At 37.0% G+C, this 71,118-nt stretch overlaps 6 protein-coding genes across 12 annotated transcripts; 2 read left to right on the top strand and 4 right to left on the bottom strand.

Annotated features, from left to right (window-relative positions):
* LOC18792963 lies at window positions 12,407-27,552 on the top strand. 4 transcript variants are annotated; one of them, XM_020554024.1, is made up of 21 exons: window positions 12,407-12,523; window positions 12,656-12,713; window positions 13,046-13,210; window positions 13,666-13,740; window positions 14,090-14,205; window positions 14,637-14,751; window positions 15,156-15,284; window positions 16,541-16,588; window positions 16,788-16,990; window positions 17,085-17,281; window positions 17,364-17,653; window positions 20,041-20,190; window positions 20,280-20,621; window positions 20,734-20,883; window positions 22,063-22,138; window positions 22,969-23,096; window positions 23,220-23,423; window positions 24,102-24,242; window positions 24,317-24,445; window positions 26,181-26,387; window positions 27,016-27,552. In XM_020554024.1, the coding sequence occupies exons 3-21, from the start codon at window positions 13,076-13,078 to the stop codon at window positions 27,172-27,174; spliced, it is 2,994 nt and encodes a 997-aa protein (XP_020409613.1). In that variant the 5' UTR covers window positions 12,407-12,523; window positions 12,656-12,713; window positions 13,046-13,075; the 3' UTR covers window positions 27,175-27,552. The 4 variants fall into 4 exon arrangements, with proteins under 4 accessions (XP_020409613.1, XP_020409615.1, XP_007225374.1 ...); XM_020554026.1 differs by lacking the exon at window positions 12,656-12,713 and having other exon boundaries at window positions 12,460-12,523; XM_007225312.2 differs by lacking the exon at window positions 12,407-12,523 and having other exon boundaries at window positions 12,566-12,713.
* LOC18793708 (mitogen-activated protein kinase kinase 9) lies at window positions 27,727-29,557 on the bottom strand. The gene has a single exon (XM_007226554.2). The coding sequence runs from the start codon at window positions 28,914-28,916 to the stop codon at window positions 27,939-27,941; it is 978 nt and encodes a 325-aa protein (XP_007226616.1). The 5' UTR covers window positions 28,917-29,557; the 3' UTR covers window positions 27,727-27,938.
* Window positions 32,732-35,786, bottom strand: LOC109946583 (zinc finger MYM-type protein 1-like). Its single transcript, XM_020554875.1, has 3 exons — window positions 34,721-35,786; window positions 33,439-34,633; window positions 32,732-33,347 (listed from the first exon to the last, which is right to left on the bottom strand). Exons 1-3 carry the CDS (start codon window positions 35,784-35,786, stop codon window positions 32,732-32,734), a joined length of 2,877 nt encoding a protein of 958 aa, XP_020410464.1.
* Window positions 42,902-50,488, top strand: LOC18793170 (ATPase family AAA domain-containing protein At1g05910). The gene is made up of 10 exons (XM_007227305.2): window positions 42,902-43,486; window positions 43,963-44,070; window positions 44,179-45,990; window positions 46,076-46,264; window positions 46,372-46,514; window positions 47,563-47,808; window positions 48,164-48,350; window positions 48,958-49,023; window positions 49,113-49,494; window positions 49,947-50,488. Exons 1-10 carry the CDS (start codon window positions 43,229-43,231, stop codon window positions 50,330-50,332), a joined length of 3,777 nt encoding a protein of 1,258 aa, XP_007227367.1. The 5' UTR covers window positions 42,902-43,228; the 3' UTR covers window positions 50,333-50,488.
* Window positions 52,788-61,169, bottom strand: LOC18789194. 4 transcript variants are annotated; one of them, XR_002270524.1, is made up of 11 exons: window positions 60,816-61,169; window positions 59,904-60,429; window positions 59,445-59,595; window positions 59,014-59,124; window positions 57,739-58,198; window positions 56,974-57,213; window positions 56,433-56,502; window positions 54,877-55,043; window positions 54,222-54,337; window positions 53,972-54,038; window positions 53,241-53,260 (listed from the first exon to the last, which is right to left on the bottom strand). XR_002270524.1 is itself a non-coding variant. In XM_020558605.1 (10 exons), exons 1-10 carry the CDS (start codon window positions 60,951-60,953, stop codon window positions 53,106-53,108), a joined length of 2,085 nt encoding a protein of 694 aa, XP_020414194.1. In that variant the 5' UTR covers window positions 60,954-61,169; the 3' UTR covers window positions 52,788-53,105. The 4 variants fall into 4 exon arrangements, 1 of the variants encoding a protein (XP_020414194.1); XM_020558605.1 differs by lacking the exon at window positions 54,222-54,337 and having other exon boundaries at window positions 52,788-53,260; XR_002270522.1 differs by lacking the exon at window positions 53,241-53,260 and having other exon boundaries at window positions 54,160-54,337.
* Window positions 69,586-70,083, bottom strand: LOC109946580 (uncharacterized mitochondrial protein AtMg00810-like). The gene has a single exon (XM_020554864.1). It carries the CDS (start codon window positions 70,081-70,083, stop codon window positions 69,586-69,588), a length of 498 nt encoding a protein of 165 aa, XP_020410453.1.

Raw genomic sequence — 71,118 nt, 5'->3', positions numbered from 1 at the left:
GACGTAATAAATAATTCACCACGACGGTTTTTTCACCGTCGTTTAAATTGTTTTCAGACGACGTTTTATTCCTTAAACCGTCGTTTTTATTGAATTACCACGTCATTTTTTTTATTTCTTTAAACAGGTTAATAAAGTTGTTGATTATTCAAATATGGAGGCGCCATCTTCTTTACAAACCCTTTGTCGTTATGTGGAAACGACACTCGTGCCTCAGGATAAGACCCTGCACTTTACAATTGATAAGGAGGTCTTTGGTCTAGAGCGCGATACCTTCCTCCTGCCTGAAGATATTACACAATTTGCAGGCATGGAGGAAATAGGAGCTACAGTCATTGCTGTATATATGAGGTTTGTCATTCTAAAATAATACGTCGTTGGTTTATTTATTGCGTCGTCTTAACTAACTAACCACGTCGTTAGTATGTACCGTCGTGATAAATTTATTATAACATCGTTGTCTATTTCAGTACGTCGTGTGAAACCTTATAATACGTCGTTTTGTTATACATAACCGTCGTGTGTTTTTTTTGCGCTGACTTGTTTATATTATTTTATATATTTAGGTACTTACACGATGTTTTAAAACAAGCAAATATGTGCACAATGGTTGGCTTTATCGACCCTGCTACAGTTAGTGCCAGCTCTGGCACAATAGCTGACAGATCACGACTGGTAGCATCACGACTTCAGAAGACTGACGGTGAACAGATTTTCCTGATGCCTTACAATCCAGGGTTAGTCTCCTTAACAGGATTTTGTTTTTATGATTTTCAATAAATGACAGCGTATAAACTAACCACGTCGGTGTTTTATTTTATTGAGTCGTTTGAAACGACTAACCACGTCGGTAGTTATTTATCGTCGTGATAAATATATAATGTCGTCGATTGCTACTTTATTTCGTCGTGTGAAATATTATAATACGTCGTTTTTGTAAATAACCGTCGTTTTTATATTAATTTTGTGCAACCGTCATTGGATCTTGCTGATTGTAAGAGCAAAGAGGGAAACAGTCTATTTTCTGGATCCTCTGCCAGGAAATCGTGTGGTCGATGAAGAGGCCAAAAACATCGTGAACAGTGCCATAAAAATTTATAATTCCCACATAGCCAGATCAGGCCGTAAGGCAGTCATTTGGAAAACTCTGTCAGGCACACCAAAGCAACCCAGCAATGTCGAATGCGGGTATTACGTGATGCGCTTCATGAAGGACATCATCATGGATCCTTCCTTGGGGTTTGAGAAGAAGGTAAGAAGAAATAACCTTCAAACATTTTACGTCATTTTTTGTATTATCAACGACGGTCATGTAAAATTACCGTCGTTGAATAGATATACTACGTCGGTTATGGTCGTCTGTGATTGAATTTCCTTTTATTTATAAACCCTAATAGTCATTGTTTTTATGCAGTATGCGAAGGGAAAACCAAAAGAGCCATACCCCCAAGAAGCAATTGATGAAGTCCGGAATGAATGGGCAGAGTTTGTTTGCCTTCAACTGGAATAGGGGAATTATTGAACACTTGATATTTATGTATAATGTACAAATTTTGTCTATAATATATAATGTAAAAATTTGTTGAGGTTTTCTTAAAGTAAAAACAAAAACAAACATACAAAATGCGTTACCGACGTGTAATAATTTTCCAACGACGTAATAAAGTCAAAAGCCGTCGTTTTTTGTGGTTTCGTTTTAAACAAATCCGACGTAAAAGGATATTTAGACGACGTTCTTTGAACAATGGAGTCTTTTATGGTTTACAACGTCTTCAATTTCTTAAGGGTTCAGGGTAGTACTTTGTAACGACAGCGGTTAAGCCGAGGAATATATGTTTTACGTCGGATAGTTAAATATCCGCCATCGTTTCTCATTTAAACGACGTCATTTTAACAACTTAGACGTCTATTACAATTTACAACGTCTACAATTTATTAACACCGACGTGGTTTGTTGTTGTGATAAGAATATTTTATTATTTTTATATCAAAATATTCAAAATAAATTTAAAATAAATCAGAAAAATGCAAAGTCAACTCCTATGAAGTCATTGATATATTTTCTTCCCCCTAAACCTTGAAAAAATTCATTTTGAATAACAAAAATTTAAAATGAACATCCAAAACAAAATTGTTTTGATGAGTCATAAAATCACTTCTAGTTTTATGGTTTAGGGTTTAGAGTCTAGGGTTTAGAGATTAGGGTTGTTATTTATTGGGGTTTATTTTTAAAGTATAATTTTTGGGTAGTCTAGGGTATATATTAGGCTGTAAAACCAGAAACCCTTTTATAAACTTAATTTTTAAAATTATATAATTTAGTTTTAAGGGTTTAGGGTATTAATTGTTAACGACGGTGGTTGAGTCGTGGAATACATATGTTACGTCGTGCAGTAAATTATCCGACATGGTTTCTACTTTAAACGACGTCATTTTAATATGTAAGTCGTGTATTATAATTTACAACGTTTTCAATTTCTTAACCCCGACGTGGTTTTTCAGTCGTCTTTATATCAAAATATTGAAAATAAATTTAAAATTAATCCGAAAAATGAAGCGTCAAAATAAACGTTTCCGTCGTGGAATATTACATTTACGTCGGTTCTTGTAGAACTTTCGCCATGGTTTTTCTTTCGACGTTTTAAAGAGCGCGCGCTCTAAAAATTTTCGCGCGTCCTAAATTTTTTTATATTTGGCTCTTAATCTTATTCTTCTAACCCTGAACCCTAAAATTTTCAGATTTCGCGCAACATAACATTTCGCTCTCTCACTTCTGCTCTAATTAAAAGTTGCTCTAATTAAAAGTTGCTCTGTCACTTCTGCTCCGTCGAATCTGTGAGCTCGGCCAACCTGTAAGTACAAACCCTATCTTCCCCTTGTAAATTCATTGAATGATATTAGGTTGTTTTGTTAAAGGGTTTTAGGTATATGCTTTGCGATCTGTTAATAATGTGCTTATAAGTATGGGTTCATGGATTTTCTGTTTAATGGGTTCATGGATTACATTATCTGGGTTCATGGATTACATTATCTGTTATGTTGAATTGGGAATGGATTTAATTTTGTCGGATCTTTTAATCACCCTATGTTATGTTGAATTGGGAATGGATTTATTGTTTTCATGCTTGGTTTCATGTATATGTTGTTTTCTTGCTTGGTTTCATATATATGTTGTGTTCTTAATGGGTTTTGGGTTCTTGAAAATAAACTGAGACACGACGCCTTTTTAGGCATACGACGACGATTACACGACGGTTTATGAAAAAACCGTCGTTGTATTACTTACACACGACGGTGTTTTCATAAACCGTCGTTTGTATTACTTATATTAGACGACGTCTGTTGAAAATCCGTCGTCTATATATGCCAAATACGTCTGTTTTTGTTTAAAACCCGTCGTCTCTGTTGTGTATTATTTGCTATTAGATCTTTGTATAATCTGCTATAGTGATGGTCATTGCCTGTATTTTCACTTTATTATAGATAATAGGTTATAGTGTCGGAGATGGATAAGTCATGGATGCACTCGGATAGAAGATCGAAGGCATATGAGTTTGGGGTGGAAGCATTTTTGAACTTTGCTGTAGAAAATCTTCTAACTACAACACATATCCGTTGTCCATGTGTTAAATGTGTTAATTTGAAGTTGTTTGGGGTTGGAATTATAAGGGATCACTTATACTTTAATGGAATTGACCAAAGCTATAAGAATTGGACATTTCACGGAGAACCTTGGGAAGCAACTACTAATGCTAGTAGAAATGTTGAAGAAGATGATGGCCACAGTAGGTACAGTTTTGTGTCTGAAGAAATTGATATGGATGATAATGATTTTGGTTCCGATCCGTATGAGTTTGCCAATGTGATTGGGGATGGAGATCAACCAGTGTACCCTGGTTGTAGAAAGTACACGAAGTTATCGGCATTAGTGAAGTTGTATAATTTGAAGGCAAAACATGGGATGAGTGATGTCTGTTTTACAGAATTATTGATACTTCAAGGCGATTTGCTTCCAGAAGGAAATACAATACCAACCTCTATGTATGAGGCTAAAAAGACTTTGTGTGCATTGGGGCTGAGTTATGAGAAAATGCACGCATGCCCCAATGATTGCATCTTGTATAGGAAGGAGTATGAGGATTCAACTAATTGTCCTACTTGTGGTATCTCAAGGTGGAAGGAAGGCAAAGATTCAATCTTGAAAGAGGGTGTGCCAGCGAAGGTGGTGTGGTATTTTCCTCCAATTCCAAGGTTTAAAAGGATGTTTCAATCACATGAGACAGTTAAGAGTTTGACTTGGCATGCTGCTAGAAAATCAATTGACGGTCAGATGTCTCATCCGGCGGATTCCCCTTCTTGGAAACTTCTTGATGATAAATGGCCTGAGTTTGGTAATGAGCCGAGAAACTTGAGATTGGCTCTTTCATCTGATGGATTCAATCCCCACAGTTCTCTAAGTAGCAGATATAGTTGTTGGCCGGTTATCTTAGTTACATATAATCTCCCTCCATGGCTGTGCATGAAACGAAAGTTCATGATGTTAACCTTATTGATTTCCGGTCCTAAACAACCCGGAAATGATATAGACGTCTACTTGGAGCCTTTGATTGATGATTTAAAATCTTTGTGGGATGGGATTAGAGGAGTGTATGATGCACATAATGGAGAATACTTTACACTCAGAGCTGCATTAATGTGGACAATTAATGATTTCCCCGCCTATGGAAACTTATCTGGTTGTGTTGTTAAAGGATATAAAGCTTGTCCAATATGCGGCGATGATACACCTAGTCACAGGTTGAAAAATGGCCACAAAATTTGTTACATTGGGCATAGAAAATGGTTACCAATCAATCATCCATATAGGAGGCAACGTGCAGCTTTTAATGAGAAACCTGAATATGGCATACCTCCCGAGCCATTAACCGAAGAAGAAGTGCTGCATATGGTTGAAAATGGTGACAGAGTTTGTTGGAAGAAGAAATCAATATTCTTTGATCTCGAGTATTGGAAATACCTTCCTGTGAGGCATGCCCTAGATGTTATGCACATTGAGAAGAATGTTTGTGATAGTATCATTGGTACATTGCTGGAAATCCCTGGAAAAAATAAAGATGGGATTACTGCTCGATTAGATTTATTGAACATGGGGGTCAAAACTGATTTGCAACCCGAGTATGGAGAAAGACGTACTCGTTTGCCTCCTGGGCCTTGGAATTTGTCAAGAGCAGAGAAGAGAGAGGTTTGCAATTCTTTCTATGGTATGAAGGTCCCTGAAGGTTATTCTTCAAATATTAAAAATCTTGTATCTTTACAAGATTCAAGACTTCTTGGCCTTAAATCACATGATTGTCATACCTTAATGCAACAATTGCTCCCTGTGGCAATTCGTTCTGTTTTGGAGAAGCCTGCAAGGTATGCAATAACTCGTTTGTGCTTCTTCTTCAATGCTATATGTGCAAAGACTGTTGATGTTTCCAAGCTAGATAAGTTGGAAGAAGATGTAGTAGTTACTCTGTGTTTGCTTGAGAAGTACTTTCCCCCTTCATTCTTTGATATCATGGTTCATCTAGTAGTACATCTTGTCAGAGAAGTTCGTCTATGTGGGCCAGTATATTTTAGGTGGATGTATCCGTTTAAAAGATATATGAAAGTGCTGAAGGGGTATGTTCAGAATCGTACTCGTCCCGAAGGTTGCATTGCTGAGCGGTATATAGCTGAAGAAGCGGTAGAGTGTTGTACTCAGCATTTATCTGATGTTAGTACAGTTGGAGTGCCTTCAAGCCAAAAGATGGGACTTTCAAGGCTATTATCAGGTTGCACAGTCAGCGTAGTTGATCAGGACCTGTTGAATCAAGCACATCTATATGTCTTGGAGAATACGGAGGAAGTCCTACCTTATATCGAGTACGTATGAGCTTTATTCTTTAAGTTTCCATTTTAAATTATTTCTTACGTTTATCTTCTATATTTAGGACCGTAATGCTTGAATTTTTCGTGTCATGTAGGCAACATATGATTCACATCAAGACTGCTTATCCAAAATTTAGAAAGAGAACAAAGTGGCTGCAGGATAAGCACAATAGCACTTTCATTCAATGGCTACGCTTCAAGGTATATGTTGTTGAATAACATATTTCTCTTTTAATTTTCTTCTTATTTATATGTTAGATTGAATTAAGATATGATTAATTTGCAGGTTCCAAGTGAACTTGAGGAAGACAATCATGGCGTATCAGAAAATTTAAGGTGGCTAGCAGCTGGTCCAAACATGTCAGTGCCATTATATAGGAGCTATCTTATTAAAGGTATTAAATTCATTATCAAGGCACAAAATGATGTGCGGACAACTCAAAATAGTGGAGTTTATTTACTTGCACATACCATGCAAGTTGCTAGTGCCAAGGATAAAAACCCAATTCTCTCAAATATGGGTTTCTATGGTGTCATTCAAGAAATTTGGGACCTTGACTACCAAAAGTTTACAATCCCAGTCTTTAGGTGTGATTGGATAGATAGTTCTGGTCTTGTAGTCGACGAACTTGGATTTACCCTTGTAGATTTGAGTAAAATTGGACATAGGAATGACCAATTTGTTTTGGCTTCTCAAGTCAAACAAATATTTTTTGTTGACGACCCGATGCATCGTGGTTGGTCGGTAGTGTTATCAATGCCTAATAGAGAATATAATGATGTTATTGGTGATGAAGTCTTAGGTGATGTGATAATTGAGTGTGAGCCATTTACTAGAGGGATGCCAAATGTTGACACATTTGATGAACTGGTAGGTGAGTTAGGCGGTCAAAATATTCGAGATGGGTGTGAAGATATATGGATTGAATGATGCTTATGTAATTGGCAGTGTATGACATTAATTTTGTAATATATTGTAATGCGATTTCTTCACTTTCTACGTTCAAATAAAACACGACGTTATTGTGAATCAGTTATTCAGCATATTTACCGACGTCTTAAAGCAACGTAACAATGAAGAACCACGACACTATTGTGAAGCAATTATTCAGGATATCACGTCGGTGAAGGATTAAGAACCGCCATGTAATTCAGAATAACACGACTCCAATCCTATAATACCGACGTCTAAAAAACGAGATATATAATCTGAACGTTAAAAAATACGACGTCATCATACATTTTCCACGTCGCAAGTTCTTTTATAAACGAAGAGGAACGAAATGAATTCCGACGGAAATTCATTATAACCGCCGTCTAATAACAATTAAACGACGTTATTTGTAATACGGCTCTCATCATAATCTACGCCGTCTATATGTTCTGTAATACGGCTCTCATTTATTTGGAACCGACGTTGTTTAGAAGTTCAACGTCGTCTATATTATTAAGTGCGTCGTGAGTAATGAATACATATAAATACAACGTCGACTATATAAATGTATACGTCGTAAATAATGACACTGACAACTATTTCCACGTCATATTTTTTAGAAAAATCGAAGTGGAAAATTTATTTCACGACGGTTTTTTGTAAATAGGAGACGTAGTGGATTTCAATAACGTCGTCTTCTCATGTATTTAAAGACGTCATATTTTTTCTTGTCGTGTAAATTATATTTAACGGCGTAGTATTTTAGTTGTCGTCGTTGTATGTATATCTTGCGGCCTTGTTCTTTTAATATGTGTCATATTTTTCCTTTTTAACGACGGTGATTTTTTTGAGTTGGTCGTCTATTCTCATCCTCGACTATTTTCTAGAACTTTAGCAGACTAAACACGTCTGTTTTTATTTTTTCCGACGTTGTTTTATTTAACAACGTCTAATATTTATCGTCGTTGTTTGTTTCTGAAAATAGGACGTATAAATTTTGTAATACGACTCTCATATATTTGTAACCGACGTTGTTTAGTTTTTCAACGTCTACTCTATAAACATATACGTCGTAAATAATGACACTGACAACTATTTCCACGTCATCTTTTATCGAAAAATCGAAGTGGAAAATTAATTTTACGACGGTTGTTTTTATATATGCGACGTAGTAGGTATCAATAACGTCGTCTTCTAATGTATTAAAAGACGTCATATTTTTTATTGTAGTGAAAATTATATTTAACGTCGTCGTATTTGTATTTTCGTCGTTGTATGTCTATCTTGCGGCCTTGTTCTGTGTCATATTTTTCCTTTTTAACGACGGTTTTTTTAGAGAGTTGGTCGTCTATTATCATCCTCGATTGCTTTTTTTAGATCTTTTTGCAGTACAAAGACGTCGTTTTGTATTAGTTGATGACGTTGTATATTTTAACAACGACGGTTATTTAGCGTCGTGGTTTATGAGGGAAAAGATGACGGTGGATTCCACGACCATTGAAAAACCCAATACACGACGGTGATTTACCGTCGTCTTTTTGCTTTTTTGTAGTAGTGTTTATTTGATTATCTTTTGGAGCATGCGGCTGGAGAAAAACTTTGTTGTTACTTGACCTCGCACAAATTCCAAATCATTTGGTTCAATTTCTAAGAAAGTTACAAGGCTTTGGTGTGGGGGAGGACGCACATAGAAGGAAGGAAGAAGAGAAGAAAAAAAAACTGATGTTAAGTTGGAGTTAGTCAAGTTAGGGGGTTTTTTTTTTCTTTTCCCATTTTTAATTAAGAAGAGTAAATTAGGTTTTTGTTTTGAGAATGATGTGTCTAGTTTAAATCCCTTAGATTAAATTTTAATGAGGTGTCATGTGAAGAATGAAAATAAAGCAAATCATGGCAGAGAAAATCATAAGAGAATATTATTGTGTAAAAAGACAAAAAAGGTCATCCAACTTTATATTTAACCCTAGTACATATACACACACCCCACCACTCTTCATATTAAATTTTAGAAAAATACAAACTCCTTTACACCTTATTGCCAGATTACTCTTCTTTTTCAATCCAAGAAACTTACTACACTCTTATCTTCTCTTCACAAACTCTAAATACATTATACAAATAGTGACTTGTGGGTCGTCAATTGAGGTATATAATGTGAGATTCTTGGTTTGGGATTCCTCCCATGATTATTGAGGATGCTGTGATCAAAGACTTGTTGTAATTTTGTGTGTTATCAATACATTGATATCGTTTCTCTTTATTTAAAAAAAATGCAGAACATTGCATATGACATCATTGACTAATATTATATTGTTTGATCATAATATGTCTTTATGAAGACCAGTATATATATATATATATATATATGCAGAACATTGGAGCCGTGATTGGGGTGTCGGTTGTGGGGTGTAAGGTTGATGAGTTTTTATTTTTTATTTTTCTGTTGGGTTTGTATTTAGTGGTAGTTTGGGTAGATATTGAGTTTTTCTTAGAAATTGTGAAAATTTGAATTAGAAGTTGGGGTGAACTCAGAATATGCTTGCGGGGTTTTAAATAGAAATTTTTTTATTTTTTTATTTTTTTTGCTTTCACTATACACTAAACACTGAAAAATAAATATTTTCAGATACGTGTTTCCCTTTGCAAGTGACTCATATCCATTGATGCATTGTGAGTAGAGTTGGGCATATGGGACCAAAAATCGGCGAAATCGGTTGGTCCGATTAGGCTTTTTTTTTTTTTTTTGGGTGTGGTTTTGTTTTGTTTTTTGTTTTTTTTTGTTTTGTTTTTGTTTTTTGTGAACGGCACATGAATCTGACAAAATTGGTGTTCATGGTTCAGCGCTCGATTCCTGATTTTAAAAACCTCCAATTAATCGAACCGAACTGGATACATTAAATCATATTTTATTTATATGTGGCTTATTTCTATTGGTTTGTTTTAATGTTATGTGCTCCTTTGCACAACATATCCTAGCCCTTAGTAACGCAACTTAATCTAGATCGAGTACGGTTCGGTACAATATATTCAAACTATAGAATATGGTTCAACATACGATTTGGAGTCAAAATCGAACTAAATCAAACTGAACCTAGACCTAATTGTGATTCACATGCATTGGCAGTTGGTAGCCACCTACTTTCCGCAGGATCGCATGCAGAACCATTCCTATTAACAAAAGGGAGCTTTCAAATAACAAAATTTTAAAAGTTGGTAAGTATATTTCGAGTGATTTTTTTTGGATTTCCTTCAAGCTATAGGCCAAACAGCAAAAGGGTATTTCTCCAAGGCAACTCACACAATTATATAATGTGTAGTTAGAACCTAGAAGCCAGGTCATCGTATTAGGATATGCTTTCGTTAGACAACCTCCATCTCCATGTAATAGTTATTGCAAAAGTGGATGAGCCAATCCATTTTGCTTTGTTAATGTAGGCCAGCATGAGAGCTTCTTTAAGGCACCGAAAAGCCTTTACCAATCATTTTCACAATAAAAAAAGTCAGAGAAAAAAAAATTATATATTAACAAGAGTGATTGCCTTTTGCTTTCTTTGAACAAGACAAAGCCAGCCATAGAAGATCTTGAGCAACAAAAACTAAAGTTAAATTCAGGCCAAAAAAACGGAGGGAGATTCACTATTATACTCAATATAGGGGCCTAAATTATAAAAATATCATATATAAAATGGACTTTAGAAACACACTTAAAGTCCATTTACAACATAACAAATGAGCTTTTAACTTCATATAAATTACAAAACTGCCATCAATTTCTTAAAACAAGCCCAACTCCAAAATCTCATAAAATACTCAAAACACTCAATAGGGCATCAAAATAATTTAATAATCAATATTAAATTCAATAAGGTCAGTTGATATTTTTTAAGTCTTTTTTAGTTTATTTATAAAAATGGTGTGAAATTTATCTATAATATTAGTATTAAGAACGGATATATCATGAAATTTCAAAAAAGAACTGCTAGCATATACACTTTTTGCTTTTCATAAGATTTTTATTTGTCAGATTTTTATGCTCATAAGAAAGGAATTTAGCATCCATGCGTACCTTTCAAAATCGAGAAAACAAACAAAAAAAGGAAACACAAGAAAACATTAAAAGAAACAACTCACGTCACTTGGAACAACTCCAAGGGGAGAAGTTCTTGTATTGGGGTCTGCCTGCCATATGCGGCATCTCCTGAGAGTAGGTGGGATTCACATGCAAGTGCCCCTTGTCCAGGACAAAAACTTCCATGTGTAGCTGGACTGGATGTCATGTTCACCAAAAAAAACTTACTTATATCAAAGATATCGCTGTGGTACTATCTCGAGTCAATCACTATTTTATTATATGTTTTAATTTTCTGACATAACAATATAACTTTCCGATATATGACAATACGTAATAGGTTGGGGATAACGCCATGATGGCATCCCCGTAGTCACTTTATGCTTTTTATTATTAAAAAACTATGTAATCTCACTAGAGTTGCTAAACTCTTTGAATGCCTCATATTCGGTCCAAATTGTGACCAAAAGCCGCTAATGGAGCCGTCGCATTAGAGGATACTTTTGCTCTATAGTTGTCAAAATATGACTAAGGCTTTAATTCAAAGTTTTGTACAAAACAAAGTGGCAAGAAAGTCAAAAAGAAATATTGGAGGGACATTTCCATCATGCAATCAGAGAAAGTACACCCTTAATTCTCGGCACCATTGCCTTTTATTTTTTATTTTTTATTTTTTTATTTTTTGTGCATCAACTGTTTTCACTAGTGGATAAATTAAAAAAATTCGACGTAGTTTAATTGTATATTTGTTACATTGGAACGGATAGAATCCTTACTCATTCTAACCCTTTTTATAGAGATTCAATTGTAACAAAAAGAAAAGATGTATGGAGACTATAAATACATTGCAAAAATATGTAGGTATGACAGTTAGGTTGCTAAAACGACGATTAGGTATGACATTCAGTAATACTTTATATGTGTATATTTGGGTATTTATATATCCTCTTTTTTTTTTTTTCAAATATATTTTTTTGGAAAAAAAGAACGGAAAAGTTGGGCATTATTATAAAATTATAGTACTTTTTAAAATTTAAAATTATCTGAGAACACGATGTGAATGATCGAAATGTAAAGATCAAAAGTAACTTTTGGTCCATGCTGATTTTATTACTTTGGTTCTCGTAGTTTTAATTTTACATATTTTATTATTGTAGTTTTCAATTAAGAAACATAAAGACACTTTTTAATTTCTGTCAAATTCCTCTAAATTTATTTATTATACTACTAAAGAATATATGAAAATTAAAATTTATTTGAAATTACACCCTTATATAATAGACAAATTTACTAAATAGGATTTCAAGTTTTGATATCATATAGAAACACAAGGGACTTGTAACTTGATAGCACTTACCCTTAAGTTCGATTCTTCTATACCTAATGTTGCTTGTATAAAAAAACATAAGAAAAATATAAAAAAAGTTTGTCAATAAGGAATAAGAAAAGGCAGTTTTATAATAATTTGTTTGATTTATTTTGTAATTATTGCACAAGGAACCAATATCCAATTTAAGAGACATTTTTTCTCATATTAATGCCCGAGAAAGAGAAAAGACAAAGCCTGGGGGGATTTGACGTCTCTGCCTCCCCCTTGGCTATATTCTAAGGTAAATTCACCATTTTTTTTTTCAATTAATAATTCCAATTATTTTTCACATGAATGTTCTGGAAATAAATTGATATTACAATTAAATTTGAAACGTTGTTTTTGTCAACTTTTGGCGTCCTCGGTACTCTAGATCGCGATCGCAAGCCATTAATTGTGCCAAAAAGTGGAATTATCTGCGTTTAGAATTGGTATGTATCGGTTTGTCTTTGGGAATTTGGCTTCAATTTGTTGGAGTTACTATTTTTTTCTGAATTCTGAACTATCTTGAGCCTTCAATTTGTCGGTCGTTTTAATTCTTAAGACGTTCAAAACGCATTTGGGAACTTACAAACGCCTCCTATGCTGCTAAGCTGAACTGGGTTTTGAGCTTTTGCTTTGGACTTTTTTGACAAGACTATGAGAACACATTGGTTTGAAAGTTCTTATGAATTTTAGATGTGTTTGATCATACGAGTTGTTGAGTTTTCTGCAAAATTGTATATATGAAGTTTTGATTTTGAGTTTGATTTTTTTGGTGTAGAGAGGGGTTTGAATTTATTTTCGTTAAACAATGGGGGTTATGTCGAGGCGGATTGTGCCCGCCTGCGGGAACCTCTGCTTCTTCTGTCCTTCAATGCGTGCAAGGTCAAGACAGCCCGTGAAACGCTACAAGAAGTTGCTCACTGATATCTTCCCTCGTAATCAGGTTAATTCTCAGCTTGTGCTATGCAATCTCGTTTTAAAAAGATGGATACTTTCTCTGGCAGAAGAAGTTTGGGTTGAATTATCAGTTTTAGAACTACTTATGTATGAAGTGACTTCTTAGTTGCTCAGTGGTGGTTCTATGATTTTTGACAAGGTGATACTTTGGTGCTTATGAGTTAGATCACTAGTCTTGTATATAGATTTAATAGGAATGGAGAGTGTGTTGTCAAACCATGCAAAGGATAATCACTGTAAGCTTCATTTCTGTTGCTACTACTGCAACCACGACTTCTTTGATAAGTTGTTTTGTAGGTCTTAGTTGAGACTTTGAATAAGTTGAAGCTTTGTTGAGAAATGTTAGCTTCATGCTAACAATTTTTTCCTTCTTTAAATCCATGCCGTTTTGATGGTTTTCACACCTGATTTATTGCTTATTCTGAAATATATACCTGGCAGGATGCTGAACCAAATGACAGGAAAATTGGGAAACTTTGTGAATATGCTTTGAAGAACCCACTGCGAATTCCCAAGGTGCTTTTGGATTTCTTGTAGTCTCTTTGACGAGTTCTGGTGTAGAGTTTGAAATTCAAAACTACCACATAATGTTTTCTAATTGAATACTTCATTCCATCCATTTCACAAAGATTCTGTTTGATTTTCTATGGCTAGTTGTATTTGAGACAAGTTCTAATTTTGGTTTGTAAACTGTTTGAAATGGCACTAGACTCAGATATTAAGAACATTTGTTGGTTTTCAAATTCTGTTGAATGATGCAAAAATCATGATTCATGCCCGATTGTAAACTTTTGGTTTAAGTGCCTACTTATAAGAAGAAATGTCTTCTATTCCATCTTATGTCTTTCAATCTTTCTCCCCACAGATCACTGATAGCCTAGAGCAAAGATGTTACAAGGATTTGCGAAATGAGCACTTCGGGTCTGTTAAAGTGGTGCTATGCATTTATAGGAAGTTGCTATCATCATGTAAGGAGCAAATGTAAGTCTGAAGTAGCTTAATCTTATAATGGATTGGGATTTCAGTAAGCGAAGCTTCAAAATCATGAAAGATATTCTTATACCAGGGAAAGTGTATTATCTAGTTGACTACAACATGGATACCATTGCATCATGTGCAGACACCCAGAAACACTTGCCCCAAAAATTAAACTATTATTAATTTTCCAAAAGTCTACATTCGTTTCAGTATTTTGATCATGTTTATGAATTAACTTATGCATCAAGGAGGAAAGCATCATTCATGCGAAAAGGGTGAGACTGAGATAGTTCATAACCAACCCTTCTTACGCTTGTTCTGATATTTATATGTTTATCCCGTATAAAAAGTTCATATCTTGACATTAGATGCTCTTATATGCTTAGTTCACTATGTTGTTTTGTTAATTCATTTGTGCTCTTCAATGGTTGCAGGCCACTATTTGCCAGTAGTTTACTAGGAATTGTTCGGATTCTTTTGGAACAAAATCGACATGATGAAATGCGGATTCTAGGTTGTAATACTCTCGTTGACTTTATAAATAGCCAGGTAAATGATAAATACAGAGGAGAAGTTTAGACTTTGGGGTATATTATACTTGGTAGGTTTGCATGTAAGTGCTTTTAAATGGGTCCCGTAGAAATTTCACCACCTCATGAATGAAGTTTGTAGTTATTGAAAGGAGATAGCAGTCTAGGTGATGTTCTCAATGTTGACAATGAAAGAAATGTGGTGGTTGAAGGGAATGTCTGCACCTCAGATTACCCGATTCTGAAATTGTATATGATGTACAAGGACCTGTTGCATATTGCTTGGATTACTTTAGACCATTGTGTGACGAGTTTTATTGTCTCTAGGTTTACTGTATATGTGTTATGTCATGATGTCATAGATCCTATGCTTTAGTTTTTCCATTTGTTGATTGAAACTGACACTTTCAAATAAATGTGTAGATTGATAGTACACATATGTTCAGCCTAGAGGGCCTTATTCCTAAACTTTGTCAAATGGCTCAAGAAGTGGGAGATAATGAAAGAGCTCTACGTCTTCGTTCAGCCGGACTGCAATCTCTGGCTTTTATGGTACATTCCCTTTTTCTAGCTTAGCTTTAATCTCATATGAATTTGGGGATACATGCATGCATGTTTACGTTCAGACTCGATCTTTGTAAAAGTACCCAAACATATGTATTAATGGTCATAACCATATGTACATGTATCATATATGTACGTCTCATGTCATTAGTAATTATTTTTGCATTCTCCCTTTAGATTATTTTAATTTTAAGAAGTACAGTAATCTCTTGTGATGTTCACTATTCCTATACTTAACAGTTGTTATTGTTAAAGTATGTTATAATTAGGATTTTAACGTAGTTAGAATGTTTGGTTTCCTATTTATTGTAGGTGGCTGATTTGGTTTCTTCATGTTAAGTAATTTGGTTTCTTAAATTAAGTGATTTGGTTGTTATTGAGTTCCTATTATAATTAGAGTTGTACTATATTAAAAACCTTTTAGAGTTGGCTTAATCTCTCTCTCTCTCTCTCTCTCTCTCTCTCTCTCTCTCTCGCGCGCGCGCGCGCCACCAGTCGTAGGAAAACATTTAAGATTGGAAAATTTAAAATCATTACTAAAGGGAAGAAATAATGAAATTATGTGTGGCATTTACATTACTTAAACTGAGGGAGACCACCGTTTTGGTACCAACTGATGTGTAAATGCCACGACAATTAATGTTAGCAGCTAGTTACTCAACCTTTCACTTTCCTTCGCTTACTCTCTCTCCACTCCTCTCTCTCCCTCTATCCGCACCACCCATGAGCAAAATCCCCTTCCCACTCTCCGTCTTACCCAGAGTTACCCGGGTCGCAGGTTCCTCATCTGAATCCCGATCTGGATTGCGACCCAAATTGGTGGATTGAGTGACGACTGTTTGGTTTTGAATGACTGACTTTATGGCCCTTCATTTAATGATAAAACTCTTCCCTATGCATCATTAATGCTGGCATAATAAACTGATGAACTAAGAAACTGAGAATGTCGATAACGGTGTTTACGTGCAATACTGTTAACTCTGACTTTGATGAGAGTTGACTGCTTACAGAGTTTTCATTTGTTTTACTAATTGCTTCTGTACAGAGATGTATATTTATTGTGCACTTTTTCTGACTTATCATTTGATATTTTGATTTGCTAGTTATCATTATCCTTTCATAGACCGTGTGTTCTTTTTCTTCGTTTTGTTGTCATCTTTGGTCAGTTGACTTAGAAAACCTGATTATGTTATCTCGCACATTATGATTTCTCCTTTTCTTTGTACTTCACTATTTCTTTGTAGGTGTGGTTCATGGGTGAGCACTCTCATATTTCAATGGACTTTGACACTGTGAGTAATCTGAACCTCATGTCGCACCTGTTATTTCCAATTTTGACTTGAGCAAGGAATGTGATAGTTTGGCTATCATGAAAAGTAATTTTCTCTTTTGGATGTGTTCTACGAAGTATAGTTCAGTCTTTGAAACATGGCCAAATGAGTGCAGTTGACTTTGCTATCAATTTGAAACTTTTTCTCTGTTCTGGAATAGATCATATCAGTGACTTTGGATAACTACGCGGATATCCATACTAAACCTGGGAGTGCGACGGAAGACAGACAATATTCTGTGTCTCAGGACCAGTGGGTTCAAGGAGTGCTTAAAGCAGAAGTTCATGATTCATCTTTTCCAGTTATTAGTCAGAAGGTTCCTTCACTTCCAAACCTGAAAAACGCTGATTTGGATCCCACAATGTTAGTTTTGTTTTTCCTATAATCTCTTTCATGTGTCACCAGGAAACAGTTTATGTTGCCATAACATTATTTGATTCTTGTGCCATTTTCTCAGCGATGCCAACAAGAGTCCCTCTTACTGGTCTAGGGTTTGCTTGCGTAATATAGCCAGATTGGCGAAGGAAGCTACAACAGTGCGTCGAGTGCTTGAACCGCTTTTTCAAAGTTTTGATGCTGAGAACCATTGGTCCCCAGATAAACCACTTGCCTATCATGTTTTGATGTATCTGCAGTCACTTTTGGAGGAATCAGGTTTGGATTTTGTGCTTTCTTTTTTTTCTTTTAGACATCATGTGTGGATATAATTGATATATGTGGTTTACTTGAACATCAGGAGATAATTCCCATTTGTTATTACATATATTGGTCAAGCATTTGGATCACAAGAATGTTGTCAAACAACCTCGCCTACAAGCTGATATTGTTAATGTCACCACACAAATAGCACAAGGTGCTAAGCAGCAGGCATCAGTTGCGATTACTGGTGCAATATCCGACCTGATAAAACATTTACGAAAATGCCTGCAAAATCAAGCTGAGGTATCGAGCCCTGGGAGTACAGATAAATGGAACCCAGATCTTCTGTCGGCACTAGAAAGATGTATCTCACAGCTATCAAATAAGGTTTGTCACTTTCAAATATATTGTAAAAGAACTCAAGAATTCTGTGAATATTTTGTAAGAATCTTCATGGATGCAGAAATGAAAGTTTAGGGGAAATTTCATGAGGTATTTTTGTTTGTTCAAGTATGTTGTTTTACTCTCTCTCTCTCTCTCTCTCTCTCTCTTGTGGTAATCAACTGGCGATATAGATTACACAATGAGGGCGTAGCTTCTGCATCCTAAAATACCCTGGCGTTTTTGTCGGTTCAATTAGTGAGCCCTTTCTAGAATTGTGTAAGCACTTGTTATTTTGACTATATGATGCAATAGCCAAAACTTGGCTGGAGAAAAATTGTCCTTTGGTGAAGAAGCCCTGGACTAAGCATCTCATTTTCATGAAGCGTCTTTTGGTCCTATGAGTGTTAGTTATTTGTTGTTTAACCTGCACTTTCTTTATTTTAGGTGATTTGAAAGGAAGGGATGCGATAATCCTTCCCTTTCATTGTTTGGTTAAGAAAGGTTCGAGAGATGAGCAATCTTTTGGGTTTTGGAATCTGACCCCCACCCTCACACACACAAGCCGAGGGATTAAGGAACACAGTCAATTTTCTTGAATCTCAGGAGGACCACTAGTTTCAAGGAGGGTTAAAACCAAAGGTTCATGATTCATCTTTGCAGGTTTAACTTTTTTGGTAAGGAAGTGGAATTATCAAATCTAGTGTTGGTTCAGAAAAAGTTAACTAAAGAGTTGGATTTATCAAACTTTTGTGGAATCAAAGGTCTTTGCAGACGTTCAACTTTTGTAGCTTCTATTTGAAAGAGGATGGGCACCAACACAAGACACTCCAATGCTCAAGTCAGTGTCAAGTGAGCATTTGAGTGATTCTAAGTTTCTATGTTGCATACCTGGATTTCTGCAATCAATCCCTATGTGTAGGCTTGCAGATAGGTCTTGGCCTCCACACCACCGTGATCCCATTTCTAAGCTCGTGGATCACATTCCTGATATTTTGGTCATGCATGCCTACACGCAAATTCGTGCATTCTGAATTTTAGGGATGTTGATCTCATAATTTCTAAAGGGGATGATCGGCCTTGATCAAACGAACATCAGATGTATGGTGTCACTTGAGTTCGTCTACTCTAATCTGATTGGACACATACGTGGTCACATTCAGATACGTGCATGAGTTTTGTTTGTATATCATATTTGTTTATATTTTGACCCTGTTTTCTCATTCTCAATTTATTTAATTGGTCTCTGTCTCCCATTTTACCATGTGTTCAGTCAATCTATTTCTAGGGTCAAGTTTCCCGTTCATTTCTACTCCTTGTAGTGTACTCAGATTCTTAGTTATTCTATCTACTTATTTTTTCCCCTTTAAAAGTTTCTGCGGATTTACTCGTCCTGCTGTTCTCTGTATTCATAATCTTAGTCATCCTTGGTTGCATGATAATGACCTGCACCTGAATATCCTTTGCCATCTCCTTTGCTATCAAAGGTAGTTGCTCTTAACCAGGAACAAAAATACAAAGTTTTCACAAGGCAGGCCTTGTGTAAAAGATGTTTAAGAAGTTTTGTCCCAAAATGAGTAACATCACGTCACAATTCCATTCCTAGTTTATGCTTGAGTCCCTCTTCTTCTACTATTCCTTTATTTTCAGATGGCGAAACTTGAATGATAAAAAAGTAGGGAGTTATCTGTCCAAGAAAATGTGGCTGGTCCATTTAGGCATGAAAAAAAATTATGGAGGGTGGATTCTTCGTGAGTTTTCTCTTGCAAATCTTGTTCTCTTTCTTTCTGGGCCCTCTCAAGCAGTTGGAAAGCCAAAGTACCACCTAAGGGCCTAAGGCACGAGTTTTAGCTTGGATTATTGCTCATGGAAAGGTGAGTACCTGAGACATGGTGAAAAGGAGGGGACCCAATCTGTGTCTGTCTCCTTGTTAGTTTGTGATGCAGAAAGTTTGAACCATATGTTGCTCCACTGCCCAGTTGCACAGTCCTTGTGGATGAGATTAATGAGAAAGACCAGTTTGAGTTGGACAATTAGGATCTTGTGATAATTTGTGTGAGAAGTTTAAGTTCTTTTTTTGTTGTTGAAGGGAGGAGAGGGGTTTAGGGAGGGAGGGGGGATGTGGACCTTTAGTTGGACAGTGTTTGTTTTTTTCGGCCATCTTGTGGGCTTTGGTTTCCGGAGTTTAGGGACTGGTCTTTTCATGCTATTTATTCAGATTGGAAATACAAAATACAAAATATACTTGGAAATCAAACAGACTTCAGTGGATACTGGTCATGAACAAGCACGTTATTGGTTTTTATGTGTTGCATTTATTATTGTATTTGTTTTGCTTTTGGAAATCAAACAGACTTCAGTGGACACTCAGTAATACTGTTTCTGATTCACAGGTTGGAGATGTGGGACCCATACTTGATAAGATGGCTGTGGTGCTAGAGAATATTCCTACTAATACAGTTGTAGCTAGGACGACAATCTCTGCTGTTTATCTAACTGCAAAGATGATATCTTCTGTTCCTAATGTATCATATCACAAGAAGGCAAGGCCACTTTCTTTTGTTGCACTATACTACTTCATTTTCTAATCATGTTAAACCGTCTAAATGTTTTATACTCATAACCTGTTCAGGCTTTTCCTGATGCTCTATTTCACCAATTACTCCTAGCAATGGGCCACCCAGACCATGAAACACGAGTTGGAGCACACAGCATTTTCTCTATGGTGCTTATGCCATCTCTGGTTGCTCCTTGGTTAGAGCAGAAAATGAACCCTTTGCAAGCTGTTTCAGCATCTGTTTCTACATTGCAGAAGGTAAAGGATGGAAGTTTCTCTATTCAGGATGAAGGGAAAGACACAGGAGTACCGTTGAATGGAGAACTGGAGAAAGAGGGATGTGAATTATCAGATGTCTATGAGAAACAATTTGGTCAATCTTACAGCTTCAAGAGTGGTTTGACTTGTGGAAGAACAGTATGCGATCTTAAACTCAGTCTATCAATTTAATAAGTCCAAATTCTGTGTTTTTGTTAAGGGTAAGTATTTAATTCAAATCTAATTAAATATCTTATCTGAAAACTTCCAGGAACTAACTTCCCTTCGGTTAAGTAGTCACCAAGTGAGTCTTCTGCTTTCATCGATTTGGGTTCAGGCAACATCTGCAACGAATACTCCTGAAAATTTTGAGGCAATGGCCCACACTTATAATGTTGCTTTACTGTTCACACGATCAAAGGTTAGATCTTGGGTATATTATATTTTATGATTATTTCCTAACACCGTTTCTTATCTTTTAAATGGTGCACTTTTGGATACTCCTGCCCTGCTTCCTTGTATTTTTGTCAAAAAATTCTTAGTGAAAATAAAGTCTCTAATAGTTCATTTTGCGTTGTATTTGTAATCTGCTTCCCAGGTTTATCCTGGCTTCTTTGAATAAACAAATGATCACTTATGAAAATAAGTGTAATTGTCAGATGTAGTGATGATATATGTGTGCATGCCTACGTACATTTGGGCTCACTTGTCAATGGCTATCAGTTTCTCTATGGAATCTGCAGCGTTAGAATCCGCTTAAATACATTCTGTATACTTTTGTACATTTTCCAAGTTCAGACTATCATAAGAGGTCCTGGGTACAACCTACATCGAGTAAAGACCCTCAAAAGAAGATTTTAAAAGGTTGAGAGTCCATCTTCTTTGGTCATGTACAAAGGCTCCATGGAAATGGACCGATCTGAATATATGCATAGAAAGGACCCAAAACGGGAGGACATAGCACCACCACACTTCCTTGACCCAAAAAAAAAAGCACCATCGCACTTCAGTCTCATCTTCTCCTCTATACCGTATAAAGGACATGGCTCCTCCAGATCTGCCATTGTCATGTTGCCTAACTACCTTGATTGCCATCATCTTTCTTCTTAACTGCAAACCTAGATATCAGAATAAAGAGCTAAAATAAAAAAATTTAAAAAAAAGTTTAGAAGATTTGTGGTGTCAGATGACTAGAGAGGGCTTTATGAGGTTTAAAGGATAAAATTTTGAAAGCTGTGCTGAAATAGAAATTCATTCCTCCAAGAGACAGAGCAACACTTTAGGGTGCAAATTGGTGACTTGGGTTATCTAACAACCAAAACTGGGCATTCCTTTAGGCTGGTAAAGTGGATTTTTATGTTAGGTTGTGGTTACCTATGATTTAAACTGCAGTTTAGCAATGAACTTTACAGTTAGAAAGTACCATGAATTGGATTTTGGAGAGAGTTCTAGAGTGCAGTTGTCATAGAAAGGGGATGAAATTGGGTTTTCAGCTCATTTTAACTTGATGACTTTCTTGCCGTGTGAAAATTATACATTTGTTTTGCTCAGTGGCCTTTCTGAACTCGCTAATGTTTCATTTGCTCTTGACTCTTGACAGGCCTCCAGTCACATGGCTTTAGCAAGATGTTTTCAGCTGGCATTCTCCATTAGGGCTATTTCGTTGGATCTAGATGGTAAGTCAGATATATCATCTCATGATACTTTTGATGGGTAACTACTTATCGGGTGCAGAAAATGGATCAGAATGGTAGCACTATAAAATGAAAGTAGGTTTAACGTGCAGATACTTGAACAATTCTATGTCCTTTTCCTGGTCCTGACTAGCCTGATTGATTTTTTGCTAGAGGGCAGCCTTCTTTTTGTTATTTATTAGCTTTAATTTCTTGTTTTACTATAAGAACAAATGAGGGTAAGGATCATTCAGTACAAAGCGTTATTTCAGTGTTTACCTTGTAATCTATCTGCTTAAGTGGTATAATAATAGATAATGATTCTAGGCAGGTTGTATTCTTGAAAGTATTAATGGGTGGCCTCTCTACATATTCCTTGAACTTGGTTTATTGCCCTCTTGGGCCTTTAAAAAAAATATATTTACAAATCATTACTTATGTAAAACGAAAAAAAGAAAAAAAGAAAATAGTGCATCAGTTATCAGTTTGCCTAACTTTATCCGTTCATGATTTCAATAAATATCCATCGATGAGAAAACCTTAGCTTTTGTAACTGGAAATCCAATAAATTTTTTATTTTTCTAAAAAGTGAAGCTTGTGGACATGGTGAATGCAATCATTTCGATACACCCCTTCACATGTAGGCTCTCGTACTCTTATCTTTGAGCCTAACATGTGAACCAGGTCTGAGGTTTTGGAATTCAAACATGGGATCTCCTTTTCCAAAAGCCTAAGCTATTAGGTTGTGGTGAACTTTGTCTTGTTGAACATATCCTTCTAACTTTTTTGTGGTGAAAATATTCTGATATGTTCTTTGTACATGCTGATTGAAGGAGGTTTGCATCCATCTCGTAGAAGGTCTCTCTTTACCTTGGCATCGTACATGCTTGTATTTTCAGCCCGGGCTGGTGACCTCCCAGAGCTTATTCCCATTTTTAAAGCATCTTTGGAAGATAAAATGGTTAATTTCCATATCATAACATTCAGAATAAGGCCCTTTCATTTTTTTCATAATTTTTTGTTTGAATGTTTATGTGTCGAGCTTGACTTTTTGTCAATTTTGTGAATTTTTCAAAATTAACAGGTTGATCCCTGTCTTCAGTTGGTCGACAATGCCTGGCTGCAGGCAGTTTCTATTGAGTCTTATAAGGAGAAGATATCATCCGGATCGTTGCAGGAGGATGAAGTTGCTACATTTAATTCTCTGTCAGCAGTTGAATTAGATGACCAACTATTAAAAGAAACCGTGATATCCCACTTCATGACTAAATTTGCAAAATTGTCAGAGGTGATATTCATGTTCTCTGATATAATCTCTGAAGCTAATGGTTTTATTGCAACTAGCCTTGATTTGGTGGATCCATCAGATGTTTAACAAAGTAATAGAAATTATGATACCTGCGTCAGAGCCCACATAAATTTTTTAATGTGACCAATATTGTGTTTTTGTTTTTGTTTTAAATGATAGAAGTAATGACAATCTCTGGACAAGCAGTCCATGGCAACAGAGACAAAACTAAAAGAGACTCCTTTTACAAGAAGAATCCTTGTTCGAAAGCTGCAAACTGCACTGTAGTTGAACTAGGAAGGTGAAAGATATTGGGTGCACAAACGTACACATGCAAAGACACCAGTTAATGTTATATCATATCCCACATTCCAGTTACATTGATTAGAAATAAATAAACGCCCCTAGCTTGAGACTGCTTCTTAGTTTTATCAACTAATAAGCATGGTTGAATCTTCATGCATTTGGTAGGATAACGTGTCCAAGGCTTGACCAGATATTTGTAATTAGACCTTAAATGTTAAGTTGTTAATTATTTGAAGAAAAGGTTCTAACTTTCTTGGAGGTATTGGAGCTTTGGCTATCTATCTGTAATATATTCACGCATAATGTTTACACTCACATGTACACACACGGCCCTAGCATTTAACTTTTTCCGTTTTGTTCTCTTCTCTAAAGGATGAATTATCTAGCATCAAGAAGGAACTCTTACAGGGATTTTCACCTGATGATGCATTTCCATTAGGAGCTCCACTATTTATGGAGACACCACGACCATGTTCTCCTCTTGCCCAGATAGACTTCCCTGATTTTGATGAGGTTTGATTTCTTCTATTTGTGTCTCTATCTTCATGGCTTTCAACTATGTTGCATGACAGGGGGTTTTCTCTCAGGTGATGCCTCCAGGTTCCTTGACAGACGATGAAGCCTTCCCTGAACCAAGTGGAAGCCAGTCAGACCGCAAAACATCACTCTCCATCAATACACTTGACATTCTAAGTGTTAATCAGCTCCTGGATTCAGTAAGACAAGCTCTCTTTTATAATCTTTAACTTATTCTGAATTACTTTCAGGCCATTCCCTATGCTGCATGCTTAGTGGCATAGAGGAACAGCATTGACATTAAGTTGGTGGACCAGTAATTCCATTTTACCTGCTGGTACATCAATTTTATATTTCAGTTGTGGCCCTTGATAAGCATATGAAAGTAAAGAGTTTGGGAAGATGGATACAAGGTGCATTTTGTGTGCAATTGTCTATTAATTGAAAAGTTCTGGGGACAAAAGGAACAAAAAGTGATCTCTTTCTAAAATCTTCTTGTGTGTAGGACATGCTAAAGTTTTGAAAGTTAGGTAGAATTAACAGTATGACCTTTATAAACACTTAAGGAGGGATACATTTAGGTACATAACTGTAACCATCTCAGAGGAGGAGATTCAATGTGACAAGTAGATCCTCTTCAAATAATTTGGCAGGTAGATCAATTAGGATTCTTTGTGGTCTATTAGCTTAGGAAATTTCGCCTGCATATGGTTATTAACTTATGTGGTGGTTGTAAATTTGAGGTTTAAAGGTTTGGGTTGTTGAATAAGAACTTGAAGTGTTTTCAAGCTGATTATCAGATGCACATTAGTTAAAATAAAATGTAGAACACCAACAGGCTGCCCAAGACTAACGTGGGATAGATTAAAACATAAAGATCTATAAAAAATAAGATATAATAGAAACTACCTGCATATAATAGAAAAGAACAAATTATGAGAATCCGTGTGGTCAATCCTATATGATTGGGACAAAGTTAAGGATCATGGTCAAAAGATTGTTACTCGATGGCTGAAATTAAAAGGAACCTTAGAAAGGTGCTTGCTGGAAATTTTGGCAGCACGTAATTTCAATTGTTTAAGGTTGGGCCTTTTTATACCAAAATAAAAAGGAAATTTTTTTTGAGCTTTTGAAGGTATTTTTGGGCATAGAAGGGTGTGGGACATATTTGGAATTTTAAGGTTTTAATTGAGGAAGATGGTTGTAGATATCTTAGGGTCAGTTTGGTATTGCTGTGACATTTCAAACAAGGCTGCTTCTTCTCTATTGTGAGAATAATGACTTGTGAAGTAAAATAGTTTAGCGTTTGCTGATACAGGCTGCTAGGTTGAATTAGGTGCTGCTTTCCTCTTGCAACTCTTTATTTGTAAGAAGTTTTTGTGCTTTTGGAGGTGGGAAGAAGACGAGTTTCAAGGACATGAAGCATTATAGTGGACTGTTTATGGGATACGGCTAGATTTTGGTTTCGAGCACTTTTCGTGACTGTCCTTTCTTTTAAATATGGATTGCCAAGCTGCTGTACCTTTCTGTGAGCATTCTGGTTGGCTGTTTTCTCTGTTTTATGTTAGGTTAGGATGGGTGTTGTTTTATTTGTTCATTGCCTTTCGTGTTCTTGGTGTTCTGTTTTAATAGAGTTTGAGGGTTCTATCCATTGTGGACTGCTGGTCTCTACCACCAACATTTTGGTGTTTATTTGTTAAGGCAGATGAATGGCATTTCAAGAGGTTGTACCCTATGTATCCTAAGATGGTTCTAAGAAAAAAACCCTTGTGTCTCCTGCCTAATGTCTAATGATTACGTTGTGTAAATGAGCTTGGTTTTTTCTTTAATTCATGTTATGCAGATTCACATCCTTCTAAAGTAAAGTATCAGTAGATTCAGTAGAATTTTCTTATTAGCTTGGATATAACAATGTTGGACTTGTCTTACCACCAGGTCCTCGAAACAGCCCGACAAGTTGCAAGCTTCCCAGTTTCCACAACACCCATACCTTATGACCAAATGAAGAGCCAGTGTGAAGCCCTTGTAACCGGTAAACAGCAAAAGATGGCAGTTCTTCATAATTTCAAGCATCAAGTGGATGCCAAGGCGATAGTCCTCTCCAGTGAATTTGATAACACATGTCCCACTTTACCAACCACGGTTAGTAAATTTATAATTTTGGAATCTATGTTTGTGGACTTCTTAACCAGCTAATTTATATCAGGTTTAAGCCCCTTTATTCACCTTTCCTTCAAAAGACTAAATATAAAATAAAATAATTTGCTATTCCTCGTAAGGCTTAAGAGAGAGTTCATTATTGTATTGATGATTGTGTTGACGATGATGGTGGTGATGTCGAGGTTATGATCTCCGCAGCAGAGATTTTGATGTGTAAAAATAGTGGCTCTCAGTATCAAAATGACTCTTCCCCTATCCAAACGTAATTGTACCCTTCATCCTAATGTGTTTGTAACTTGAGCTGTGAGTTGTGTTATGGAAAAATTTATTTCACAAGATCACAAGGCATGGAGTATATACCACTTAGTTGAATTGTAACTTGTACCCTTATTGGAATAGTAATATTTGGCTTAAAATGGAGAGCTTGATAGATATGGTGGTTTATAAATGATAGAGAATGCAAATATGTAATAGAATGAAGGCTGGGTGATTTTGTTATCAATATACATGGTGAAGAACATAATATTGATTTTCTTTTTGGGGTCTGGTTTTGTTTTTTGTGTGTGTGTCTCCACGTGTACTCGGTTACAAATGTTTGTGTTTCTTTCAGGCAATAGAACTTTCAGAAGGTGATCTAAAGTTGAAAAACAAGGAGCAAGTTCGAGTACAGAATCAACTTATCCTCTGCTCACGTGAGATTGGGCAGCATTCTTTCAAATTACCACCTTCAAGCCCTTATGACAAATTCTTGAAAGCTGCTGGATGCTAAATGGCACTAGATGTATCTTATGTTTGTATGTAACTTTAGTTCATTTTCCTTTAATTCTCTTTCTATTCCTCGTAAAAAGTTGGCTATTTTTTCATTCTTTAGCATTATTTAAATCAATTTTAAGTTTGTTTAGCTCTCTACATTTCACGCTCAAATGTAAGAAATGAGCCACGGGAGGTGTTGGTGGAAAAGGCGTCGTCTTTCCACACGAGAGTATTATGTTGAGTATTTTAGACTGTATTTGTTAATAATATATATGTAGATCTTCGTCCAGTTTGATATATATAGAACTGGAAATTCTTCCTTGTAAATTGTTTGTCTAACATTGTTCAAAAATTTATCCACGAGAAAATCTTGAGCTTTGTATTTTGCTTCCTTTATGGTATGCGTCCTTTTTTCTTTTAGTTCTATTCATGTATTTTCCAGTGCTATGTTTTCTTCGGAAGTGCACGATTAGAGTTGGTTCAATTTGGTGGCAGTGCTGATATAAGAAAATGCAGAATGTGAAAAATGGTTAGTCAATTGAAAGCATCAGAGGAAATTTGATTTCCATTATCTTAATCAAGTTTAATTAAAGATAAACAGTAAGATGCACATCATCAACTTGAAAAGATTGAAACGAATTAAAGTAATTTCATAAACAAAGAATCAGAATCCGAATCCGAATCCGGCCCAGTATGTACACAAAACTCGGAACCATAGAAACGGTAACTCTCTACAGAAAACAAAAAAAATTGGAGTTCATGCCAAATCCGGCGACCCCATTAGGAAACGGATATGCTCGGATCTGTAGAGACGAATGGGTGGGTCAAAAGCTGAGCGGCGGTCCACCGCTTTTCGGACTCCTTCTGCAAGCAACACTCCATGAAACTCCGAAACTCCTCCGACACCCCCTCGGGCAAGCTCGGCGGCTCTCCGAAACATATGGCGCACATGAGCGTGGCCCAGTCGGGTTTCTGACCCGGAGGCAACAACGGGAAGTGACCCATGTAAAGCTCCATCAGGGTCAGACCTAGGCTCCATATGTCACCGGCGTAGCCGTTGTAATTTCCGCCGTAAGTATCCGGGTCGAATCTTTCCGGGCTCATGTAAGCACAAGTACCCACGTAGGAATTGCAGGCGTCCGAGGTCCGGCACAGGATCTTGCTCACGCCAAAGTCGGCGATTTTCACTTCCATGTTGCTGTTCACCAAAACATTGGCGGGTTTGATGTCGCGGTGGATGATCTTGTTGGTGTGGAGGTAGTTGAGGCCGTTAAGAACTTGGCGGGCGACGTGGGCAAGATTGGGCTCGGAGAAAGTGCCTTGGGCTTTAAGCAAGGTCTCGAGGGTGCCGGAGTCCATGTACTCCATGAGGATCCCGATATCTCCCGACGGCTTCTCAAAGATAGCGTGGCAGCGGACGACGTGGGGAGAGTTGGTACGGCGGAGGATCTCCATCTCGCGGAAGAGCTGACGGCGGACTGTGGGGTCGTTGGAGTGGGCATGAACGAGTTTGAGAGCGTAGGTGTTGGAAGTCCGCTTGTGATTTACCTTGTAGACGGTACCGCTGTCACCGTGGCCGAGGACTTGGAGTTTCTCGAGATCGACGGCGGAGATAGAGCCGAAGGAAGAGTTGTTTGTGACTGCGGCCGTAACAGTGGCGGTGGGAGGGAGGGGAACGGAGACACATGGGCGGCACTCGGAGGATTCGGGCAAGGGGAGCCGGAGATTAAGCTGGCGTCGTTGTCGAATGAGAGCCATTTGTTTCTATTTTGATTGGGAATGTGTTGGTGGTGTGGGTGTGGAGTGGAGTACATTTATAGGGTTTCCTTTTTCCAAATTGAAGTAGGAGTGAGAAAAGAACTTGCGGGCCAAGCATCCGGCATCATCCAAATGGAGCTCAACTTTTTCGGTTTAGGATCATTTTGTTTTATTAACAAATTTAAACATAATTATCTACATTTGGATTTCAAAGCATTTACTATAGCTATGATAAATTCATAAGAGTTTGTTAAATCCAGATCCATAAACGCTTAATATTAATAGTTATCTGCCAACTTCATTTGCTTTGGTGCGTATATATTGTATCTTTTGCAATAAAACTGACCGCCTCTGGGAGTAATCTGCCTTTTGTAATTAAATATTTTATCATTTTAAAACACTCGCCAAAAAAAAAAAAACAACGCAGAATAAAGATTTCAACCTAAAACTCAATTTATCTAGTGCTACTATTTTCACCCCCATTCTATTTCCCCACCTACTTTATCTTCACAATCATTATTTAAATTTGTAAAAACACAATCTTGGATATCTTTCCATCCATTATTATTACTAAAACACCCTTTAATTATTAAAGTAAAATACTAATAAAATAACATTTTTAAAAAAAATAAAAACAAAACTCTCTTCTCAATCCCCCCCGGGATGATCAAATGAGCCTATGGCAACATAGTTTTTTTTTTTTTTTTGATGAACTGGGGGGTAAAACCCTAAGAACACACAACAACTACTCACTACAGACTAACCGAGTCCTAGTGACTCCAAGCAGATCATCAACAAGGCTAGTGCCAATCCAGCTTGGAGCCATATCAAGAAAACAAACACCTAGGTCAAGATTGTAGCTCCACTAAGCAATACAGTCAGCAACCACATTTCTTTCTCTATAATTGTGTTGAAGAGCATAGGTATCAAACTTTCCCATAAGCTCCCAGCAACTTGAAGCCAGAGACGCCACAGGATGTAACCAAGAGTAGTAGAATTTTTCACCAACTTAACAGCCATTGCAGAATCCATTTCCACCAACAGATTACGAATGCCTCTATCCTCAGCAAGCTTTAACCCAAAAAATAAGCCCTACATTTTAGCCTCAAGGATCTTACCTCTGCCCAAATTAGCAGCAAAACCACAAGTCCAATCACCAAAGGAATCACGTATAAATCCCCCCGCACCAATGCATCCAGAAGCACTTTTCCTAGTTCCATCCACATTCAGCTTATACTGCCAGGACTAGGTGGCACCCATGCTAGGGACAAGTGGATTTTAGCACTGATTTTATGCAAGATTTGAGAGTTCATGAACCATTCATTGGCAGTAACCAAGAGGTCGTGTCTGGGGTTAACAAGAACCTCATCCTCGGGCTGAAAAATGGATTTGTTCCTCCACTTCCACAAATGCCAACAAGTAGCTACAAACACCAAATACCAAGGAACATCAGCATGCCACTTAGCCTTTGACATTAAATTAGCCTTTAGCCAAGGGTTTGAAATCCATCTAGAAGAAAGAAAAATTGGATGGAGAGATAATCAAATCATTCCAGACATCTTTGGCTCGATTACAGTCACGAAATATATGAAAAAATAGACTCAGTAGGACAATCACAGACAGTACAAGCCGAATCCCCAGCTAGGTTTCTTTTAACTTTCTGCTCATTAGTAAGGAGTTTTCCTTGGGCAGTCAGCCACAAGAAAAAATGTAGTTTATGAGGGATCCTGAGAATCCATAAAAATTTCCAATCGTACTCAAGCCACCAAGGACCTTTAAAGAACAACCCATAGGCAGTTTTAACTGAGAAAACTATTTTAGGAGAAAGCCTCGAAATATAAGAATCAGGGAGAGAACCCATGAAACCAACAAGCACATTAAGAATTTTCTAAACAAGATCATCATGAAGAGTGGAGCGTAATTTGTTAACCTCCCACCAACCATTCTTGGAGAAATCAGACACAACACAATTCTAATCAGTCAACTGCAACACCCTCTCAAGATGAGCCAAAGGTGCATCAGTGACCCACTTGTTTGTCCATAAATGAGTAGAATCCCCTTTTCCAATCCTCCAAGCTAACCCTTGGGATAACAAGGCAGTCCCATGGAGAATACTTCTCCAAGTACTGGAGCAGCCTTGTTTAGACTTTAAAGAAGTGTCAAGAATAGTAGAACCCTGCATATAATTGGTTTCATAAATTTTAGCCCACAAGCCCTTATCCCTGCTAGGCAATCTCCACCCTATTTTAGCCAACATAGCTTGGTTCATGGCAGTAGTCTTCTTAAGACCCATACCCACTTTGCATGTGGGCCTACAAACCAAATCCCATTGACATAAATGAATCTTCTGCTTTTTCTCTCCACCCCCCCAAAAGAAGTTTCGATTGAGTTTATCCAAATCATCACACACTAGCAGGCAATTTGGTAGTTTGCATAGCGTAAATAGGAATGGAAGTAGTAACAGCTTGAATTAAGGTAGCTCTACCAGCTAGAGATAAAGATTTACCTTTCCAAGATGCCAACCTGTGCTTAACCTTATCCACCAAAGATTCATAAGTAGCTTTACTGACTCTGGAATGTAACAAGGGCATTCCTAAGTATTTTCCAAGATCATTGGTAAGAGGTGAACCACATATATAACTAATCTTCTTAGCAAGCTCCTTACAAGTGTTAGGAGAACAATAAATGGCAGACTTTTCAAAATTAACTACCTACCCAGAAGCATGGCAAAAGAGCTTCAAACAACTTCTCATAACTCTGGCTTGACAGGAGCTAGCCTCAACAAAAAGAATTAAATCATCGGCAAAAAAAAGGTGGGAAATAGCATGACCTATCTATGACGATTTGACAAGTCTCCACTTCTTCTTTCCAACAGCATAAAAAATAATATGTGAGAGCTTTTCAACACATAACCCAAATAAATAAGGAGATAAGGGATCTCCTTGCCTAATTCCATTCAAAGGCACAAAAGGAGAAGTCAACTCACCATTAACACAAAGTTGATATCTCACAGTAGTAACACAGCTCTTGATCAGATGAACCAAATCATCAGGAAGCCTCAACTCCACCAACACATGCTCAATAAAGTTCCAGTTCAATGTATCATAAGCCTTGGAGAGATCAATTTTTCAAGCAATAAATCCCTTCTTACCTTTCAAAATTTTAAAGTTATGCATTAATTCCTGAGCAATAAGGATATTGTCAGTGATAGACCTGCCAGGGACAAGGCTAACCTGATTAGGGCTAATTAGCTTGGGCAAAATAGGCCTGAGATGAGCAACAATAATCTTAGATATGACCTTGTGAAGAGGAACAAAGGCTGATAGGCCTAAATTGTGTCATAGTATGGGGATTGGCCACCTTAGGCACCAATGTAATTAAGGTAGCATTAAGTTTATCTGGAATTTGACAATCAGTAAAAATTTGCTGAACCATATTAAAAATAGTAGGGCCACAAAGATGCCATTGGTTCTGAAAGAAACACGCAGGGAACCTGTCAACCCCAGGGGCTTTAAGACTACCAATACCAAACAAGCTTTCCTTGACTTCGAACAACTCAACACATTTGTACAACCCCTCCAAATAAGCAGAAGCAAGACTAGGAAAAAGATTGATAATAGGCTTTGCACTAGGAGCAACTCATCTTGATTAAACATCCCTTGAAAGTACTTGACAGCCAATCTTTTAGTATCCTTTAGTCTCTCAATCTTGTTCCTCCTTCTCTGAACAATAGTAATGAGATGGAAGAACTTAGTGTTCCTATCACCATCCTGCAACCACTGGACTCAAGACTTCTGTTTCCAAAACAAAGATTCTTAATCTAAAACATTATTAAATTCAGCAGTAAGACAACCTTCCAGATTGCTAAGAAACTCATTAGGCCCTTTGCACAGAGCCTGCTGGATACCATGAATTCTAGTCAATAGTCTTGTTTTTTTCTGTCTCAAATGGCCAAAAACTTGAATGTTCCAAGTTTTAAGAGGCTCAACTAATTTAAGGGTTTTCCCCATAGTAGAACCAGCAGATTTATCCCAAATTTCATAAATAAAGTCATCTAAGCTTTCATGCTTTAGCCACATAGCTTCAAAACGAAAAGGTCTTTTAAGGGGGTCAGCCTTAAAGCAAGATTGCAAGCAAATTTTAATGGGACTATGATAAGACTTTGTACGAGGGAGATGCCTCACATTGGCATCAGAAAAAAGCCTTCTCCATTTCACATTACAGATTGCTCTATCCAACCTTTCCAACACACGTTTATTTGACCAAGTAAATTTGGGTCCAGCAAACCCCAAATCCAACATCTCATGACTATCAAACCAATCTTTAAAACCTTTAGACCTACCAGAGGAAACCCCTCCCAGTTTTTCATCGACAGATAGAATCAGTGGCGGATCCAGGATTATGTAGCCAAGGGGGCTTAGTGTAAAAGTTCTGAAATTTTTCTACAAAGAAAATAATGCTAAAAAGATAGAAAGATAGTACTTCCATTCATAATTCATAACAAAACCAAAATATAAGTTACAATTGTCCACGACGAGTTTTCATATTCTGAAAACGTTGCATTATAATTTCGTTATCAATACAAGCAAAAACATCTCTCTCAATGTAAACAATCAAGCTATCATTCAACCATTGATCTCCCATTCTGTTGCGAAGTGGATTTTTAATAATATTCATGGCGGAAAATGCCCTCTCCACTGATGCAGTTGCAACCGGTAAAACCAAAGCCAATGTAAGAAGCAAATACACAAAAGGAAATATTTCATGCATTCCTTTCTCCACCATTTTTTCCGCAAGACTACTAATCCCTTCCAATTGAGAAAAATCACTACTCGAACGCATATGATGAACATAAACACCAAGTTGATCTTCAAGCATCAATAAGTCTCTATCCGAAAAATCATAAGGATAAAATTGAGCAAGACGAACTAGCTTTCGTTTGTCAAAAGCTACAAAGTTATTTTTCGGACTCAAGCATGCCAAACAAGTAAGTAACTCAGTACTTACCTCGTTGAAGCGATCATTTAATTCCGCAAGTTGCCCATCAATTACATGAATAAAGATCTCCACACGATAACGATGATAATTTGTCTTCATTAGAGCATTACGCCGTGATCTCCCTGGAATTACATATTCCTCATCCATGGTAGGAACTATAATATCATGTTCGTAACAAAACGAGGATGCTTGCTCAACCAATTCTTCAAACTCATTATCCCTCATCAACTGCAGGTTTTCCTTGCATGTTTTCACTAAACTCATTGCACTCACAATGTCTTGATCTTTCTTTTGCAATGCTAGAGACAAAGTGTTTGTTATTCCCAATATAGCTTTCATTACAAATAAGTGAAACACAAACTCAAAAGATTGTATTTCTCTCCATAACTTATAGGATTCACCCGAACTATCATTAGGATTATCATCAACAATCATTTGAAGCACATTCACCACAGATGGGAACATAGAAATGATACTAATCAACGTACCATAATGTGAGTTCCATCGTGTATCCCCGGCATGTTTGAGAGTAGTTTCTTGATTTAAGCCCCACCCCGTTATAAGACAATCATCTTCAAAAGCTCTCACAAGCTCTTCTTGGTATTGTGCTCTAAGTACATCGCGATGCTTACAAGATGCTCCAACAACATTAACCAAACTATTAGCCGTTGTGAAAAAAGAGTTGACATCAATGTTTTTCTTTGCTACCACAACAAGAGCTAGTTGAAGTTAATGAGCAAAGCAATGAACATAAAATGCACAAGGTTGTTCTCTCAAAATCTTTGTCTTAAGGCCATTGAACTCACCTCTCATATTACTAGCTCCATCATAACCTTGTCCTCGTAGCTTGGAAAAGCTCAAATTCGCGGAAGAAAAGAATTCATCAATGGCTTCCTTTAGTGCACTTGAAGTAGTGTCGGTTACATGTTGAACCCCCACAAACCTTTCAATTATTTGTCCTTTGTCATTCACATAACGCAACACCATCGCCATTTGCTCCTTTATTGAAACATCACGTGCTTCATCCACCATTATTGAAAAATATCTATCTTTTACATCACTCAAGATAAGATCAATGGTTTCTTTAGCACAAGAATTGACAAGATCTTTTTGAATTGAAGGAGCTATTAACTTTAAATTTCCCGGAGCAGTTTCCAACACAACGGCCTTAACTTTTTCATCATAATCCGCAAGAAATTGCAAGAGCTCTAAATAATTCCCTTTATTACTTGATTGTGCACTTTCATCATGACCACGAAAAGAAAGCCCTTGCCGCAACAAATACCTAGTGCACTTAAGTGATGCATTCAAGCAAGTACGATAAGCCGTGCGAGCTTGGCTTGTTTGCTTGATCACAATTGTTTCAATGTGTGTAGTTTGATGCATCAAATTGTAAGCAACTTCTCTAGCTTGGTTGTGAACACTACCAACCGGTCCAACATGAAGGTTAAATCTTTCTTTCGCCTTCTTCCAATTATTGAAGCCTACCCCAGTGAATGCATCACCACCCACTTGATCAAAATTAGATTTGAAGAGATAACAATGAAGATAAAACGCAGCATCTTTAGCAATACTATATTCCAACCAATCATGATCATCAAACCAATGAGCAATGAAGCGTCTATTAATTCCTGATTGATTAGTTTGTGAGAATTTATAACTTCTAGGTTGACAAGGTCCCTTTTGTAGATATGCTCTTCGGATCTCATCCCGAATATTATGACTATAATCCGCCATTCGAGTTCTTAGTCCAGGGTCTGCCTGAAGATTAGCTAAGATCTCATCTACTTCAATTGGTCTTGCATTTGAACTACCCGGATTAGACAGAGAAGAACTATCCGTAGATAATTTTCTTTTAAAGAATCGTTCCATAAATCTACAAATCAATTAATTCAATCAATCATTAATTTTTATCCAAATTATCATATGAATATGAAAATTTCAATAACCCACTCTCAATATTCAATATACTCCCTAAACTCATATCAATCAATATTCAATATACCAAATTATCATATCAAATAGCAATCAATATTCAATATACTCAATCAATTCATATTATCAATCAAGCATAAACTCAATCAATCTACATTAATATGATTATCACTATGATTCATATCTATAAATTTAATTAAATAAAAAAAAATATATCAATATGATTCATATCCATAAATTTCAAGCATAAACTCAATCAATCAATATGATTCATATCTATAAATTTCATTACATAAAAAAAATATCAATATCAACAACAATATATATTATCACTATAATTATTAATATAAAATTTTTCATGCTTACTTGTAGTTGTAGTTGGAAAAATGGGCGGCGGACGGCGGTAAAAGGTGGTGGTGATCGGCACTGGGCCACCGGCGAAGAGTTGATGGAGGTTGTTGAAGGTTGGGAGGTTAGGGTTTGAGAGGATGGGAAGAAGAGCTGTGGAATTGGGAATGAAGGGTTTGGAGGCAGAGTTGAATGAATCTGTGATGTGCTGTGCAGCTGTGCTGTTATCTGTTTTTTTTTAAAAAAAAATAACCTAGCCCAAAACGACGTCGTTTTGAGGCCAGGTCAATTAAAAAAAAATTTGACTGAGCCTTGGACCAAACGATGTCGTTTGGCAAGGCTCGTTTTAAAAAAAAAAGGACGCGCAGCTGAGCTGCGCAGCAGACATCACAAATCGTTGGGGACTTTCGTCGAGCACTTTGTGTGCATGCAAGGGGGCTTCCAGCAGCTATCCAATGGGGCTTTCATGGAGTCCCTTGCTAAATTTCCAGCTTTCCAAGGGGTCGTCCGACCCCTCTTGTCCCAACGTGCATCCACCTCTGGATAGAATGTCATTGAAATCTCCAACTAATAACAATGGTAATTCGTGACTCTCATGTACAAATGTAAGATACTCCCATAACTTTTCTCTTTTAACCCTACTAGGATTAGCATAGATAGCAGTAAACATCCAAGAGGGCTAACCAGGCCAAGAAACACAGGCCGAAATAGATTGATCAGAAGTGCCCACTATTTCCACAGTAACTTTATTATCATTCCATAACAACCATAATCCCCCAGAAAAACCAATCACATCAACAACTCCAAAACACTTAAAACCCAAAGTTTGGATCACTTTCAAAGCTCTCTGCCCACTAATGCGAGGCTCACATATGAACAACATATCAATATGATAGGTACTAATCATGTCCAGCATATTAGTTTTAAACTTGGTGCAAGCTGCACCTCAAATATTCCAACAAACAACATTCATTAGAAACTAACAACTAATGAGAGAACCTCCAGGGGCTAAACCCTTAATTAAAGATCAGAAGACATGCCTTCAACAAACAATGTTGAAGGCATTACTTGCCACTTGTCCGCCAACAGAGTCCATTTGACCTTCAGAGAGATCCATCTTCTCAGGTTGATTCCCATGATCATCATCATTAGAATGCAGGATAGCATCCACACTTTCAGGATCAAAGTCTTTCTCAATCCTTGTATCCAGTGGCCTAATATTCAGAGGCTGGTGGCCAAAAATATACACCCCTTTATTTTTTTTTGAATATGTTGACCGTGGCCCCAACTATCAAGTTCAGATACTGGAGTCATGGCTACAACCTTCTTACCATCCACTATCTCTGTTCGAGCACTAGGAAAGGAACCATACTTAGCTTGACTAGGAAGATAAGCCTTCATTATACTCCCTTCACCTGCATTAGTACCCTTGGTAGTCTCATTAGAAATATCACTAAAGGCATGCCTGGCACCAGACTTAGTATTCTTAGGTTTAGTCCAGATCTTAATACCATGAGAAAAACTAAACTAAGCAGCATCATTAGCATTAATAGAACCCTTGTTCCCCTCCAAACTAGTCTCACCATCATCCCTTCCAAAATTCTCACTTACCATCCTAAGAATATCAAACCTCGATCCCTTTGGTTTAGCGCCATACTCCCTCCTCCCATCATTTTTAACATCAGCCTTAGGTCTCCTTCTTGGAGCAATATTCATTTAAGGGCCACACAAACTCTGCTTGAGATCAGTATCCCTTTGAATACGTTCCACAGAATCAGAGCCCAAATTAGCGTGCCCTCCTACCGCTAGATGCTCACCACCCAACGCTTCAACCCTCTGCTCTTTCAAACTACAATGCTCTCATTTATGTCCATACGTCCCACACAAATAACATATATCAGGCAATCCTTCATATTCAACATTGTACCAATTCTGATTAATTTGAACAAAGGCAATCCACAAAATAATCATTGATTAAGTCAATAAGCTTCCATTCCCCTTTCAGGCTCCACTTTTGTTGCAATATATGTGTGAGATCGACCCAACAATTTCACAATAAGAGCATTCTGCCATGGTTTACAGAAGCATCCATTGCTCTATCTGAAAATTGGATACTCAGGCCACGCTCACCACGAGAAATGACCACATCATCCGCATCATTCAGATCCTCATAATCAGCATCTAAGGAGTTTATATCAATACTCACATTCTGAACCATGTTCACCTTATTCATCAATTTATCCCTAAAACTTTCCACCCCAAAGTCCAAATAAGGTACCTGATCAGAGCCAACCCCTGCATCAGACGACATCATTGGAATTGGATCAGACTCATCCACCAGGTCCGTGTCATGCTCACAGTCATTAGAAGCTCAGACTCGTTTTGTAAGGCAATAGTTCTTAAGAAATGCTCTAGGAGAGCCTTCCTTCATGATTGGAGGAAGTTACAGATTTACCCACTCAAGCACCAAGAGAAGAGCTACCAGAAATCACCACAAATGACGATTTCTAGTGAAAATCAGTCGACGATTGTAGAACGGAAAGCAACTCGTCGCGCGTGGAGTGCGTTCCTTTTTTCAACCTTCTTTAAGTATTTGCAACCTATGAGTTTTCCATCTTCAACGAATTAATAATGTCTATTCGAACTATGGAATAGTTAATACAAGAGAAGATGAATCATTGCAGTCTTCCTAACATATGGGTTTTTTATTTGTTATTTTTGAATTTTCGATGGTGAATCAGACCGAACCAAGCTCTTCGATCCGATCTGTATTTGTCTTTTCCAAGACCGCTAGTTTACCTGAAATGAACCGAAGGTAAAAATTAACTTAATATTCCAACATTGGAACAAAGGAGAATTGAACTCCTGTTGCCAACTTAGAACTCTTGCACGCTACAATACCACCATGCTAACAAACTTTGTTGTATTAAAAGCATATACTAAATATATTTAATGGGTATTAGCATCACTCATCTTTAAACTAAGAGTGAAACCCTAACTCATACGGATAAGGCAACAAATAAAGAACCCTTATCATTATTTGTTGCGCAGCCTCCTCTTCCTCTTCTCTTATGGTGTGTTTACTAATCAAGAATTGGAATTCTCATCAGGAGTTGACTTTCACCTATGGAGGATTCCTACGTTTACTTCGCATCAAGGAATTGAAAAGTAAGTGGGGCCCACACAAAATTAGGAATTGAATTCCTGATTTTGTAGGAATTTAATTCTTAGGTGGGAGGTGGTATTCTAATTCCTGGAGAACTAACCCATTAGGACTTTTTAGTAATTAGTATCACTCTTACCCCAGTTTCATATGATTTAGTAAACAACTTCAATAAGAATCTAGAATCTATATTCTTTCAATCCATATGGTTTAGTAAACAACTTCAATAGGAATCCGGAATATAATTCTCCTCAATCCAACTCCTCATCAATTCAATTCATTCTCAATTCAATTCCTCCTAATCCAATTACGGATTAGTAAACATATCATTAGTTTCTTCGAATTTTCATCTCCTTCTCGCTCATTTTCATTGAATCTTCCTCTCCTCTCTATCTCCAACTCTTCTCTTCCATACCCTCTTCTTCTTAGTCTCTCCCACTCATCTCTTCATCTCTTTCAATATGCTCCTCTCTCTCTTCTGTCACTGCATGGCTACATCTGGAATTGTCTCTTGTTGCACAACTCGTCAACTTCTTTTCTTTCTTTCTCGACTCCACTCATCGAATCTCACAGAGAAACCGGCCAAGCCAAACCAGTTTCTCGGCGAACCGAGTCAATTAGTGAAAGCTGCTTATGGTTAGGCGTTGATGTTCCAAAATGGTGCACCATAAGACTCGGTTCATTGTGCGATTTTCGGCTAATGGCGTGGTTTGGTTCAGGTGTCTAGCGCTAGTTTTCGCCTATTGGAAAGAGAAATATATTCATATATATTAAGTTACAAAAGATCATAAGAGTAAGGGCCAAGAAGATTGTGAAATGAGAGAACCTTTTTTTATCTGAGCTTGTTGTTTTTGGTGTTGTGGTGACAGTGGCTTTTAGCTCTGGTACTGGGGATGAAAGACCTCTAACAAAGAAGCATAAGAAATCAAACGGGGTTGGGAGAGGGGGAGAGAGGAGAAAGTTTTTGTTTAAAAAAAATGTTGTTTAAGTTAATTTTTTTTTATATTTGAAATGCTTTAAAAAAAGTTTTTTTTTTCCTATGTCCTTAAAAGTCATTTTACAACTGGATAAATTTGTCTTTAAAATTTTTGAAGATAAGTGGGTGGGAAAATAGGAGGGGGACTGCGAATTAGATAGAGATGGGAGGCTGTGGCATAGTTTCTTTGTTTTTCTCTCTTTTGCTTTTCTTCTGAAGGGTAATATTGGAACCCAACATCTAACTGGCAAAAAGTTTTAAATTTTTTTTAAAGACATGTGGCAATATTTGAGTGGAAGTATCACCAACTAATGTGATGATACCATATCATTCTATAATTTCTTGTCTCGTTGAAGTAGGAAAACAAATAAAATTTGGCGTTACCAAAATGGGTAGATTTCACAACGTAACAAGGTCACAAAACTAACAATATCTATCCAAGGACAACTCACATTATTATGGCATGACCTATATTTGACGACAATATTGATAGAATGTAACGATTTAGGATTGTTTTACCCCTATATTTGATGACAATATTGACAGAATCTCTTTGAAGTAGGCTGTGAGGAGGATAAGATGGGGCGAAATCCCCGATTTAGGATTGTTTAACCCCTATATTTGACAACAATATAGATATAGGGACGAAGAAAAGCATTCCTTGCTTTTCCCCACTCCGCTAGGAGACAAGAACTTAATCCAAAGAGCTGGCACATAAACATGGAATTTCTACTCCGCTCTCCTAATCGGAAACATCTGAGCCTTTTATATCAGTATGCAAGTTGAATGACTACTGTTGTCAGGCCTTTAACGGGCTTGATGAGGACCCAATAGCAGCATAAGAAAGGGCCTAAGAATTTCAGTCTGACTAGTGTTTCCATCCGCCATCTTATATGCATATTTACGCAAACCATCACTTCGACTTCCGATCCTTGCTTATGATTTAGTGAACCTCTTGCCCTTCTCTCGCGTCTTACTCCTTTTGAGAGAGGGATATTTGAGGATTATGTGGCTAACTTTTGGGGACAAAATCGCAGACGACCTGCATACTCACATGCATACTGATATAGAAGGCTCAGATGTTTTCGATCGGTAGAACGGGGTAGAAATTCCATGTTTATGTGCGAGCTCTTTGGATTAAGTTCCCGTCTATGAGCGGAGAGGGTAAAAGCAAGGAATGCTTTTCTTTGTCCCTCCAGAAAATGTGGTGGAACATGCTTAAACTATGTGCATTTCTTTCGAGATATGAGTGCATTTCTTTCAGGATATGAATGCATTTCTTTCGGGATATGAGTGCATTTCTTGAATGCAAAATAGCTTTTTGTGCCTAAATCTTATCTAAAAAAGAAAAGTGGTTCATCTTCCCTAGTAGTCTCTGGCGAATGAGTAATCAAAGCTAGGAGTCCCTTTTCTTTCATCGAAACTGGTAGTTGGGTCTGGCTCTTCTCAATATGCGAAATCGAAGGACGAGGCGATCCTGGCAGATGAGCCTGAGTTTGAAGCCTTCGAAAAGACAATGTACTATGGTATCGGCCAGGAGGCTCGTGAGTTGATTCACGACTCAGTGAATAAGCAAAATAGAATAAGTAGCTTCATAGGGTGATTCAGAGTTTTGGAGGAATTTAGGGAGATTCACTATTATGCCCAATTTAGGAGCCCGAATTATAAAAAAAAAACTATATGAAATGGACTTTAGAAATACACCCAAAGCCCATTTACAACATAACAAAAATACTTTTAACTTCTTTTAAATTACAAAGCTGTCATTGATTTCTTAAAATAAACACAACCCCAAAACCTCATAAAAAAGCCCAAAACACTCAATAGGGTATTAAAGTAAATTAATAATCAAAATTAAATTCAATAAGGTAAGTTGTCATTTTTTGGGTTTGTTTATAGAAATTAAAATGGTGTAGGGTTTAGTTATAGTTTTAATGCTAAGAATGGTTATATGACTAAATATCTCTTTAAAGAATTTAGTGACCCTTGGGTCAAATCTATTTGGTAAAAAGCTTTTAAGCAAGTAAGCGAGTAAAGAAAGTAGACTAATGATGTTCACCCGTGAGTTAACAATCAAGATTCCTAGGCACATCGTCCAGTTATCCAATTCAACAATTATCCCATTATGTAACACTTCCACTCAAATATTGCCACGTATCTTTAAAAAAAAAAATTGAACTGTTTTTCAAACTAGATATTGGGTTCCAATTCTCCCTCAAAACCTCTTGATTCAAGTTATCTTTATCCAATTTTTCTCATGGGCTTGACAGATCTGAGAAACACATCCAGAAAGATCCCAAGAAATTCTTGATACGCAGAAATAAGATTTTGGGCCTCGTAGAATGTGATGATAAAAGCCAATTGAGAGAGAGAGAGAGAGAGAGAGAGGGGGGGCCCGATTTAGGACTATTTTATCCTTATATTTGACAACAATATTGACATAATATAACGTGGTGATACTGTATTATTATATAATTTCTTCATTTATTGGAGGATGCGATAGATTAAGAAGGGTACCGTATTCAAATTTAAATGGGCTACTTTTGTCAACAAATAACGCGTTAATTCAAACTCCCACCAAACACAGCCTTACAGAGTACAATCTAATTAAACGGAGAGTGAGTTTCGAGAGTATAAAAAAATAAATAATCCGTTTTCCCCGTGGAGCCAAACGCCCCCTTCTTCCCTCTCCTTCTGTACTGTGTCTGTGTACAAAACCCTAGTCCTCCACTTTACCGAACACACCAGAGCTTCCTCCTTAAATTCCTCCTTTTCCCTTTAATTGCCATTTTTGCTTCCACGAAAATGAAAAACAAAAATTAATTTTATTGTTTCCTTTTCCATAAATTTCCATTTCTGCATTTATGTAAGTTTATTTTTATTTTTATATAAATGCATAAGCGATCTGATGGGCCGGCTTCGGAGCCGGTACGGACGAGCGGAAGGGTGAGGAGACGGCCCACAGCGTACGGGCGAAGCATGTACTATTACAACACAAGCACCTCCAGCCTCATTCAAAAACGGAGAAATCGGAAGAACAAGACGAAGACCAGAACTGCGGCTTCTCATATTGCTAAGATAATGCGCCATGGCAGCCGTTCCCAAAGATCCACGCAACCCAGTACTCCTCCTGACTCCAATAACCATAATGTAAGACGAACTTTCTTCAGTTCTTAATAATATGGTTCTTGTTTGCTTGAAATTGATTGGATATGATGTTATTATATTTGTTTTGTTCTGTTGTTTGCTAGGTTTAATGATTCATGTGGTTATAATTTTAGGGTTTTGATTTTTAGTAGGGTTTTTGAGGGAATTGTGATGTGAATCTGCACGTTTGTTTGTTTAGTTTGTTTGCTTTGATTTTGCATGTGACTTAAATAATGGTCAGGGAAGGGTTTTAAGTGATTTTACATAAAAGTACTGGGATTTCTCAAATTAGGAGAAATTTTAGGGAAGGGTTGGAGTGGGTTTTAAGTGATTTCCCTCAAATTTAAATTTGGGGAAGGGTTTAGGTTAGGGCAGGAGTGAAGATGACCTAATCCTCACTTCCCATTTCTCATGTGAAGTCTCTGATATATGCACATATATAATTTTTTTTTTTTTTTTTTTTCTGCATTTGTTTTCAGGCAGAAGCATCCAATCTCCGACGCTCTACAAGGAAGAGAAAGGAAACAAAGAATCGTGACCTTTACACAACAGATGACAGTTCTGGAAGTGAGGATTTAGATATAATGGTGAGGTTTTGTACTCAACTATGCATGTTACTTTTATGAAGGTAGTATCGAAGCTTGTAAAACATGATATGTTGCCTGAACTGAATTTTGGGCTTGTTTTGGTTTCAGAAAGCTACAGGTAAATCTATGAAAAATCAGGTTCATAATAGTGCGTGTAAAGATGAGCCATCATCTCCCAAGCATAAAAAGATATTGGAGACTAGACAAACACCTCGTCGTGAAGGATTGCGCCCTCGTCGATTAAAGTCATCAAGAGAACAGTTGGTTTTGCGGTTTGATGATGAACAGGATACTTCAGAAGAGAAGATTGACCAAGAGGAAACTGAAAATGGGAATGACATAGAATACAATGAGGCAGATGATGGTCAAAATGAAGGTGACGGAGAAGATGTGGGTGATGGTGACGGTGACGATGATGGTGATGGTGATGGTGATGAAGATGGTGATGATGAGGAGGGTGAAGAAGAACAAGACGGAAGAAGACGATACGATCTTCGAAATCGTGCAGATGTCCGTAAGCTAAGACCAAGATCTCCTCGAAGAGTGTTGCGTCAAGGAATGGGGACAAAGGTTGGTAGGGATGTGAGAAAGGGTGGATCACGAGTTCATAAGCGCCATCGTATGACAAGGACTGATGATTCTGATGACTCCCTTCTTGTGGACGAACTAGATCAAGGCCCTGCAATTCCCTGGGGCCGAGGTGGGAGCAGATCTGGACCACCGTGGCTTTTTGGGGGACTAGACACGCATGGAACAACAGCATGGGGGTTGAATGTTGCTGCGTCAGGTTGGGGTCATCAGGGTGATGCTTTTGCCACTTTAACTTCTGGAATTCAAACTGCGGGGCCGAGCTCAAAGGGAGGGGCAGACATACAACCATTGCAGGTTGATGAGAGTGTGAGTTTTGATGATATAGGGGGGCTTTCTGAATATATTGATGCTTTGAAGGAAATGGTTTTCTTTCCTCTATTATATCCAGATTTCTTTGCAAGTTATCATATTACCCCACCAAGGGGGGTTTTGTTATGTGGTCCTCCTGGGACTGGGAAAACATTGATTGCCAGAGCATTAGCCTGTGCTGCATCCAAGGCTGGCCAGAAAGTCAGCTTTTACATGCGGAAGGGTGCAGATGTGCTAAGCAAATGGGTGGGTGAGGCTGAAAGACAATTAAAACTACTTTTTGAGGAAGCTCAAAGAAATCAACCTTCAATAATATTCTTTGATGAAATAGATGGACTTGCTCCTGTAAGGTCCAGCAAACAAGAGCAAATTCATAATTCTATTGTGTCAACTTTGCTTGCTTTGATGGATGGTCTTGATTCCCGTGGACAAGTTGTTTTGATTGGAGCAACCAACCGGATTGATGCAATTGATGGAGCCCTCCGACGCCCTGGTAGATTTGACCGTGAATTCAACTTTCCTTTGCCAGGCTGTGAGGCACGCTCTGAAATTTTGGACATTCATACTCGAAAATGGAAGCATCCTCCTTCAAGGGAGCTAAAACTGGAACTTGCAGCTAGTTGTGTTGGATATTGTGGTGCTGATTTAAAAGCTCTTTGTACTGAAGCTGCCATTCGTGCTTTCCGTGAAAAATATCCTCAGGTTTACACAAGCGATGATAAATTTGTAATTGATGTTGACTCAGTAAAGGTTGAAAAGTATCACTTTGTTGAAGCGATGTCAACAATTACTCCAGCTGCTCACAGAGGAGCGGTTGTGCACTCCAGGCCATTGTCCTTGGTAGTTGCACCATGCTTGCAAAGGCATCTTCGAAAATCCATGAACTATATATCCGATATTTTCCCTCCCCTTGCAGTGACATCACAGTTAACCAAGCTTGCTATGCTCTCCTCTGGCTCTGCAATTCCTCTTGTCTACAGGCCTCGGCTTCTGCTATGTGGCGGTGAAGGTTCTGGTCTGGTAATTATCGTGGATCCTCTTTGTATTGACAAATTGGTTGTAATGGGAAGACAAACTAAATTTACTTACTCCTTTAGTTTTACAGGATCATCTTGGCCCTGCTATTTTACACGAACTCGAGAAATTCCCTGTTCATTCTTTAGGACTTCCATCTCTTCTATCTGATCCTAGTGCAAAGACACCAGACGAGGCATTGGTACATATATTTGGTGAAGCAAGGAGAACAACCCCATCAATTCTCTATTTGCCTCAGCTCAATCTTTGGTGGGAGACAGTGAGTGCATGCTAATGTTTCATATCATTGTTAATTAAATGGCTGTCAATGATCAGATTCTACTAGTCTATTTTGTGCTATTAGAGGTTGATGGATTCATTCTGCAGGCACATGAGCAGCTCCGAGCTGTTTTGCTGACGTTGCTAGAAGAATTACCATCAGACTTGCCAATATTACTGCTTGCGACATTGTCAGTCCCACCTGCTGAAGTTGATGCCACAGCTTCTTCAATATTTTCTGATCGTTCAGTGTATGTTATCATTTATTAAAAACCAACCATTATTTGTGAATCCAAATGCTGTGTTTCTGTCTGAGACATTTTTTGTGCTGGTATGCAACTTCCTAATCTTTTATTTGTCTTTCCTGAAAAATAAATCGTTAATATTTCAGTAGCATTTGGTTTGCAAACTTCCTAACCCTAATTGGATCAAACACAGTAGCATTTGGTTTGCGTCTTCAAGACTTTCTTGTTCTCTTTTTTCTTTTCAGCTTTTAGAAGGGAACATAATTTCTCATCCTGATTGAACAGTACCTTTCGGGAAGCAAACAGAAAAAGAGAAAAAAATAAATTTAAGCAGGATAACATAATAAATTGCTTTCAAAAGAAATTTTTTAACTATTAGGAGCTACACCGGAGATTGAAAATTTGTTTTCTTTGTAGACTTTTATTCATATATCTTATTTTTGGTGATGTAATCCATTAGTTGTATTGCGAAAGGAAGAAACAAACCTTTTTGAAGATGAGGTTCATTTTACTTTAGATGGAAAGTTTAAAAGTCTAAGATTAAAATCTACCTATGAAAGTGTAATCACATTGGATTCAAGCCTGCTCAACTGCTACATGATCTGAGGTTTGTGGTGTGCCAAGCTGCCATTCCCAATCCTCATACCCTAAGAGTCTGCATTATAGGTATTATACATGGCATTTCTTGGGTTGTCAAAGAACTGTTTTTAAGATTCTTGAAAATTGATGAAAAAACCATGGCAGCTAATATTAGACTTCCACCGCTAAGATTTTCTCCTTACACTCTTAATAAACAATTATAGCAAAGAGATTTCGGTTTTCACATGTTGTGTGATTGCCTGATGGTTTCTAAAAGCTTTATGTTTTGAAATTTGTTCCCTGGATTGTAATATGATGTTATTTCACTACTATACAGAAATACCTAATTTAAGATTTATCAATTTATTCTCTTATCATAGTTTTATTTTTATTTAGTTCATAAATCATCTGTGATAATTTATTGAGTATTTTTCATGGCTATGATTCTAGTCATATTTTTGCTTTTTGTTATCAGCTATCAGTTGGGCAAACCATCTACTGAAGACAGATTTTTGTTTTTTGACCGTCTCATCGAAGCTGCTTTGTCAGTCTTGTTAGAGGGCATAACAAAAAAGCCTCAAGAATCAGTATCTGTTCCTGAACTTCCCAAGGCTCCAAAAGTGGCAAGTGGTCCAAAGGTCTCGGAGTTAAAAGCCAAGGTAGAAGCTGAGCAGCATGCCCTTCGCCGATTGCGGATGTGCCTCAGAGATGTTTGCAATAGGTTAGATAATCCTTACTGTGTCCCTGTCCCTTTGTGATGATTGGTGTATCTTCTTACTGGTTACTTGCATTTGCCTGTGGTTTACAAAGTGAGAATTTAATGAACAATTTGGAAACTGTACCGTTGTAATTTTTTGTAATACTTCCTCATCTTTTTCCTTTCCTCGTCTGTAAGTAGTATCCGTTTTGCTTAAATTAAGAAATTGAGGCCTCTGTTTAGTCAAGCCTTGTTTTTTTTTTTTGTTGGATTGCCTCATTTTATTCGGAATAGGGGCCATTTGGCTCATGGCATGAGAATGATTCATTATATATATAATTTGTCTCTACTTATATACTTTTTTTTTCCTATGCTGCAGACTTTTATATGATAAGAGGTTTGGTGCTTTCCACTATCCTGTGTCAGAGGAAGATGCTCCAAACTATCGCACAATCATTCAGAACCCTATTGATGTGGCTAAGCTGCTGCAGAATGTAGACTCTGGGCAGTATATTACATGTTCTTCATTCCTGCAAGATGTTGATCTTATAGTTTCCAACGCAAAGGTTTGTGGTGCTTGCTGTAGTTTTTACCTGTTAATTTATAATAATTGCAATGACATCCGATAGACTGAGAGGACTAAGGAGGTTGGCCATTTCATTTTGTTCTGTTTTTGTAATCATGACATGTTATTCTGTTTTATGTTGCCTTCTGTTCTTTGATGTCTCGTGACGTGGCATTTCTTTTTCCTTAGGTTTAACTTTTAAGAAGCATGGTGTCTCATGGTAGTTCATTTGCACTTCTTTCGAGTTTGGATTTTATTCCCCTTCTACCAACGTACAATGTTCGAAAAATCGCTAGGTGGTAGGCGAGTGGCAGGCAGGGGCCTAGCGCCTAGAGGAGTAACTGGGGCCTTGGAGCGGCGCTTAGGCGTTTCTTTTTTTATTATATTTATTTTGTATTATAAATTATAATTTATACCAAAATCATGCAAAACATAAAAACTGGGAATATTTGAAAAACATTATGCTCTCGCTCTTGATTTTTGATTTTCTGATTTCTATGTTCATGAATATGTTGTGCAAAGAAAGCCCAAAATTGTTGTTGTCATTGTGTTTGTTTTGTAAATTGTATCATGTGTCAGTTTTATGTATTCTGCTATCTTGAATTCAGGCTTACAATGGAGATGATTATAATGGTGCTAGGATTGTTAGCAGAGCTCATGAGCTTCGAGACGCAGTAAGTTTGACTGTTATTATTATTATTTATATATTTTATTTGAGGCTTTTGGCTTTTGCATTTCTTATATGTATTATTTTTCTCCTCAGGTACATGGGATGCTGTCACAAATGGACCCTGCACTAGTTGCATATTGTGACAAGATTGCAGCTGAAGGTGGTCCAGAACATATTCCAGATGGTTTAGGGGTATCTACTTTCCCCGTGATACCTGTTGTACAGCTGGGAACTGTCACTAGAGCAAGTGCTCGACTTCGTAATGTCCAGCTGGAGGTGCCTGTGGATCAAAATTATGAGGCTTGCAGACGGCCAAAGAGGAATGTCGAGCCCCAGCTGGAGGTGCCAGTGGATCAAAATTATGAGGCTTTGAAACAGCCAAAGAGGAATGTAGAGCCCCAGCTGGAGGTACATGTGGATGAAAATTATGAGGTTTTGAAATGGCCAAACAGGAATGTTGAGCCCGCACATGCAGGTAACTCCGAGCCTTTCCATGGCTATAAACATGTTTTATATTTTAAATGTAACTAAATGTTTTATTTTTCAATATTCAATTTACTGTCTAGCGTCTAGAGTTGAGTGACTTTAGGACTGCTCTTGGTTGCCTCATGTAATTTTGAAATATTTATTCCTGAGAACCCTCATAAGAAAGAAGGCTAAAGGCAAAAGAGATTGTACGAATGGAGAAATGAAGGCTTAATCAAGGCCGTTGGTGTAGTCCAATGTCACATGCTCTAAATGTTGAAGTACAAATATGCATCTTTCCTTATAAAGTGTCTTCTAGCATTCCAAAAGTCTTTCTGAAGCCTTATTTTGTAATTTGATATGCTTGTTAGTTGAACATGGTTTTCAATTTTTTTTTTCCAGCCTTCTATGAATAAGATCACAATTTCACTTCTTGATGTTAACTTTCCTGGTGATGATCAGCTTCAACTGCAGAGGACAAGTCATGGCTTCAGGATTCAATACTGTCCAAGTCATCGCAGGGACCTGAGACAAATGAAACTAATCCTGAAGTGCCAGAATCCTCCCATCAGCATGAAACTTCTGGAGAAATTTCTGGCCATAATTCTCATGTGATTGGATCCCAAGACATCACCATGTCAGATGGTGAGATGACAAACCAAATAGAGTCTGTTAGGCGACTTTTTGTGGAAAGGACTGAAAACTATGACATTCCACAGCTAGAGAGGCTTTATACTAGAATTATGAAGGGCATTTTTGACATCAAGCACAAAGGTGATATAGATGGCACCAAGCCTTCAATTTTGAGGTATTTATTGAAATTTGCGGAGGGTGAAGCAAATTTATGATTTCTTAAAAACAAAGTATAAATCCTTTAGTCAGATGTAAAGTCGGGATCTTCTTTTTATTGCAGATTTGTTGAGTTATATAGATCTCCCTATCTCTCATACTTTTTGTGTATACATCTGATCTTTACATGGCATGCTGACGTGTTGTGACGAATCCATCCGTTGTGTTTTAATTATTAATCTCCTTATGTTATAACATGAAAAGGTTCGTAATGACTTAAGCATGCCCACATAATGTATTAGATACACAATTTTTTTGCCGAATACGAGGTAAAGTCGCTCTTGTAGACACCATCGTAATTGAGGGTATAGTATCCATATGAGGATCCTACTTGTACTAGGTTATCAATGCCGTTCAGGAAAATCAAATCGGTTGGGAGTGTGCCTAATCAACCAGGTTTGAAACCTTTCGACCAAAACACCAGGTTTAAAATCATACAATGTTGAGAACAGTTTCTTGCCAAAAAAGTAAGACAAATATTCGATTACTGTTATAAAATGACCTGAAATATGTGCGAATATTGAGCTGCACGTAAAGTAGATGAGACACAGTATTTAATGAGGTTCGGCTATGCCTACGTCCCCGGAGAGCAGCAGTAGTAACTTTTTCACTATGTAAAATAATAGGGCTACAACTTTAGTGTTTACAATATGTGTGGCTCACTGAATTTTCTCTCTGCTCACTCACCCTATTTCTTCCTTCTCTTCCTCTTCTCTGCCTGACTCTCTTTCCTCTTTTCTTTCCTCCTTTCCCTTTCCTCTTCTCTTTCCTCCTTTATCTTTCTTCTCTTTTCTTTCCTTCTTTTCTTTTTCTTCTCTTCTTCTTTTCTTCTTTTCTTTTTCTTCTCTTCTTCTTTTCTTCTTCTTTCCGTTTCTCTTCTTATTTATAGGCTGAAATAATCACTATTCATCACTATTCATCACTGTTCACTCGTGACAGACAAACTCTATCAAAGCCGCCAATGAACAGTAATGAACAGTAATCACTGTTCACTCGTGACAGACAAACTCTATCAAAGAACAGTAATGAATAGTTAGTGGGCTCCACATGTTTATTCTTTTACAACAATTACTTCTCTTTCCTTGTGGTATATCTCTCTTTTTGTCTTCCCGCACTTATTTTCGCTCACTCTCTTAAACTTCATTTTTTTATTTTATGAAGTCTCATTTTGTCGGATCTGTCAATTCTTCTTTAACGGAAAACTTAAGCTTTCGTAAACGTGGTAATTAGTTGGTCAGAGTAGTATGTCCATTTGCACTCAAGTTTAAGTCCCCCTTCCTGTAAATTAAATTAAAATATATAGTTTACTTTAGATTAAAATTAGATTAATTCAGAGTAGTTCACTTGTCCCTTTGCCATTTCATATGGAGGTAAAATTGGAAATCTTTTTTTTTAATTTTAATTTTTAAAATGCTTGGTAAACTTGGACATTTGTTTGGCGTGAGACATGCAAGAACATGTCTTGGGGGCTTTGGTTTAAACGTTTTTACTTTCTCCTCCACCAGATCCATCCATCGGTTTCCCCATGTGGAATTTCAAGGCGCAAACAAACCTCTCTCGAAGGAGAACCTCGATTCTCTATATGATTTCTTTGATCACACAAAATTAAACTCAACCACATAAAAGATATTTCCATTTCCATGATGCAAGTCTCGAATATATTCAGAATTCAAAAGTCAAAAATGGATAAAAGAACCGTTGATACAAAGGTTTTTTATTTTTTTGGTCGTTGTTAGTGTTGTTTGTGTCATAACCAAAGCTAATTGAAGATAAATATCAAAGAACAAAATGACAGGCTACTTTTGCTAAAGGCCTGAAGAGATTGTGGTGCAAATCCTATATATCACGGTATACTCTGATCAATAGTTCCACCTTCGTTGCCAATTCCATGCACACTAATCTCTTCACTTGCCTACTTTTCAAGCCTTCTGTCCTTTCTCAAGAACAAGATTAGTTATTGTGATTACGGAATGAATCACAAATTTCGACTAAAAGATGAGAAAAAAAAAGGGGAGGAGGTGAAAGGGGAAGAAGGGAGGAGACTGGCTGCGGTGAGGTGGGAGAAGAAAGAGATGCGGGAGGAAAAGGAAATGCGAAAGATTTAATAATCTTTTTACTAAGGATTTTAAATAAAGAATAAGAAACTTAAAATGATACTAAGTGATGTTGCATGTCCAAAATCCCGTCACTTAAAGGTTTTTTAATTTATTTTTGGTCTTAGAAGAAGGATTCAAACTTGAGACCTCCATTTCGAGACCTTGATTCTAAATCTGAAATTTTATATCAAATACTTGAAACCTATCAAACTTGAGACCTGTGTGATAAACTCACATGGTAACTCACAGGTAATAATACATAGAAAGGTAGGGCACCCACATATAAAGAGATGAGCTCATCGAAAACCTATTTGAGAGGGACAAATTAATCCATAGCTCTCTGATTCATACACCAAAGTTAACAATCCACACGCCACAGCTAGGAGGCAAAGGACTTGTTATAAAAGTTAGCGTCAGTTTAATACATACGTTTACAAAATAGCCCAAAAGAGAATATACATTATATATATAAATACACGTCTTAATACATGATGCATTAGCATTTTTTGGTATATATTTGTTAGGATACTTAAGGATGCGTTAACACTTTCTTGTATACATTTGATAATGCATTGATATTTTTCCCTCTACTTCCTTTTGACTTTACTGAAGCCAAACAAAAACCTGAACTAACAATCTTCAGCAAAATGCAGTTTCTATCTTTCCAACAAAGAACCTAGAACTGCTGGGCCTGGCCTGCCATACTTCGCAATTTTACCAGTATTTGAGCTGCAGCCGATTCTCTTGCCTCACGAGGATTGGAACACAGGTCACCCCCACTTGAACAATCAAAATCCATCCCGTTTACTGTCACCTCAGCTTGGAATCCACCTTTCAAACACAAATAAATTACCATTAGTTTTAACTCTTCATTGCAGTCGATTAATCTACTAATGCAGGACACGTTGTTAATTTCAACGATGATCTTCTAGAGGTTACTTTACCAGGCAAGTTCTCCAAAAGGCAGAACTAAAACCCTACTGCAGAATAACCAGTTTCCAGAATTTTTATGCAAGTTCTAATCAAATCAATAGCTTTACACCAAAAACACAGCTGTGAGATAAGAAGGAAGACAAGGAAGACCCACCAACACTTAATAATGTCTCAATCTTAGGTTTATGAATTTCAGTACAATGCTGAAAGAGGTTAAAAGAAGGGATCTGGTGGATAGAAGATAGTAAGGATTATTTTATAAAACATTTGATGGATCATGAAAGTCAAAGATGACAATCCCAGCACATTCTAAACCTTTGGAAGATTAAATTGGCGTGGCTCGGCCACATTATTGCCCAAAAAAGAATCCCCAAAGCAGTCCAACATGATTAAAAAAACAAAAAGAAAATCCTACCTGATTAACTAAATATTGAAAGGTCGTAGAAAAAATCCTTTTTCATATAAAGTGCAGGAACAGCAACAAGATCAGAGGAACATTAAGCAATGATATTAACATCCTTTTTTCCCCATAGAAAAATCAATTCTATTTAAAAGCAGAGTTTAAATTGCATGTGAAAATAAAAACAGTTCAAATATAAATGATCTTACCATCTGATGGGGATACACGATAAGTTGGTAATACCCAATTGTTTTCATAGCATGCATCATCCAGATCCTGTCAAGTTGACAGTGTTATAAGAATATATAAGAAATCAAATCTGTAAGCTCCTAATTTGTAACTTCTATATCTAAATCTGAATAAAAATGAGTGGGGATTTCATAGAAGAGCTAAAGACCCCTATAATGAAAACCAACTTGCACAAGGTTCCAAAGCATATAGTTCAACAATAATTCGAACCAATGATGTCTTTAGCCAAATACGATAGATCAGTGGCTTGTTAACGCAGATGAAGACCAAGAGTTCATTGGTAAATTGTAAGATATTTTGCACAGCAGTTCCAATGCTCAGATATTCTGGAACAATCATCAACAAAGGAAACAAAGTAAGAGAAGCCCAACATACTTTTATCTCTAGAGGCACACCAAGACCAAACAGAAACAGCCAAAAACCTAGAAATTTCTGCATCCTAGTCCACATTCAGCAAGAAAAAAGGAAAGTCTTAAAAACCGTTAGTAACCGACGCCCTGAAATATAAGTGTATCCCATAAGAAGTCAACTACCTCCTCACTTTTACTCTAAAAGATTCTGCTATTTCTCCCTAACCAGGCTACCCAAAATTGCCAAAGCTCCATAATCCTGCAAAACTTTTTCCTTTTCCCTCTACCAAAAGCAACAAAAGTTCTGAACGAATGGGAAAACACCCAATGAATAACCCAAGAAACTTCTTATACTTCTTTTGAAGCCAACTCTTAAAATTTGTTTTGTAGGATGCAAAAGAATAGAACCTTGAAGATGTCTCAAATGGGATTTTAATGGAATGCCTATTCTGATAAACCTTCAATTCTCAATTAGCATAAGCAATAAGAAGATACAATCCAATAGGGGAACTTGCCTGGCATGGATTTTGCTCTTTGAGAATGGCCTCTGACAACCTCTTCCTCTTGCTACTTTGGGGGAGTTGGTCTTCAAGCAGTCGATGAGTCCTTCCACTTCTTACACAGACATCATTACAACCTTCTATAATGGACTCTACCTTTAGTGCCAAGTCATCTTCACCACCTATTGTAGTAAAAAAAAAATTGATATGGAAGTATACGTCAAGTACTGTACAACCATTGCACAGAAGCCCTTACCTCTAAATATGTAGGGATAGACTCCAACACCTTGCAATTCCAAATCTTTACCAATAAATATATACATATGAAAAAACACTGTTCAAGACAATAATGTTTCACCACGTGCACAACGTGTGCTAAGTATTAAGTTCAAACAAGGGACACATAATTTCAAACTTCTACACTTTTCAGTTTTGGTAATCTCCCCAACTATAAAGTGCTTTTACCTAGCTTTTTTACTTCTGATCATAAGAAGTGTTAGAAGGTTGTTAGGCTTGATTTACCACCACTTATGCTTCATTTTTCAATTAGCCTATTATGGTTTGATTTCTTAATCAAAGGTTGGATTCTAATACTTGAGATTGTTTTCCAAATTTTGGTAACCTGCGTACCATAAATGGCCAAGACAAAGTGGAGAGTCCTTAAATTTCACAATATCTTTTTTTAGGGGTCCATGAACTATATAGTCTAACATAATCCAAAGTGAGGCCACTAACAGTTTTTGGCATTGGCTTTGATTATTTTGTCTAATAAGTAGGGAGGTACAACTATTTTACATATTGAGTTCATGCAGTGGCACCGTGAGCTGCCTTGTTTTATAATATTTTCTTAAAATGAAAGTTATAAACAGATGAATTTGATTGAGTTAGGTTGTTTTCTTTGCTTAAATAGATACAATACCACAAATTAGTTTCTTAGTTTGATGTGTCAAACATAACTTAAACAAAAAAAATACAGAAACAATAAAAATTAGGTTCCATGCATCAAATAGGTTTCAAACTAGTTCATAAGAAAGAAAAAAAAAAAAAAAAAAAAAAAAAAAAAAAAAAAAAAAGGTACGACCGCAAGGTCAGCATTGAGTCACTGATCATCTTTTGGTACTCTGCAGATGCAAGGCACTTACATTTAGATTCTAACTTGCTACTTAAGGCAGTATTCAAGACTTCTAACTTATGGTCATTTCAACATACTTGGCACGCCGCAATTCCAGCATATAGGAAATAGTAGTCTTATTATGGACTAAAATTCAAGGAACACTTAGATTCTCATCATGGAAGAACTAACAATTAAAAACAGTACAACTCAAAAATCAGTTTATGGCATCAGTTTTTACTCTCCCACCTGCCACCATTATGAATGCTAACTTGGTGGGGTTACCAGACAAGAAGCTTATCCAGTTTAAGATCTTGTTGTGATTGGACTTTCTCGTATACTTTGTACATTTGAGTGTAAACATGTAAAATAGAAAAGTTTAAGAGAAAAAATCGGGCAGAAAGGGTGGAGGGAGGATAAATAAATAACCAAAATAGAATAACTTGAAAGAAAATAATACCATTTAAAATTGTCTGGATTTTTTTATCACACTGAGCAATCTCATCCTCAATATTCCGCTGCTGAAGAGACTGCATGGATGAGCAAATGAGTCTAAAAAGAACAAGTTCATTTTAAATATAAAAAATATAAAAACTAGTAAAGCAAATATGTTACAGCGGAGGGATGTAAAATTTAACCATTCGATAGGTCCAGGAACAGAGTCTCATGTATTTAACCATTCTAATTGTTGAGGGACTGACTGGTATACAACAATTTGAACTTTGAAGGATGAAAAATTGCAAACAAAATTGCACCATCTCAATTTGGTATATCTGATTGGGCTATAGCAACTTTACTGGTGCCATATGCACATGTGCTCAGGCTACTCCCAGTTACCTTATCTATAGAAGACATGAGTCAACTGTACATTAGACTAATTCCATCCAACAATCTCTGAATGGACATTCATACTATGCGTTTGATTATCTAGAAGGAACTCATCCTAATAGTAATTAGATCAGGACGCCAAGGTAATTATGGAAAGAAAAAAAAAGTATTACCAGGTCATCCCTTCTTTTCATAAGAACTTTCAAAGCAGTTTGTGACAAGATGTTTTCTTTAGAAGCTATAGCAATCTGAAGCTTGTAAAGATCTTCGGAACTTGATTGATACGTGACAATGGCAGAATCATCTATACCATCTTGATCTGACAAGTCAATGGAACAGATCTTTCCAGCAACAATTTTTTTAGCTCCGCAGTCAGTAATGAATGGCCTTGTTTTTGAGTTCACCACCTTGACCTGCCCACCAGGCAACAGGCTATCAGATGATATAGAAATAATTTTAAAGAATCTAATTATGTTAAGTAGAAACTCTAAAGATTCTAGGCCTAATGAAACAAAAGAACTGATCTGCACTTGAAATTTAAGCATAAAAGTCTGCTCGAGTACCTTAACATATGACACTTTTTTTTTTAATGTCTTAATCTGACATGTAATAAGTGAAGTACTTGAGATGTAATAAGTGAAAAAAACCAACAACCACAGATTTGTTAACCTCAACCTACATTTGGTAAGCCCCACTAAATTTTTTCTAAGCACGAGTGTGTACCTAGAAATCACAGGGAACTACAGACACACATATGAGATGTAGAGAAGGAAAAATGTTGAAGTGGGTAAAGAAGTCTAAACTTTTACATTAACATTACTTGCTGAGCAATTTAATCCATTTTCATTGTAGGATGTCATGTTGGAAACTTGAATGGTGCTTAATATATTCTTGCAGGGTTCTCTATTTTGTGAGGGAACCATGGGAGAGTCATCTACCTCAATTTTCTGAGGCCCACTGAAAGCATCAGCCAAACTTGTCTTGCAACATCCAGTGGTATCTTTCTTCTCCCTTGATTGAGGTTCAGATCTGGGTGTATCTTTTTCAAGATTCTCTACATGGTATTTGACAACTTGAATGGTGCTTGAAATATTCTTACAACTCTGTTCATTCTGCAAGGGGACCGTGGAAGAGTCATCCACTTCCATTTTCTGAGGCCCATTGAAGGCATCAGCCAAACTTGTCTTGCAACATCCACTTGTATCTTTCTGCTTCCATGATTGAGGATTAGAACCACTTGTGTTTTCAACATTCTCTATCATGATACCTTTTTCATGAGACTTGTCTCGGCTTTTATCAAGTTCTAGCTTGCAAGGTGTTTCAACCCTATCAGGGCTGTTTACAGTTATATTTTCCTCGTCTAGCCTTGAATCTTGCAAACCATTTGAGGATTCTCTCCTGCAAATGAGAAAAACACATGTTAGGTAAATAAAAGACAATTTGGAGATGTTAAATCAGTATTCAAGCAGTGCTGCTGCATGAAATCAAATAGAAAGTTCCTATAATCCCAATAACGAATAGAGGAACAAAAAAGTTCCTATGGCTAAATTCACCATTTATTCGTTCAATGTTTCTATAAAAGTTCATAAAACAATGAGTTTCAACACTGGCCTCAAGTGTTTTGGCAATGTTACCAAAGATAGAAAACACTGAGGTTTGTTTGTTTCTACGGCCTACGCTAAACACACATCACAAAATAAGGACATGATGAGCTAACGAATCTCGTATTCCAGCATGTCGAAAAAGGTGCTACCGAAGTTATGTGGTACCGTGTCATGGCAGGGTAGCTAACAGCTAAGACCTGACAAATGGGTTCAAAACCCACAATTATAAAAATGAGCCTTGCAAATGGGTAGGTCAAGTGTTAATCTTAAAAGAGTAAATATATAATAATAATAATAATAAATTACAAGGATTAATATTAGTAAGATTCTTTGCATCTTACAGTACCGAAATGTGATGTAATACCCATTGACATTTGTTTCGGAAAAAATAAACCTCAGCCAAATACTCTTTATCCTGAAGAATGTTTCAATCAAGCATAAGAGGCAATAATAGAATCATGTACTAAAGAGGATGTCCAAGGATTATAATTACTAGTACTGCAGCTAGAAATCTGCATCGAAGACACAAAAACTACTATGCACAATTATTGTGTTTCTAATTAGACAAAAAAAAAAAAAGTAAAAAATATCAAGAAAGTAAAAGCACACCTAGAAAACCAGTCTAACAAAATCCCAGCATAAGGAAGCACATGGAAGTACTCGACGACTGGTGTAACTGTCCAACTGCTGGAACTCTTTCCGACCAGAGGACCCTGCAGACTACTCGAAAAGCAAGGACATGATGTTAGCATAAAAATTAAAACAGTGGATAGCAGTAATATGATAAATCATTACTGTTCATCACTCAAAACACAACCCTATTATTTTCAAACCCAACCCATTTCCTGACACTTTCGAGTTTACATTAACAAATATGTTTAAAACATGTAATATAATATCCAATAGAGCATAACATTAAAACGATCTAACAACTGACACAAAGTATAATGCACCCTCAATCCGACCACGCTTTCCACCTTAACCCCTCAAAGCACCCAAAAAAAAAAACCAAACAAAGAAGTCTCTTTCTACAACCATACCTGCCAATAACATCTTGAATAGGAATTTGAATAATCTCCTCACTGACTGTTTTGGTGCATTGAATTATAAAGAAGCAAACAGCCGCCTTTTCTTTACTCACAGAAAATACAACATGGCTTTCCAAAACCAGAAGATCTGTTTGATTAATACCTATTCCGTTCACAAGAATCATATTTATGTGTCAGCTAGTCTGTTAGACAATTGGAAGCAGAAAAAGGTCCTAGAACACAAGGATTTGGATACTTAGACACAGCAAATTACAGTAATTAAATTTGTAATGCATGAACCTTGAAAAAGTTCGACCAAAAAAAAAAAAGGAACCTTGAAAAAGATTTTCAAGTTCAAGAATAATTTGCTTGATTCTCTGTGTCCGGATCAGCAAAACAAAAGGCAGAAGAGATCAGGAACTGTTGGACTCAATACATCTCGAAAAGTAGTATATAAGGAAATTTGCATACCTGCAGCTTCACTGACTGCTGAATATGCAAGTTTCCGGAAGCTAGCTCCATCAGTCCTTGATTCAACTCTTGAAGGTTTTCCAGTGACTCTTTTGTTTCTGTTTACATGCTTTGCCTCCGTTTGATCTTCTGAACTGTGCACTGCGACATCTAAATCTTTTTCAATCACCGACCAAACTCCCTGGGTAATGAGACTGAATAGCAATAAGCAGTTCTCCTTCTTGGGGTCAACCAAAAAGACGGTAACTTTAGAAATTGGCCATCCCTCTATATTTGGAACATCCTTTGATGCATCCAACCTTAAAGACATGTTGCATGCATCCATGATTGTTTTTTCTGTCACTGAGAGTTGTTTCTCCAGGTCATCCAACTCAGTATCACTGGGCTTTTGCATGAATTTCATATGAGGCAGCAGGGCTGGTTTCAGAACCAAAACCAACTTGCAAAACGAATCGAAGTTCAAAACTTCTAGATCCGGGCATTGCTTTCGGTGATAGTAGTTGTATAGTAACACAACAGCATGAACCTAAGGGTAAGGGAAACCAATTTCACAAGCAAAGCAAATAGTTAAAAGAAATTTAGAGAAATGAAGACTTAATTAAGGAAAATTGAGGTTTAAAAAAAACACTAAAGGACAATGTTTTCCTCCTACCCAAGAAGACACTCATCCTTGCAAATCACTTTTTAACACATTTGCAAGAATAATTATTAAAAAAACACAAAGATGAAAACTTTTGCAAACATATCAAACTGTGGTTGGCAAGAAACTAGTCCTACTTCCAGTGGACGGGAAGCAAAGTCCAAAACTAAATAAATATGAGAATTTTATACACCATGCAAATTTTAACACAAAGCACAGGTTAAAGTTTGATTTTTTAACACAAAATGCATCATGAAACGAAAAAAGAACACCTGTTTGGCAACTGATTCTTGTTGAGAGAGCGATGGGATATCACGCAGAGAAGATCTAGGTGGAAGTATTGGGTCGACCAAGTATTCCAGAAAAGCCTTAATGGCCTCCTCAGTTGGACATACATCCGAAGCATCCATGGCCTCCACAAGTCTTTTTGAGCACCACCTACCCACACTTCGAGTTTTATATGAAACTGTGCTTCAGTTTCACGCAAATTGTATGAAACGTTGGGCGAATGAGAAGTCAATTCACAACTGGGCAGTTTCCTAAATGGAATATTAGGAGTAATTGTTCAGCCCTTGGAGAAAGTACTTAGGAATGGAAAGTTCCTTAGAGCAAGTTAGCTTTTCTTAGAGCACCCACAATGGAGGCCTTTAAATTAGGGTTTTGTCCACCACCTTTCACAGATTTAAAGACAAAGAAGAATTTTGAGTTATTTACTTCAATGGTCCTTAAATTTATACCTAATTTATATTTTAGTCCCTCAATTAAATTATTCATTTAAATAGTCCATCAATTCTATATTATTTGGTCCATTAATTCTATTACATTTTCTATTAAATTTAGTCATATGAGCAGTACATGTTACATTATGAAGATAAATAAGACTTTCACCATTGCCAGCTCAAATCCCTAGTCTCCAAGCTCACTCATGCCTTGCTCAAGGTCGACATCAAGCAAAACGATGTCATCCTCATCTTCACGCCCAACTCAATTCACTTCCTCATCTCCTTCTTCTCAATCGTCACAACCAGAACCATTGTCAGAAGTAACGGTGGGATTGTGTCGGTGAATTTGGATTTATTTTGGGATTAAACCTTTTGTTTTCTTTTGTTGGGTTTTAGAGACGCGGAGGCTTACCCAGATGACAAGCTTGGTGGCCAAGTAGCATGCAAACCCTCTCTCCTCCAAAAAGCAACCCACTCGTTTTGCATTCTCACAACCACAAAAACCCAAACACCAAACTAGACAACAATTGAAGAACCAGAAGAAGAAGGAGAAGAAGAAGATGAACGATGAAGGAGGTGTGGCAGAAACTAATAGGAAGTGAGGGGTTGAGAATGACAAGCCGTACAAGGGGATAAGGATGAGGAAGTGGGGCAAGTGGGTGGCTAAGATTCGAGAACCTAACAAGCGCTCCATAATTTGGCCCGGCTCCTACTCCACCCCCATCATCATCGCTCAAGCCTACGTCATGGCCGTTTTTTACTTGTGGAGCCAGAAGGTCTGATTTCTTTTCAAACTTGAAACTGTAACACAACCAAACCCTCATTCTTGATCTGATTTGTCATGCTTCATCTTCCCCCCAACTAAATCTGGAAGACCATAACTAACCCATTTGTATATTACTAATAATAATTACATAATCATCGCCAAATCTAGTTTATCTGATTTTGTTTGGGTGGAAGAGAAGGACTCCAGTTGGGAGGGACTAGGGAGAAGGAGAGAAAGAGAGAGGTGGCTGGCTAGGGTTGGGTGGGAACTGTATGTGGGGGTGGGTTGGGTTGGGTTGGGAAGAGAAGAGAATGAGAATGAGAGGTTTTATTTTTATTTTAAAACTTAAAAAAAAATTATATTTGGATTGTTTTACCCTTATATTTGACAGCAACATTGACATAATATAACGGTAAGACCAATGGACCGAATAATATAGAGTTGAACGAATAATTTAATTGAGGGACCAAAATGTAAATTGGATATAAGTTTGAGGACCATTTGAGTAAATAAGCCAAGAATCTTTCTTTTTTGTAGGACTAAGTTCTAAAAGTGTCTTTTTATGGATTAAGTTCTAAAAGTGTATTTTGCTTCAATGGATCTACACTATGGTATGTTAAATTTGGAATGCTATTTTTTAAGGGTTTAAAGGTCTAATGATCCTTGAATTTTGACCCAATTTGCATTTTGGTCTCTCAATTTCTAAAATTGTTCTTGTGGTCCTTCAACTTTAGTTTCGTTATAACAAATGGTCTTGTCGTCAGTTTTGTTAATTTTTTTTGTTAAATTTGAGCATATGCATAGTACATGGTGTATTGTTGAGGGTCAAAATCGGAAATTTCTTTAAATTTTATTATGTATTGGGGAATTTTGGAAAATTTAGAAATATTGTGGTTAAGAGAGATTGTGTTTGGGTTCTGATTCTGTCGAGGAGTGCGGTTTGGGGGATAAAAATTCCAGCGTCACTCTCTCTCCCCAAGATATGAGGAATCACTCTCCATATTGAGCCATTCCATTATCACTTTTTCATCTTCAATTTAAATATATTAGGGAAAAAAAAGGGTGATAATTGAATAGGTGATGAAGGAGTGGCTGAAGAGAGAGAGTAAAAGAGTTGCATAATTTTTACGAATTGAGGAAAGGTATGAATGTTGGAGAGAGAAGAGGAAGAAAATGGATGCATAAATTAAAACTAATATAAAATATCATTTTGCCCTTGTATTTAACAGAAAAGATAATAAAATTGACGGCATGACCATTTGTCCTAACGAAAGTGAAATAGAAAGACCAAGATAATGATTTTGGAAATTGAAGGACCAAAATGCGAATCGGGTCAAAGTTCAGGGATGATCCAAAACTTCTAGTCGATAGAATATGGGAATGAGAGAAATTTTAAGATAATTAGATAAACAAAAAGAAGAAGCCAAGGAACCGCTTTGAGTTCTACTTATCTATTACATTCAATAACTTACGTATTTATATAAGTTTTGGTTTCCAAAAATAACTAAAGTAAAAGAGAAAATAAAGTTAAACCATAAAAGCTATGTGGTTCAAAAACTCCTACGTACTTAAGCCATACAAAGGTGGTGGCTGGATTAAGACCAATTCTCTTTTAAGCCACAACTTATTCGTGGATTAAATAATATAATTGATTTATATCAATTATATTATATTATATTTATTATAAGATCCTCCTAGATCATGGCTCCTCCATTTAAGAACATTGAGCTCCTGCTCAAGTTAAATGGTGAGATGTGAAAATTCTTGGGTAGCCTTGTCTCGAATATACCACTTCAATTTGCGAGGAAGTTGCCTTTTACTGCCAATAAATACTCATACTTTCCATGTCAGGTCTCACGAACCTTCTGCCCCAAGATACAATCCTCTTGCAAAGGGTCTTCTTGTTCAATCTTTAAGTTATCAACTGATGGAAGGCGAGTGTCTTCGTCGAGATCATCATCCAGTAGAGATGACTCAAAAAGCTTAAGATTCTCGGCATTGATGACTGAGTACATATGCATGTATGGTGGTAATTCAAGTTGAAAGGCATTATCACCCATTTGTTTGATGATCTTAAACAGTCCATAATGAATATGTAAAACCAGGCATTAAGCTCTAAAAGCATATAAAGGAGGTTGAAGTAAGCGAGAAGAAAAAGACTACCCTTTTAAAATTAAACTTCTTTAAAAGCACACAAGCACAAACACAATCAATTTCGGGATTAATAAATTAAAACTAGTTACAGCGGAATGTAAATAACACATGAGAATTGTTGATCCAGAAAATCCAACAAGGGGAAAAACTGGGGGCACCAAGCTAGGAGAGATCCAATTTACTCAATTAAGAATAACAAGAAAAATGAAAGAAGACTTAGCTCATCTATCACCTATAGGCAACTACAATCCAACCTTTCAGCAAATATCTTTTCTTTATCTCTTAGCAGCAAATTCTCTCAAGAACACCAAGCTCAAGTTGCATGTAGTTTGATATATGAAGTGAGTTATATGGTTTCACAGATTCATCTATCTCAATCACGAAGTATGATTGAGCTAGACAAATGAAACCTAAGTGTTGTGATGATTAAACTAGAAGTAGTGACCTTGAAGCATGTAGTTTAAATCAAAATAACAACAATGAAACAAAACTAATGTTTAGACGAAATCTTGTAAACATTTACTTGGAGAAAGCTATATGTATACAACAATCGTATACTCACAAGTAACATAAATTAGCTGAACAAATAATAATGAACTCAAGCAATGAAAAATATTTAGCCGTAAAGAGTATAAATTAACTTGGGGAAGTGTTTATGTGTATGCAATCATCCACATAGCCCTCAAGTGTTCAAGAATGATTGAACCAGTAAATGGGTTCTTGAATGCTCAGAGGCACGTAAGAAATTTTTTCAAAAACCTTTGAAATGATTCTGCTGGGCAAGTAGAAAGTGAGATGCATAAAAGTTTTCTAAATGAAATGAGTTCCTTTGAAAAACGCCAGCCAAGGAAGAATATATAGATTCTTTGAAACATTTTGTTTTCAAGACAACAACCCCACGTTTTGAAAGACCGGCCACAGGAAACACAAAGAAAGATAAGGAGTTTTTAATTTCTTTTAGGAACCAAATGCACTGACACAACACCAAGGCTTTTACAAAGATGAAATAAAATTTAAATAAAATAAACCAATATTGTTTTGATGGGTTGGAATCAAGAAGCTGCGTGCTTTTGAACAAAGAAGTGGAGAATGTTTTCTTACATGCTTTTAATAAAGATGAAATAAAATAAGCCATATTGATTTGATGGCTTGTGAAAATACCTATAGGATGGCTTAAAACACCAAATGCATAAAGTCTGTATTTTGAGTAGTTAAGAGTATCACAATAATACAAATAAAACATGCCAAGGGGATACGATGTATCAATCATGTACAGTTCAAAACGTAAAAGCAAAGAAAAACGCAGAAAGTATTTTACGTAGTAAAATCCCACCTCTTGGGAAAATCCACGGGACCTAATAGTCCAAGGCAAATCCACTATAGAACAATGATTACAAAAAGTATACAAACTTGTCCTAGACTCTCTAGACAACGTACCAACTTCTTCGCAACTCAACTTCTCACGGGATTTCTCCTTTTCCCCTTATGTTGAATCCGATTCTTGACTCGATCGATCCAAACTCACTGGAGGTATGAGAACCTTGTAACTTATGCAAATGAATGCAAGGATAAATTACCAAGATAATATACTCTTGATGATTTATCCTTATGAACAACAAAGCACTGCAACTTTCTTTTGTGTATATGAAAACTCAAGAAGTACTTTGTTTGTTGAAAGTTGTAGTACGAATGAAACGAACCCTCGCTTTTTATAATGGTTTTCAAAACTGGAAACAAGATCAATTAGTTCCTAATCAACATATTAATTTTCCAAAATCATACTAATTGATTTCTAATCAAAGAAGACTTTTAATGTTCAAAACTGGAAAGCAATTTATAAAATAAATTAATCCTTCTTAAAATAAAAAGTCTTCTTAATCATAATGTTAATCAAATTGTGAGTTTGAAATAATGCTTGAAATACCACAATCAGAATGCATGATTGAATGAAGAATTTACCTCAGTAATCGTCGGTTGACATATGAGCCTTCAGAGCATATCTTGGAATTTAGACAGCCACCATCACAGCTAATTTACCATCTATACTTAGTCTATTTGGTCTCTAGGAAATGCCAATCACAGAAATAGTACTAACAATCTCCTCTTTGGCATTTCCTAGACAAAATATCAAAAGACAAATCAAATAAAATACAATTCAAAGTGGTTTACATCCCAACGCTAATTTCAGTAATGAACCTTTAAATCTGCACAACATCAACCAACTAAACCAGTGAAGAATAACAAAACCAAATGAGTAACAAAAAGTTTTGAAATTAGCATGGTGGCATCACAATAATTCAAATGTAAACAAATGAGTACAACACATGTGATTAGCTCCCCCTAACTAATATAATGTTATACAGCTAAACAAAAACTCCCCCTTGCTAATAAAATTCCAACTACCATGCCCATACCAATTTTTCGCCCTTTTTTGACAGGAAATATGAAGGAACTAGGGGGCATGATCGAAGATAGAGGGAAAAAGTTGAAGGAAAACCTAACTAGAAGGAAGGGCCCGAAGATGAGCCTCAATGGAGTGAAGACGAGTGTCCAGAACAGCAATCATATCACTTTGGTTCTCAAGAATGTCTTGGAAAGTTCGCAGCAGAGCCATAGTCTCATGATGTTGAACACTGAGTTGTGTGAAAAGAGATTGTTGAGGAATGGTAAGTCCACCATCAGGGCATTGGGCATCGCTACGGTTAAGAGAGACTTGAGAGATGACCTTGATCAGATTGGAACAACCAATATCATCATTGGGTTGAGTCGAAATGCCATGAAACTTAGCCAAAGATGTAATGATACGAGGGAGAACCAGACTATCAGATGGACATGAGGCATTTCCAAATCCAGCAGCAATAAGGCTTTCATGGAGAAAGCGTTCAATCGGAATGAAGAACCCAAATTGAAGAGACTAAAGAATTGTAGCTGCACGCCAACTAACCTTGCTGTGCTAAGAAGTGGGATTGAGGAAGTTTCGAACAAACATGTAGAGAACTCTAGACCATTGGTTCATCCGACCGGAGTGAAGTTCAGAGGGACGTTCAGGAGGAGGATTAGTATACGAGAGATGCACCAGAGTGTGGCATTCCACATTGGCAAGAACAAATGGATTGATTCAGGGCAATGATGCGAAGTCAACCCAAGAGCAGCAATAATTGAGTCCTCTGTGAAGGGAATATCCACACCACGTACGTGAATCACCAAGGCAGGACTAGGAACAATAGCATTTGTGACAATCAAAAAATTAGCATAAAATTCAAGCACAATAGAGAAATTAGGAAGCGGCAGACCTTAAACCAAGGGAGTCCAGCCACGTTATGTGATGAAGTGGTTGAAGGCAACCCCAAGGTTAGAAAGACTAAAGTCATCTTCAAGCAACAGGGGACGATGGACAACAATGTCATGGTAACGAGCCTTGTAGGTTCCGAGAGGGAAGACGACGAGACCGGGTGGGCAATGACGGTGGAGCAGTCATATCCTCAAAATTAGCATCTAAGGAAGCATGACGCGTGGTACGCCATCGACGAGAGGAAGACACAATGGGATGAGAGGGTTCGAAGCTGGATTTCGTACCGTCAGAGAAGGCATTAGGAGGACTAACGCCGGAACGAGCTGAACTGGTGGTCACCATGGCTGTAGAGAAAATGGGGCGGTATGTTGTGGTTTGAGCAGAAAAGGATTGAGGCACGAGTGTGCTGAAGAGAAAGACCTAGCTGCACACTTAACTTAAAACCTGCACCATTCAGTCAAGTTGCACGGCAAAGCATCATGTCTAAGCACAATGATACACTATCTCCAAACCAGAAAACCAAAGGAACAGCAAGCACCACCACACAACTAGTCATATGCATAAAAGCATTGCAGTGCGCAACATTAAAGCAATAAACTTTTTACATCTAGAAAGTATCAGAGAAAGGAAAATTGAACACCAAAAGCATTACATCTCTGCATTGTGATCAAAATTAGTCACTGCATTATCAATCTATAACTGGGAGAATTGATAAACTAAAACCCAAAAATGTGAAAATCAAAATAAGCTGACTAAATATGTGAAGAAACCCAAAACAAAGAGAGCTCAGTCCAAAAACAATAGACAAACCAAAAAACAAAAGGAACCAACGAAACAGAGATGCAAAATAACCATTCATGCTATATAACTTTCACAACACTTATTCCAGAAGATTTGCAACCTGTGAAGGGAATAAACTGGAAGAACCAAAACCAAGTCCCAGTCTAAACATTCGAAGGAAAGCATTTTAGGGACAAAAGCATGAGATCACAAGAACGTACCACTCTCTGACATCGTAAGGCAATACAATGACATTGAACACGATAAAACTTACAGACTATATCCAATGACAAATCTCAAACTCTTGAAATGTGACTAACTTTCAACAAAACATAAAGAACACCATCACTAATTATCAATCAAACTTATAAATCAACATACACCATATTTGCTAGCATAATCACACTAATCCCTTTTTATATTTTTTATTCTAATTTATAATTTATTTATTTTTATTTATTTTTAATAATTTATTTATTTAAATTTGAGATGTCCTTCATTAAGCTTTTTCGACATGACTCAAGTAGCGGATGTTCAATCAGTGATCCCAAGTCAGTTGACTATAGGACACTAGGTGAGCAAGCACTCCAAGGAAATACTTATCCAGATCATGAAGGCTTCAAAGGAAATCAAGGAGGCAAATGATCAAGGCCTTTTTACGCGAGCCTCGACGTTGGTTAGACAAAAGGCCAATTACTCCGCATGGATCAAGCACCAACAATTTTAAGTATTTATTTTGGAACGATCAAGGAGCATGCTAGCAATAAGGTAAAAGTGATCACAAGTCAAATGGATATACAATAAGAGGATGTGCAGAATGCTTGGAGAAGAATTAGGGTGCAAGTGCCAAAGTGAGTAACCAAGAGATTTGAAATATAGACTAGTAAACTAGTTTTATTGTAGAGAATGGCAATGAGTAACCAAATGACACTACGAGTATGTAATTCAAGGTGACACAGTACTAGAGCCCAATCTTAGTTCATCAAATGTGAGAGATTTAAACTTGACTGTAATACAACAGCAAAATCCCTAAACATGCTAGCTAATCTCGTTGAACACAACCAATGAACAGACATAAAAAAAAAAATGAACAACATGAACAAATTAATCAAGGGAGCACACACCTAGAGACTTTCTAAGGGTTTCAAACCTAAAGATTATCAAGAGGCTTAGTGAAAATATCAGCTAGTTGTTTTTCGGTGGAGATGAATTCAAGAGAAAGAATATTGTCCTAAACTAAATCACGAATGAAATGATGATGAATGTCAATGTGTTTTGTACGAGAGTACTGAACAGGATTCTTGGAAATATTAATAGCACTTAAGTTATCACAAAAAATCACCATTTTTATATTGTGGAAGACCATAATCAGTGAGCATTTGTTTCATCCACAGTAACTGAGTGCAGCCACTTCCAACAGCAATGTATTCAGCTTCGGCAGTTGAGAGGGAGACACAATTTTGCTTCTTGCTGAACCAGGATACGAGATTGTTACCTATATAAAAGCAATTGCCAGTGGTGCTTTTCCTATCATCAATGTTCCCTGCCCAATCTGCATCCGAGTATCCTGCAAGGTCAACATTTGAGTTAAAGGAGTAGCAAACACCAAAATTTGTAGTACCACTTACATAACATAGAATTCGCTTGACAGCAAACAAATATGATTCCTTGGGATCTGATTGGTAACAAGCACAAACACCAACACTATAAGAGAGATCAAGTTGGCTAGCCGTCAAGTCTAACAGGCTACCAATCATGCTTCGATATAGTTTTTGATCCACACTTTTGCCCTTGAAATCTTTGCAAAGTTTATCACTGGTACTCATAGGATTTCGAATGGCCTTAGCAGACTCAATACCAAATTTAGAGACAAGGTTTTTTACATATTTGGTTTGAGAGATAAATATCCCTTCATTGAATTATTGTACCTGCAAACCAAGAAAGAAAGTTAGTTCACCACACATACTCATCTCAAATTTTTTTCGCATTACCTCCTGAAATTCATGAACGAGTGAGCTAGATGTTGAGCCGAACACAATGGAGGTGCATGTGCTAGCAGGAATTCTTCCTGAAATATGTTCATTTGGATGTTTCCTACAACATATCCAAAATTTCCAGTATTTGGATATGTATTGAATCTTCAGGGCATGAAATACTAAAACATGTTTCCCAACCCAATTGAAACATTCTAGCCTGATCTACCAAACTTCCAGTCCGATAAGCAACTTACAATGCTCAAATGAATTTTCTTTCTTCATGAAAGTTGTTTATGTGGATGTTTCCAACACTATATTCAAATTGGGTCACATTTGAATGAATTAAGTCTGCTCGGGTCATCATACATCAAAGCAGGTTAGGAGAAGAAGCTAAATGACCAACTGACCAACTTTTGTTAAGACAATGGAGGTGCATGAGCTAGCATGGAGGTCTGAGCTCACTCAAAAAATAAATATTAAAGTATGCTTGTTGAAGGAGTGAAACAATGGGTCGTTGTCGTGAAGAAATTTTGAATCACATGGAGTTTCACCTAGGGAACAACACCAAAGCAACTTTTCTGGTTTTGCTTATTTTTTAAGCAACCCACTCACCAAAGGCAATGACAAGTGGGTACTTCTTATTGGTTGCTGGTCCCAACACTCAACTAACCTCATTTTCTCTATAAATAGAAGGAGAAGTCATCAGCTGAACACACACAACTCTCTTAAACAAACTCAACGTCTTCAATAACTTGAAAACCTCAAGCTTGAAACAAATTGCCTTTTCTTCAAGATAACCAGTTCACAACTTATGATTGTTATCTTTTTATTTTTATGCTCTTAAAACCCTTGGTGTGATACCTAGTTACTAGGCCAAATCCTTAA

The sequence above is a fragment of the Prunus persica genome, chromosome G1 (genome assembly GCF_000346465.2).
Source record: "Prunus persica cultivar Lovell chromosome G1, Prunus_persica_NCBIv2, whole genome shotgun sequence".
NCBI lineage: Eukaryota > Viridiplantae > Streptophyta > Magnoliopsida > Rosales > Rosaceae > Prunus > Prunus persica.
Note: the sequence above shows the minus strand (reverse complement) of the source record. Positions and strands in the feature narration are given on the sequence as shown.

Coding starts and splice junctions, on each gene's coding strand:
- LOC18792963 (XM_020554024.1), top strand. CDS start 13,076: ATGGGGGTTATGTCGAGGCGGATTGTGCCCGCCTGCGGGAACCTCTGC. Junction 14,752..15,155: donor TTGACTTTATAAATAGCCAG/GTAAATGATAAA, acceptor ATAAATGTGTAG/ATTGATAGTACACATATGTT. Junction 17,282..17,363: donor GTCACTTTTGGAGGAATCAG/GTTTGGATTTTG, acceptor CTTGAACATCAG/GAGATAATTCCCATTTGTTA.
- LOC18793708 (XM_007226554.2), bottom strand. CDS start 28,916: ATGGCTCTCATTCGACAACGACGCCAGCTTAATCTCCGGCTCCCCTTG.
- LOC109946583 (XM_020554875.1), bottom strand. CDS start 35,786: ATGGAACGATTCTTTAAAAGAAAATTATCTACGGATAGTTCTTCTCTG. Junction 34,634..34,720: donor TGGAGCTAGTAATATGAGAG/GTGAGTTCAATG, acceptor AACTTCAACTAG/CTCTTGTTGTGGTAGCAAAG. Junction 33,348..33,438: donor AAAACTCGTCGTGGACAATT/GTAACTTATATT, acceptor GAAAAATTTCAG/AACTTTTACACTAAGCCCCC.
- LOC18793170 (XM_007227305.2), top strand. CDS start 43,229: ATGCATAAGCGATCTGATGGGCCGGCTTCGGAGCCGGTACGGACGAGC. Junction 44,071..44,178: donor GTGAGGATTTAGATATAATG/GTGAGGTTTTGT, acceptor TTTTGGTTTCAG/AAAGCTACAGGTAAATCTAT. Junction 46,515..47,562: donor ATATTTTCTGATCGTTCAGT/GTATGTTATCAT, acceptor TTTTGTTATCAG/CTATCAGTTGGGCAAACCAT.
- LOC18789194 (XM_020558605.1), bottom strand. CDS start 60,953: ATGGATGCTTCGGATGTATGTCCAACTGAGGAGGCCATTAAGGCTTTT. Junction 56,503..56,973: donor TGAAAAGAAGGGATGACCTG/GTAATACTTTTT, acceptor TCATCCATGCAG/TCTCTTCAGCAGCGGAATAT. Junction 54,039..54,876: donor AAGAGCAAAATCCATGCCAG/GCAAGTTCCCCT, acceptor TCAACTTGACAG/GATCTGGATGATGCATGCTA.
- LOC109946580 (XM_020554864.1), bottom strand. CDS start 70,083: ATGAGTACCAGTGATAAACTTTGCAAAGATTTCAAGGGCAAAAGTGTG.